This window comes from Saccostrea cucullata, unplaced genomic scaffold (assembly GCF_032062105.1).
Source record: "Saccostrea cucullata isolate Sc308-1 unplaced genomic scaffold, CSIRO_AGI_Scuc_v1 ctg3475, whole genome shotgun sequence".
In the NCBI taxonomy this organism is placed as follows: Eukaryota; Metazoa; Mollusca; class Bivalvia; order Ostreida; family Ostreidae; genus Saccostrea; species Saccostrea cuccullata.
This window is the reverse complement of record NW_026939371.1, coordinates 19,370-91,458: the sequence shown is the minus strand read 5'-3', so window position 1 is coordinate 91,458 and position 72,089 is coordinate 19,370. Positions and strand designations below refer to the sequence as shown.

General features: G+C 33.0%; 4 protein-coding genes across 4 annotated transcripts; 2 read left to right on the top strand and 2 right to left on the bottom strand.

Annotated features, from left to right (window-relative positions):
* Positions 1-15,117: 15,117 nt before the first annotated feature.
* Positions 15,118-15,898, bottom strand: LOC134252964 (oligodendrocyte transcription factor 2-like). Its single transcript, XM_062735496.1, has one exon. It carries the CDS (start codon positions 15,895-15,897, stop codon positions 15,118-15,120), a length of 780 nt encoding a protein of 259 aa, XP_062591480.1. The 5' UTR covers position 15,898.
* Positions 15,899-23,024: 7,126 nt separating this feature from the next.
* On the top strand, positions 23,025-24,848 carry LOC134252960 (uncharacterized). The gene has a single exon (XM_062735491.1). The coding sequence runs from the start codon at positions 23,025-23,027 to the stop codon at positions 24,846-24,848; it is 1,824 nt and encodes a 607-aa protein (XP_062591475.1).
* A 4,263-nt stretch (positions 24,849-29,111) lies between these two features.
* LOC134252962 (cytoplasmic tRNA 2-thiolation protein 1-like) lies at positions 29,112-39,528 on the top strand. Its single transcript, XM_062735493.1, has 14 exons — positions 29,112-29,244; positions 32,098-32,221; positions 32,393-32,511; positions 33,213-33,327; positions 33,680-33,757; positions 34,057-34,098; positions 34,241-34,290; positions 34,517-34,581; positions 34,694-34,759; positions 34,855-34,913; positions 35,142-35,201; positions 36,197-36,284; positions 36,449-36,485; positions 38,497-39,528. The coding sequence occupies exons 1-14, from the start codon at positions 29,188-29,190 to the stop codon at positions 38,728-38,730; spliced, it is 1,194 nt and encodes a 397-aa protein (XP_062591477.1). The 5' UTR covers positions 29,112-29,187; the 3' UTR covers positions 38,731-39,528.
* A 16,595-nt stretch (positions 39,529-56,123) lies between these two features.
* LOC134252961 (uncharacterized) lies at positions 56,124-59,074 on the bottom strand. Its single transcript, XM_062735492.1, has 2 exons — positions 59,015-59,074; positions 56,124-57,832 (listed from the first exon to the last, which is right to left on the bottom strand). The coding sequence occupies exon 2, from the start codon at positions 57,801-57,803 to the stop codon at positions 56,124-56,126; it is 1,680 nt and encodes a 559-aa protein (XP_062591476.1). The 5' UTR covers positions 57,804-57,832; positions 59,015-59,074.
* Between the last annotated feature and the right edge of the window lie 13,015 nt (positions 59,075-72,089).

The following is a 72,089-nucleotide window of genomic DNA, read 5'->3' as shown; positions in this document are numbered from 1 at the left end:
AATGATTTAATTTTAATTCTCCTATTCTCTTCTTTTCTTTTACTATAAAATATATACTTACGTGTACAGCTGTACCCATTTATATCTATCTATTTTATGGTTCAAAATAAGTTGTAATGTCATATAATTATATAATTGATCGATCTATGATTATACATGCTACACGTATATGAACTCGATGTTTCAATTTATAATATCTATAACTCCTGTCTGCAAAGGTAAATATATTGAACAATATATGAACTCGGTGTTTCAATTTATAATATTTATAAACTCCTGTCTGCAAAGGTAAATATTCTGATTAAGTAAATTATCAGATTAAGTAGCTTGAGTAATCTGGCAGGCTAAAATCTGAAAACTCCTAATTAATGAATTTTCAATCGTATGAATTTCATGTGAATCAGACGTCTCCATATGAGTGAAAATTCTCGAGAGGGACGTTAAACAATATACAATCAATCAATCATGTGAATCAGAGAACATCATGATTATATAAATTCGGTCGTTCCAACACAATTGGTTTTGTAATTGATGAAATAATCTGATATAATTTTCATTTCAAGTAATTAATTGTTTAGAAATAGAATTAACTAGAGGTTAAAATGTAATATATTATAGGCACTGTGAATTATAATTGGCCTTGGCATTTTTTCCTATGTGCCCTTTGATAAATAATAATGAGCTAACATGTACTGTAAACAAACTTACATGTATATTCTCGCCGACTTTATTTCGTAATTTAGCATATTCAACTAGATCGTGACGATTGATTTTTGCGATCAAGCTTTTATTTTGATCAATTTTTAATAGACAAAGAAACTTTAAGGACTAATTCGAGAAATATTCGCGATGACAGGCTCTCGCGAACTTGGCGAAAATTTGAATTAAAGTTGGTTTACAGTATTTTGCTCAAAGATTGGATTTCAGCGAAATAATTCTAGGAATTAGCTATAAAAATTTGAGGGAAAAAAACAGGACAGTTTGATCATGTTGATTATCATTCAAAATTATCAGAGCTCAGTACTTTTGTCACTTGTTTTGTAGATGTTATCGAACAAGATCTGTTTAAAGTGTTTTTTCCTTTTTTATCAATTGAATTCATTTAGCTTTGTATCAAGATGTATCTGTGTAAACAATCATTTACATGTAGGGTGTCTATATCAATAGACTTTATTCTCACGAATATTTGAACTAAAAAGAAAATCCTCTACTAGTGACCTCAATTGGTCAAAGTTAGATTTTTAGAAAGAAAAAACAGTACAAAATGCAATTGAAAATTAATATTCATTACTTACATTTTTCCATTAATAATAATTATAGTAATGATCGAATTATTTTTATACAGTTTTCATTTTCTTTACAAATAACACCTCTAGATCTAGCATATGCAAAATTCAAATTTGAACCAAAAATATTATCCTAATTTCATTGTGACATATTTCGTCCATGAAAAATAATTAAAACAATTATGTTGACATGCGATTAAGTTACCAATGCAATCTCTTAAGAGAATCTTATTTTAATGCTAGCGAACTTACTTTCTAATTCCATTATATGACATTTCATACAAGCAAGATGTGACAGAATGATGCTGACATGAGAATCATTTATGTCAACATGCAAGATAATTATGTCATCATGCGACTTATTTATGTCAACATGCAAGATAAATATGTAGACATGCAATTCATGTCAAAACAAAAGATAATTAAGTTAGCATGCGAGTTAATTATGACAACGTTAAAGACATGTACATTGACATGCAACCTATTTCTTGCATGTTGACATGAATATCTTGCATAACTGGCATGTTGACATAAATAAGTCGCATGTTGACACACGTTACCTGCATGCTTGCATAAGTATCTTGCATATTGACATAGCTAAGTTAGATGTCAACATAATTATGTTGTATCTTGTAAGTATGATGTCATTTACTGGCGTTAGAAAGTGATATGCCCGCAATGAGATTATGTTCTCTTATAAGATTTGTAATTTGCATGTTAACCTAATTGCTTGTACAAAAACAAAATTATCCTGCATGTTGACACATTTTTCTTACATGTGGGATACGGAAATATCCCACAATAGAATTACATGTATTTGCTTTCTTGACAGAGACAGCCAATGAAGAATGAATGGTGAATGCCCTGGTTAATTAATAGCTGAAACAACCATATTCTATATATTTAGCAATTATGCAAAATCATAACATTTAATTTACATGTATATGTATATAATTCATGACAATCTGATGTGTGTAAGTTATGAAACATGTGATATGCTGTGTGGCAAGTCAGCAGAATTTAAATTTAAAAACATAGCTTGGATAAATATGTGAAGAAAATAGTTTATAGATCTTATTTCATCCTGTATATCTAACAAACATATATTTATACAAAAAAAATTGTCTAGAAGAACTAACAATTCACAGTACACTTGTATCTGATATCAATATATTTTAATTGTCCTTAATTTTGTTTAGTACAGATCTTGTGTTTAATTGTATATTTTTTTTATTAAACTTTTTTTGGAAGGGAAAGGAGAGTGCATAATGTGACAAAAAATACTTTAACTAAATTATAATTATCTTCTTTTCTCAGAAACATAATTTTGAAGAATCTGCATATAAAAAATTCAGCGATATTATATGCTTAAGTTATAATCAATAACAGGATAGCATGGTTTTTTTTACATTGAATTTCTGGAGAGTTATCTCCATTTGACCTATGAAGGACTGATTAGTTTTGAGTTATAATCACATTATTTTTATATAAAATAGTACAAATGCAGCGGAAAAAGTTATTTAAATAATTAGTTATCTAATATAGAACGTAAATACTTCCATGGTTATAAAAAGAGTAAATTGCCGTTACCAAAAGAAAACCCGTTTTGAAAAAAAAATAAAATCAAAGTAAATGGACCAAATTAAAACAAATATGAAAAAGGTTAGTTACTTTAAGTTATTTATAATTTATTTACAATTAAACGTTAGAAACATCCAAACAGGAAGTAGGTCAACCTTTGGTGGGTTTTTTTCAAATTGATTTATACCATTCCATAATTTTTTTTTTTTTTCAATTTTATCTTTATTGAAATTTGACATATATGTTTCTAAAGTAATGGATTTTTGCACTATCAGGAGATAAATAAAAGAGATGTGACTATATACACATATTTTTACTTTCCAAAAAGAAACTTATAATTAAAGAAATAAGATTTAACAGTACTACATTTTACCCCAGACACGAGATTGTCAAGACTTTTTATTACCATTTCTTATTGCGGTATCCAAATATCTTTTATATCGCTTGGTTGTACTTCATATTATAGCAGTATCACATAGTGTCAAGTTGAAGGTACAAACATGTCCATGTTTTAAAGATATGAATGATTAAAAGTCACAATCCCATGGGAGAATGGTGGGATTTTCAATCTCACCAGCTATCCCATCATTCTCGCATGGAGAAAAATGTTAGACGGGATATTTTACTCTATTGGGATTTTTTCTCCCACAATATGATCATATGAGACAAATCCCATGGATATTGACGTAGAATCGTTTTCTCCAATACATTGGTTAACGAAAAATACATTCTTTAAATTATTATATGTTTTGTCCATGTCTTAGTTTATGGGTCAATTCCATGTTTCACTATGTATGAGAGAAAATCACTGATTGTCAATATCCGTTGGATTTGTCCCACTTGAAGAAATTCATGGGAAAAAAATCCCAGTAGGAGAAAATATCCCATCTGACATTTTCTCTCCCAGGGGAGAATGGTGGGATAGCTGATGGGACCTAAAATCCAACCATTCTCCCATGGGATTTTAATTTCAATACCTCATATATTTAGAAGAGGAGATGTTTGTGAGTTCAACACGAGAATCTGGTATACAGCTCAGAAATCCCGCAAAGCTATATCAAAATATTTTAAATATCATAATTAGAAATGGTATAAAACAAGTCTGGACTACAGTGTCATGTACGTAGTTAACTTAAAAAGAACAGTACCATGTATGTGAACGTCAAGGCCGTAACTGCCATTGAGGCAAGTGAGGCAAATGCCTCACTTAATATTTAGAGTTTTTTGAAAAGTGGAAAAGTTTTACATTGTACTTAATGTGTGTCTTCGTGCTAAATCAACTTTTATTTCCATTTCTGTAAATCGTTCATCTCACCATGTGCCTCATTTTCATTTAGAGCGCATGTAAAATTTAATTCAAAATGTTAATTATTTTGTAAATTGTTCGTTTATTTAACACCCCTTCTTACAATTTCTCATTCATATTGAAACACTTGCCGATGGAGGGCTGCAAGTTTTAAATCTGTACTGGGCTTTCAGGATCATTGGAGATGATTGAATGAGAGGTCTTTTTTCTACCATCACTTACTGTGACATAGGATCTCGGTTTTTACGGTCTCATCCAAGGAACCTGTCTCTTCATCCCGCAGTGAGATTAGAACCCGTGATGTAAGGATCAATTCCTAAATCTGCGATTTTAGAGCATATGCTCTAACCACTGCGCCGTGCGGGCGACAATTCAAAACGTAAAAAACCTTTTAAGATTAAATCTTTTATTTTCTAGCACCCAGGTTTCAGGACCTCCGTCCCCTTGGAAACCTCAATCACTGGTCATGAGGTACTACCCTTGCCCCGACTGAGACTTGGATAGTCCGAAATTTCTGGCGTTTTCCTGGCTTTATGTCACGATTTTTGATATCAAAATCGTGAAAAAAGCCAGGAAAACGCCAGAAATTTTGGACTTAGACTTGGAATGCCCAGCACTCTTGCCTCACTAAAACTTCGAGCCTAGTTACGGCCTTGAACGTATGATCTTATAGAATTTAAATTTAAGTTATGAGATGCAAGTTATGACTTAAAATTTTATTTTAAATCGAATAAAGAACGAAAATACATCATAAGCAAAAGGTATCCTGAGATGAATAATACAGTGCGTATATTTATTTTGCTATAATTATGAGAATTGTCTCTATATCAAACATTCCTTTTATTCCAAAAATTATATTTTCTTGTATACTAATTCGCCGTTGAAAAATGATTTTCATTAAACAAAAGTAATGAATGCTAAAATATTATCAATAGTCTTTTTTATGTTCATGGGACAATTAGGAAATTTTTTTTATCACCACTTGTGAATACTTGACAAATTTGTCACTATTTTTATTTTAGAAACCAATGAAACAATATTTTACTGCTATGCATTAATATTTTGATGGATTTTAAAATTCAAAATACTTGCTAAGATCACTTGTTAAAATAAATACTTCTATACGAATATTGTTTAAATGCATGACAGTTGTTGTGTTTATGGAGAAAATACAGGTAATAAGCATGTTTAAAGAGCTTATTCCTTTTGATTACAAGATTTTACCAAAATCAACAGTTTAAAAACTTACGACTTTTCAACTTTATATACAACAATTCCCTGCGACAAATTAAAATCAGGGAGGTCGTAACATAAAGGGTACTTAAGTCTAAGACCATACTTATGTAGGACTTAAGTACAGTCTTAAACTTAAGACCGTAACTAGAAGCATACTTAGATTTGGCAATCTTAGCAAAACTTAGGCGGTCGGTAGAGGTGACTTAAGTATGTCTTAACGTTTTCAAACACATATTTAAAAATATTAAAAGGCGAATTTCAATGTTTAAACATTAATCTATTCATATCTTGCATGAAAGAAAAAGAATCTTTCTACTTAAGATTTGTTTGTTACTTATCACTAACTTCAATATCACTCTCAACATTTGCATGCATATATGTTGATTCATGATTATATTTTGCGGACGCTTTTTTTAATAACTCGTGGGTCGTAGGTTAAATTCACCAATTTTTAGTAAATTAAACATTATAATAATTATGGATTTGTATGTCAGTAATTATCTTTTAAAATATTAAATAAAGTATAAATTTTGAAAATCAAAAAAATTTTGAATTAAACAATGTTGACTGGAAGACAACAAAGAGAATGATAATGATATATTAGAGGGGCGGATGGTAACTGTTGATAATTTGGTGACATGCGAAAAACTATTTTTCCGTTGATGCCCTGACAGTGAAATATTTACTAAATAGACAATGATTCCTTAAATAAGCACATATATACGTATATCATACAGTTTTCAGCTTTGGCCTGTTGACCTTTCGCTAATTAATGAGATTGGGGAGAATCCAAAATGTCCCTATTGTTTTGTTATGTTTATTAGAGTTTAAAGTACATGTAAATAGACATTCAGTTTTCTGTCCATGTCAAAAAGAATGTCAAAGTGAGTGAGCATTTGTTGAACAAAAGAATAACAACAAAAGACCACTGAATACATCGCAGCCTCGAGTGATAAAACAAAAGTCATGTATATACATTGAACACTTAAAAGTACCATATTGTGAACGTGTAATTATTTGGATTTTAATTTTTTATTATTAAGAATAATTTTAACAGAATTATCATACAAAATATAATGACCTTACTAAAATTGAATAAAAGACGTCATTTTCATATATAATTAAAAAGTATAATTGAATATTTATTGTTATGCAAGTATATGAATTGATAAATTGTGAACTTAAGTTTGACTTAGCTAATACCTCGCTAAGTTCGTTTTATGTTACGGTTTAAGACATACCTAAGTAGTACTTAGACATGTCCTAGGATTGTGCCTAAATCGTACTTATGACCCTACTTAAGTCGAACACTTAGCACCTCTACCGGCCGCTTAAGTTTTGCTAAGATTGTCAAATCTTAGTACGCTTCTAGTTACGGTCTTAAGTTTTAGACTGTACTTAAGCCCTACTTAAGCACGGTCTTAGACTTAAGTAGCTTTTATGTTACGATCCCCAGGTCTTCTAACAATCTATTGGACTTCCCATGGGAACCAATTGCGCTCTGTCATTAGCAGACCTATTTTTATTTTCATATGAAGCAGAATTTATGCAAAATCTTATGAACGAAAGGAAGAAAACACTTGCTGTGCCCTTCAACTCGACCTTCAGAAATATCGACGACGTATTGTCAATTAACAATGGTAATTTCCATTCCTACGTCGATACGATATATCCAGGAGAGCTTGAGATAAAAGATACCACAGTCTGACGCATCTGTTTCATATTTATATATTTTACTTAAAAAGGAGACATAAATGGTAATTAAACAACAAATCTTTATGATAAACGTGACGACTTTAACTTTTCTATCGTCAACTTCCCTTACTTATGCAGCAATATACATGTACCTTCATCGCCTGCATACGGAGTGTATATATCTCAGTTGTTTCTATACGCAAAAGCATGCTCTACGTATGAACACTTTCTAAAACGAGATAAATTATATATTGACAAGCAAGTTGATGAAACAAGAATATCAGCAGTCTCGTTTAAAGTCGTCATTTCGTAAGTTCTATCTTCGATACAATGACCTTTACAGCAAATACAATTTATCAATCAGTCAAATGCTGACTGACGTTTTTCATACCAATTGTTAGGCCATTATTTACACACTGAATTGACGACGGATTTTTCCGTTATTTCACGATCATGACAATGAGCACACGGCGGGTGTTACCGGTCAGCAGGGGATGCTCACTCCTCCATGGCACTTGATCCCACCTCTGATGTTTCGGAGGTCCGTGTTTGCTTTGCTCCTAATTTGTATTGTTTTATGGACTTCGATATTGAATACTGTTCGTTATCTCCATATCCTTCATTCAATAAATTCTGCTCAAAGCAAAACGAGAGGAAAATAAAAACACAAAGATTCATAAATAAGTATATAATTATTATTTGGTTTCAAGATTTTTTTTATACTTATTAATAAAAAACATCAACACAGAAGATTTACTTTTTATATTTTTTTTTTAAAAATAGTTTTCATCAACTTTCTAAATTTCAAAATTTTACAAAGATCAATGGAACACCTCGTTCATTAAATGTGCACCTTCAATCCTTCAATCAACTTACATTGAAAGGGACACAAATTTCACCGATCATTGCTCGCATTGAGATGATTCTTCTGCTCGTATGGTGCACAGTTGTGGAAATAATTGTTTTCTCTGCAGTGCAACATAAACTGTTGTTCCCCGGACCATCATTTCGTCATTTAGAAACACCACGGAGAGAGCTATCTGCCGGTCTAATGCCTTTTTGTCACTGTGAACAAAGAACTTAACGTATAATCACAGACTTCAAGGAATCAAGAAATGTGACTTCAAATGATAACGCTGTATTTTTACAATAATCATGCTTAGTCAATTGTAAAGCTGTCCATTTTTTTTATAGTTGTTTGAAATCTCTACAATTGCTCTACTCTTGTAATTTTCATATGCAGAAAAAATAAAACAAATGAATAAACAAATATTATTAAGACAAATTATTTAAACATCTTTTTGCATCTAAAGTAAATTGATTGATTATTATTGTTTAACGCTGAGTCGGCAGTATTTCAGCCATATTGCGGCGATAAAGTAAATTGAAAAAAAAAATCTTAAAATCTAGCAATTCGATTTTGGTCTTAACACAAAGTACATGTATTTAGCAAGTAATGCTACAAAACCACCAATCAAGTATAACGTGTACAGGATGCACTTTGAATATAATGAAAATATTGATAAATGAAATTTTTCAGCATTCTGCTTTTATGCTATTGTACATATTGGACTAGTTGGATGAAAGAGATAGTCCATTTCTATTTCAAACATCATAAAACCATATAAAATGTATTGTATGTTACAAATGTAAATGTTTAAACAGTTGTTTTTGCACATATTTGGTTTCATTGCATTCTTGGAGTATACAAGGGTGTATGCACGATCAGTGATTGTATAATTAGTTTTCAATAGGTTTGTTCAAGTTCTCCCTAGCAAAAAATTACTATGATGGTTAACTATAGTTTACTATAGTTAACTATAGTGATAACTTTGACACTATGAAATCTTTGATTTACTATAGTGATAACTTTGATACATTGATTTACTATAGTGATTACGTTAACACTTTGATTTACTTAAGTGATATATAACTATGAAAACTTTAATTTACCACAGTGATCAATATACAAACTATTTTACTTTTTGTTAAAATTTTTACTTTATTGATAACTTTGAAAACTTTGATTTACTATAGTGATAGCTATCACAATACAGTGATCACTTTGAAAACTTTGATTAACTAAAGTGATCACTTTGCAACTTTGATTTCTTATAGTTAACTATAGTAAACTATAGTTAATTAAAATAGTATTTATTGTTTGGTCTGAACTGAATTTTCTTAGAAAAGCATTTATCTCTGATTAATCTGATTCAATTTTATTAATCTGCATTTTGAGAAGAGGGAATCGTAGCTATTAATTTTACATTCATTAAGATTCACATTTGATTTCCCATAATCATTCTTTTAATTGAGAGCTTAAGGGCCTCTCTATGCATCGGAGCTGCTATGATATCCTATTAAACGGGCAAGTGAAATTTTATTTCAGAGACTCTCAAACGACACAATGAAGTCATCAACTCAATTACTACATCAAAGTAAAACAAGACCGATTGTGTGAATCTGGTAACAAGGTTTGACGTTGTCGCCAGCGGCGCGGGTAGAAGCTGTATCCAGACTGCACTGTGTAATTAAAAACCTAGTAACTCGATCAAAACTCTTTGTTAGAAAAATCCACAATGCTACTTTTTAATACAAGAAAAAACTTTTAAGAAGATTCAACCTTTAATTTGTCTTTTAACTCATTTTTTAAAATTTGTAACAATGCATGATTCTTCATTTTTTGATATCAATATGCTCTTATATGGAATGTTGGCATTAAATTATACGTTATTATTTTATTTTTAAATTTCTTTGTTAAATCAACTAAAATATTTTCTTCAGAGGTAAAGATATGGAATAAATGTGCTTATATAAAATGATGATGGTTAATACTATGTTGTTATTTGATTTCTAAAATCAACGATAAGAATTTTTTCTAAAGATTGAAGATATGGAATTGTTTAGTTTTAACAACAACGTTAATTTCTTCTCTTTTTTGAAATACAATGAAAATAATATATTTTACTTTAAAGCTTGGGGTTATTTGAAAACATCCTAAACATCCTAAGAAGGCAAGAAAGGGAGAAGAATGCTATTCTGAATTAACATAGAATCTTTTCATCCATTTCATCCATTTCCTGACACAAGATCGATTAATATGGTGGCGGCACCACATGGATTCCGGGTCCTTTGCTTAATTATGGGAACACAAGCTGCCCCTTGAGGACATGCACCATAGGGAAACATGGTAGCCCTCGGATGTGACGTGTGCGATGACGTGTTGACCACGCCTCAGCCACATGTTCCTAACCAGAGATTGTTGTCAAATGAATTTGAATTTGAATTGAGCATTTTTCCAGACTGTGAAAAAAAGAAGACAAAATGTTGACGGTTCTTTTTCAGACTAAATTGTACGTGTAGTATTCTACAATAGGAGCTTATTGAGAAAGTTTAATAAAGGCAAAAAATGAGAGGTGAATTACTTTCATATTTTTGCATTCGGAAAGATAATTATGATTTAAACGATTTTCACCAACTTTGATTTTTATTTGACATTTATTCTTCATGTTATATTTAAAAAAGCTTCTAAACATGAATGGTCTTACAATGCTCACAAAATTATAATAGCCTATGTCTTTAAAAAAAAATATAAACTAATGAAGTATATATATCGACCATTCTGATGAAACTTGAAAATTAAATCAATGAAAGCACTTTTATCAAGTTTGGTTTTAAATGTTTTACACTGGGATGCTTGAAACAAGATCATTACATTTTTTGCTAATAAACGTTCCTTTTTTCTCGCTGTTGTCTGTTTTCTTTAAAATCTTACGTGACAAATTCAAAAGTTTAAATATTTGTTTTAAAAATTTAAAAGTCTGCTGCTGCAAACAATTTAGAAACTCAAAGAAAAAAATAAAAACAAATAAAATGAACAGCATAAAATTAATTTTTTTTTAGACTTTAATCTAATCGAGGCTATACTCTTAAAAGAAAATGGATTTACGGTCGCTTTACTTTGAAGATAGAATTGAAGAACATAATTAGTGAGCTGATTCCTACAAGTATGATATGTGCAAGGTTAATTGCAAGTGCAGCCAGTGATGGGATGGCTTCAAGAGTGTGGTCCTACTGCCCAGCGCCTCTTCAGACGCACTCCAAAGTTCTTCCAAGAACCTTGGATGCACGGTGTCAATTTCTCGGCGTGTCACCGGTTACGGGGAGGGTTCTTTGTCATCTGCTAATTTTAAAGGGATCAATTTGTGTACAAAACGTTCAAGAGGTTTCCTAAACAGGTGGCAGTTTTAGCGCGACGTATTGTGTGAAGGGTTCAAGTCATTTGTTCATGGGGTGAAAATGTTTCAAGTTTTGTCCTTCAGTTTACAAAGTCTTTAGAAAATGTCCACTTAATTGTTAGTGTTCTTTTGACAAACCTTTCAATAAAGAAAATCATGTCAAATTATTTAATGCTGTTAAGATAAGGTATAGCAATGAATAAATTTACAAAATATTCCAAACTCCATTATCATTATTATTATTGTACTTTTTTCATAGAATGACTAAATAATAAAAGAATCTTTTATGTTATATCCAAATTATTCTGTAATACTCTAGTCTGCGTAAATTGATTTTATTTAAGCAGCAATTATGACATAAATTGTTCTCAGTAAGAATCCTTTTGTTTGAAAAGATTCTTTCTGAAAACAGATTATGCTAATTTTATTAATTTATTTCCTATGGAAATTCCTCTGTTTCTTTGAAACGGACTCCTAGACTGTTTACTACTAAAACATACAGATACTAGTATATTGTAAAATAACATTTTTTTGTAATTTCATGCTTAACACTACAAGCACCAGCAGTCGTAGAGCAAAGAAATATATCTAGAAAGGAACAGAAATCGAGCTCAAAGGTCCATGCATTAAACAATACAAAATAGAAACGGAGCAAACACGGACCAAAACATCAGAGGTGGGAGCAGGTGCCATAAAACATTATCTCCTTTTCAATGTAACAATCTTATTCTTATATTCTACAACGCTGTCCTTCCTTAAAAGTTAACATTTATCCCTTTGCCATTTTATTATAATACTATGTAAGTAACTTGAAATAAGTGTAAATGTCCTACCTATTCGTGTATACATATTGGGTTTACGTTAGCCTCTACCACATAATTTCAATCTAGAGGTATATAGTTTTGTGTCAACAACAAAGTATACAGAGATTAAACAGTGACAGAAATCATTAACCACATGCCGACTTCATGACGAAGCCTATCCTTACTTATATATATCATAAAAAATGTTTATGTAGTACAATTTACATGTTACTAGCCTATGTGTGCACGTGTATATTTTCTACCATTTTCGCGGAACGGCTTCTTGGATTAATTCATTAAAGAAATTGACGTCAATTCATAATTTGTTAATTATAGGATTAGCAATATATTAACTGATCACCTGAATTTTTTATATTAAAAAATAGACACAACGCTGAGCAAAGAACGTGTATTTTTTTTAAGAAAAGAACTTTACTTTAGTTAGAAGTATTAAACAATCTCCAATTCAGTTTCTTTGGCCACGATAACTTCAAATGATATTTTTTAAAGATATTATCCTTTTTCGAAATAACTTTTTTTTGGATTTCCTGACTATTACTACATGTATGAGCAGAATATCCTGTGGATTTCTTAATTTATAAGTATTACTTATAATTTCAGAACCCAAAATCACATGTTTTGTTTATCAACAGATGTATTTTTGAATTAAGAATGTGCCTCATCTGAGAACCATATGTTGTCAACCACTTTCTGGCTTTGACTTTCAAACCACTTTACAAATCCAACTAGACTTTTATGTCATTTACTTTTGGATGCTGAATGACTACAATTCTGTAAACAATAAGGCGCAAAATCAAATTAAAGATTTTTAATAACAGTTTCGTAGTCACAATCTATTACCTTGAACGCTCTGATATCTTCGAAATCGTAAACATATATTCATGAAATTTATTTCAATGAATTCAACATGTTTAAAGATAGAAGTAGGTTACAGTATCAAATTTGAGTTAAGGATAAGATAAAGAGATAAAAGGAACTAAAAGTATATGTATTGGAACTCGAAAAAATGTTTAAACTAAATCTTCAACAGTTCATTGCCTATGTCATTGATAAAAATGCTACTTGTTCGATCACTTCATCAATTTAATCATGTTTACAGAGCAAAGTTCTTGGTTGTTCAAAAATGATGTTTTCGGTGTATGTTATTTATGAATATTGCAAAAATATATTTTCTAGATTTTTAATTATGGACTATGATAATGATAATTAATTTATATATTTAAACATGTTGAATTCATTCAAATAAATTTTATGAATATAGGTTTACAATTAAATTTATGCATCGAATCGTATCTATCAAACGATGTCTTTGGATTACAAAAAAGGACGAAAGATGAAAATTGTTGAGAAGTTTTAAAAATATATAATTATATATATTTGATTATATGATATTCAAGCTTTTATGTTCATTTTGTTCATTAAACAATAGAAATATGTGAGCAATCTGTATGGAGTTTTTGAATATAATTGTAAAAATTATTCATTTATGAAATAAATTATATAAAACAATTGGTTTTGCAAATAAAAGAAATTGACATGATTTGTATTTTTAGCGACTTAAAAAATAGTATCAGGACATTTTAACATGTGAAATGTAATCAATATAAATACATATATAAATATTTCAGGTAGTAGTTTGCTTAGAATCACCAGAACTTGTCCCCTTTGTCAGTATCCGTGAGATTTAATCCATTCGAAGAAATGGGACAAAGGTGGGATAGTTGGTGGGAGTGAAAATCCAAACATTCTCCTGTGGGACTCTGATATTTAGGACCTTTTATCTTTAAAACAGGAGATGTGTTTAAGTTCAACATGAGAACATGTAACACTGCTACAAAATCGCACTAGGTGCTGTAAAAATAGTTTGACAACACAAGAGATTCATGGTAGTACAAAAGTTTACACTATGTCGTGTCCGGATTTCAATGTCATGAGTTTGAACATACAGAAATCAAAATTTCTTAATCATACAATATAGTTTTTCTGCCAAGAAACTTTGTAAAATTCATGCATTCCATCCATCGTTAGACAGAAACTCTCACTAGCTTATTTGAGAAGTGTTTCTATAAAAACTAATTATCTTGTCCATATGTCTGAATGTGACTAACGCATCAGGTCTTGGCATATATAATATTGGGGTACACTTTTGTGGTAAGACACTTGTGAATCCTATGGATGTGTTTTTGTGAAGCCATGTTTGTTTAAGGTTAAATGAGGGGCGTTGACAGAGTTTAAAATTCTCCTTATCCCCACGGGACACCTAGCTGGAAACCTTTTTGATATATTATACTTACGAAAGATATGTTACTTATTGACGATACCTGAATCGGGTCGATTTCTTCATGTTTAGATAAAGCAGCATAGCAATGTATCTTACTCATACAGGTTAATATGTCTTCTTTCAAATCTTTGTAATTCTGTTTTATGAAGTTTTTATTGGGAGAATTTAGTTTGTAATTTAACATCAAATGATTGGAAAAAATATCATTTTCTGAAATTATGTTTATCGTTTGATTTTCGATGTTTTCCATATAAAGTGTAATTGACCAAAAAAAATGTGCTTATATTTAAAAAATGAAACAAATTATAAATATAAAAAGGGGGTAAAATGTTTATTACATAGCTGCAATTTTATTAATTATATGTTAAACTTTCAATATTTCACGTCGAATAAAAGCACTTTTCTCCTATATTTCGTTGTATGTCCAAACATGCGATACAATATTTGGATGCATAGTCAATGGATATAAAAAAATATTCACAAACTATATACAAAAAAGTTATAAATTGCCTTGTGAATCAAATTTTGATCCCAGAAATGTTTCCCTAAAATATACATCCAAAGCAATGATGAAAAATTAAAAATCACAAGGGAAGGCACAATTTCTTTAGCTATGGCACATGGTCACAATAACTTCAACATCAAGACACCAGGGTTCCAGTGTTACTATTTACTTTCGAAAGGAAGATGGACTCGGTATAGCTGCCCCTGGATACTTAGTTGCTATGGTTCCATAGCCCATCCTCATGGAATCCATCATGCATTGACTGCACGCGCACGGCACGGGCCATCGATGTGGGAGCATATGTCGCTCGTGAGGATTCGGTAATGGCGTCATTGGACCCTCCTTAGAAGAACTAGCACGAATGCTTTCAACCTCAGCAGGGTGGAGTGGATGCTGGAGCTGGGTGATAGAGGATACTGGGGAGAGATGTGGGGCAGGGAGGTGGTGCGAGTGGTGCAGGTGAGCCGCGGGTGGCGCCCTTGGTCTGTTGGGGTGGTTCTGGTAAATGTCACTCACTAGTTTCTTCATCTCCTCCAAAGAATTGTTTAACATAAGTATGTAGTTCTTGGCCAATAACAATGTAGCAATTTTTGAAAGTTTTCGAACTGATGGCCCATGAGCGTACGGCATCACTTCCCGTAGTCCATCCAGTGCTGAATTTAAATCGTGCATTCTCCTTCTCTCCCTAGAATTGATCTTAAGTCTTAAATCTTGTACTTCCTTCTCGTCCATACACTTGCTGGCAATGACTTTCTTCTTTTCACTTTTGTACTGTGTGTTATCATCACTTTGATGACGGCTGTCGGGAAAATTAAACACAGACGACATAGAAGTGGAATTCTGAGAATCATCGCCGTCATCGATGGTCACGTCGTCGGAGTCCATCTCAAACGATGACGTCGATGACATATTTCTCTCTGTCGTCTGCTGCGCGGGGCCGCTCATATCCTCATCAAACCTTACGTCGACAAGCACTCTCAACACGTTTACAAGATACTGAAAAATGAACGATTCCTCACGAATCAATTTGTCCCTACTTCAGGGACAATGTCTTGAATTTGTTTCTTATTCAGACGGTGAAATCAGCCGGCGGTGAGATTGGCAGACCCTTTACTTCCAAAGAAAACGGAAGGCGGGGCTAGCGTTTGAAGCAGCAGACAAGAATCACATTCCATCCTAGGGGCTATGGCTTGTGTGTGTTTGCCCAATTCATTCTAAACCGCTTTAGAAGAATACTCTTGAAACAGGACAAGCAAATCATGCTAAAGATCTGATTAACTTTTATTTTCGTGCCCGTTATTATTTTTCAGGCTATATTCGTAGCATAGTTTTTGATAATGAATAAACCATTAATTCAATTCAAATCCCCTTCTTTATATGATAACTAATTTACATTTTTTAATTTTAGTTTTCATTAAATTTAATTAACATAAATTATGATATAGGTACAGATTGTTCTGATAAGTTGTCCAGTGTACACCTTGCTCTTAGAACTCATTTAATACTAATACCTGCCTTTGAAATTTTGAAAACCTGATGGAAATTAACATATTTTTGGCATCCGAAAATACGCTTGTATGCGTACTAATAACATTAAAAATACAATAAATAATGAAGTTGCGAGGATACATGTATTAAAATATCAGCTCTAAAAATTTTTTTTTTTCTCCTCTTCATAGAAATATGAATACACTGTAGTTATTTCTGTCGTGTTGCAAAATTGCTATATAAGCATATTCTAATACAGTCAAACCTGTATTAAGAGACCTTCCAACGGAGAAAGGAAAAAAGGTCACATATGACAGGTGGTCTCTTAATACAGGTTGCTTATTTTCTGCAGTGTTCAACAAATACAGTGCTGAAAATAGCATATGTGTATATGTTGATATGTATTTTATAACACCTTATGTTTATTTAGACTTTTTAATAAGTACTGGTCAACTCTTAAATGCTTTTACAATTGTCCTATTAAGAAATAAAAATTTCTTGATCTGCACATGAGTCATTTGAATATTGGGAAATATTGTGAACATCTGAAAATAATTATTTTTTTTTCATACAGTATAAAAAAACTGCAATCCCCCCCCCCCCTAATAATAGTTTGTTTTTTTTTCTACATGATAGCCTACATGTATAATATATAACCTTGTATGTTTTGCATAAAACTAAGAATAAAAACTTATCATGATTTTTGTTATACACTTGGTATCAAATTAATTTATATTTATGACTGAAATATTTATTTAACCTAATTAATTTTTGTTCATTACTGAACTACCGTGTCTATAATTGCCTGTTTGTGATTTAAATCACTTCAATTATCACTTGGTGTGGGTGCTAGCTAGCGTGTGTTTACATACCCATTGGTGTCACAATGCACTTAAATAAACATCTACGATTTATTTACGTCTTAATTAAAGTTAAACAGGCAGGTTTTATAGCTGAATATCCATTTGGACCTTTTAGCATGAAATGACATCGGGATCGACCTCGAACGTTTTTTTTTCAAAATGGCGCTCGATCACTGGACAGAAAAACGTGATGTTTATCTTTTAGATTTTAATGTTTATTCAATAAATATCGAAGCGTAAGTAAAAATATTCATTTATAAATGTTGTTTTATTCGTAATTATTGAATGAAATAAAAGCATGTCTGTAGTTGTTTTGATCCAAAAGACCAAAACGAAGCATGTTCGACCGAAATCGAAAGTAGGAATCGGAAATTATATAGTCGTTAAATTCAGGTAAAATTGCTTGAAATGACTAAAAATGGTCAGGAAAATCACGGTCGTTGGTCGCGTTAGACAGGTGGTCGTTTAATACAGGTAGAATATATAGGGAAAAGCATTGGGGGGAATTTTTACGGTCACATGTGACGGTGAGTCGCTTAATACAGTGGGTCGCTATGGCAGTTTTGACTGTATATACTTTGATGGACAAATATTCCTTGGGGATTAAATTTCGTTGTAAAGAATTATCAACGAAATTAAATCCCACACAAAAAATTCATATGACTATATTTTGAATAATTTTATATGGTTACTATCAAAACAGCGAAATTTAATGCCTATGAAATTATTTTAGATGGCAAATCAATGAAATTTTATCCCCATGAAAATTTTTGCTTCTAATTCTGTAACCGCGATTGGAATCTAAGACCATTTTAAATGAAGCAAAGGCTCATGTACCGGTATAACTTTGAATTTAGATATTTTGAATTTCGTTAAAGATTTCTTTTTAATTTAAAAGTTGCAATTTTAATACAATATTCAAATTAAAACAACCGATGGAAAGAGCTAAATTTGTTAAGAGGGCTTCTGGGCCCCTAAGATTTATGAATTTACAAAATACCTAAGAAGATGATAATTTGTATTGAATGAATTAAACACTCTTTATATTAAATGAATATATGGAGATAATTTCGATTTTCGTTGTAGTATAATTTTTCACGGTGTTTGAAAACCATATACTTCGGCTTATTTACTATAATGGCACCCATTCCTTACTTACTATTAAGCATTTATATATGAGCGCAAGTGAGAACATAAACGATTTTCAGTATAAATATGAAAATATAAATTCTTTAAATTATATGTAAATTTCATGCATGTTCTCAACTGCGCTCATGGTCAAATTTCGAAAATTGTTTGTTTTCGAGACCTAATTTTGGCATCGGGATCGGAATACACATTTAATTGTTGCTTAGAAGATGTAAACAGACGTCTGAGACGATGAGAGGCAGGCTGATTAAACACGCCTTCAAAGGTAATAGGTTCATTAAAAAATAAAATATATTAATTTAGTATAAGAATAACCTTTAATCATGTTTAAAGTTTGTTTGAAAAATATTTTAATGTGATTTAAAACCAATACTCTTGACAGCTCTAGGATGTCAAGTCTACGCTGAACATAACATTGTAGTTTTTTTTCAAAGTGCGCATGAGTTGTTTCCGATAGTATAACGATAATATTACGTCTCTTATTAATTTCCAGTTAACTGGTATGCATATAATTTTTTTTTATCTTTGGCAAGGCATAAACAGGTCCAGTACAATCTCTTGATTTAGCTATATAGCTTTAAATAGCTATATAGCTTTATTATGCTATTCAGTATAGCTTAATTTAGCTATTTTACTCTAATTTTTTCTCAAAGGTGTAATTTTCTCAGTATGTACAAAAAAGCGCACCTTGGTGCAGTGATGATATACAACTTTGAACTCTTCTTAAAATAATGCATGTAAAATTCACTCATCAAATTACGTCTCCTTGAGAGACTTTGTACTCAAAGGTTTACAAGTTTTGGGGCTATATAAAGCAATTGATACAGTTACTTCTGCAATGATATTATAATGGAGACCAATTATGTTCAACAAGATAATTGATTGGTAACAGTTCAGCACAATGAGAAGCAATCATGCCTCAAGGCACCCAAGGTAGTGGACAGTTAGTCTAACAATAGAAATTCTCTTTTGCTTAAAAGTATTCAAAAGCTGCAAAGGTAGAACTATCTTTGATTTTGGTTGTTGTTTTGATAGCCCATAGTACAAATATGAAGAGTCAAATACATGCGACTTTTTGTTTATTTTCAGGAAAAAACACTTTTGTGAAAAGCTGTATAAAAATAGCTAAATAAAGCTATTTTGAATAGCTTAATAAAGCTACCTGTATGAATTATAAAGGCGGATTCCGCCTGGAATTTGGGTGGAGTTGAGCAGGAATCGGCAAATTCCGGGCGTACTTGAGGCGGAGACGGAATTTTCAAAAAGAAGAAGAGACGTCTTACAGGCGTCATTTGTATTTTCCGGGCGTCAATTGGCAAGTTCAGATTTTCCGGGCGTAAAATAGCAGGAAAATAGAAAAAAATTACGCCTGGAACTTTCAGGAGAAGTAAAAGCCTCTGATTGGTCAATTTAATTATCAATTAAGGGTCATTTCAGATAGGGGTTAAGTTTGAATTTGATCATGAAGGAGGGAGTTTAGTGTGGGTGAAATAGGAAATGCAGATATTTCAAGGTTAAGGCTTTTACACTTCTTCTGGATAACACAGTATCTGCTGGTAGGTGTGATCATTAATTAATCTGGTACCTTTTTGAGTAAATTTGATTAGGATAATGTAGAATGATTATAGTTATAACTTGTTGACCCTAAAATTACTTTAGATATTTGAGTTTCCTTGCACACATTTCTGAGAAATAACAGTCTGATAGTGACAGGCTGCAGTGAGTCTGAGGAACTGTAAACTACTGAGTAAATGAAGAATTGTATTGAGTAACTAAATTGTTTCAATATGATTACTTAAGGGATAAAATGTACCGGTATTGTAAAAAGTTTGTTTAATTCTAAATACACACTCAATCTTGGATGTTTTTAAGTGTCCCTTAATACACAAAATTTATGTTATATTTTGCTATATGTTAATGACCCGACATTATGTTTTCTTACAATTCAAAATGCTGAATTTTTAGCTCTAACATTGTAAATCATAATCTAATGTTTTTCTTTGTTAACATTGGTAAATATATAGGTTTTTAGGTCACATAGTATTATATAATAATAAGGACATTCCAGGCGTAATTCTATTCCAGGCGTAATTTTATTTTCCAGGCGTAATTTTTTTCCGGGCGTCATTTATTTTTCCGGGCGTAGCTCATTTGCATTTTTCGCCTCATATTCCTGCCCAATTCCTCTTGTTTTCCGCTTGGGTTACTCCTGGAACCTGTGTATCACCATATATAGAGAGACAAACTGACGCCCGGAATTCACTCTCCAAGTACGCCTCAATTCCCCCTATATTCCGGGTGGAACATTTCGTACAGGTATATAGCTATTTAAAGCTATATAGCTAAATCAGGAGATTGTACTGGACCTGATAAAACTGCATCATATTTGTTGCTACGGATTCGGGTCAATGAAAAGTTTCCAATAGTTCGATCATAGGCGCTCCCCATGTAAATCTGTAAATGACGAAATATAAGTATATATAGGTCTACCCCCTCTATACTATAGAGGGGTAGACCTATATATACTTATATTTCGTCATTTACAGATTTACATAGGGAGCGGCTATGAGTTCTATAAGTATGGTGGGTCACTAGGGTGTAAATCAATGGGGCCCTATTGCTATACATTAGGGTGTAAACCACTCCAAAAAAAATTATATATACATATACACAAAAATAAGAATTATAAAATAGTTAGGTATTTGTTTTATCTTATAATAGCCTTGTATTTTCTTTCAGACATTTGTCCTGAGGTTTACAGCAACAATTTGCACACAAAATTATTACATTTATGGCTTATGAAATAAGGACATTAAGGTAAGCAGATTGTGTCCCAATATACAGAAAAATATCTTCTTTGTTTCCTGTATATAAAAGCATATTCCAGTTAATTTAATTATCAAACAGTAACAGAGGTGGTTATTTTCAAAGAAAAACCTCCCAAGATTAAATTTATTTATACACATAAAACTGCAATGAGATGGGGAAAGATTTTGCTGTGTTTGAGAATCAGTAAGTGTGCTAGTATTTACTTGAAAATATTGAATGTTGATTGAATAATAAAATGGTAAAAAGGAAAAATATTAGAACAATATTTGATTTAAGTTAACAAGAACAAATGGGAAAAAAGATATTTGAATCTATTAACCTAAGAATTTAACTATTGGTCATGATTAGTATATGATGGGCACTTGAAAAGTTAGCAGTGTGGTTTTATATTATAATAGCTGCAGATCTGTAGCTCTCCAAAAAAATAACTTGACAGACTGGAGAGCTACAGTGCCTGGCACCCATTGAAAAAACTGTATATTTATTGCGCACAGAAAGTGCGCTGTTTATCGATTTATTTCTCCATGTTTTTAAGAACTATAATATCAAAATATTACTAATCATGTATTCTTAACATAATCTTTCACTGCATCCACAACAAAACATACCTTATGGTTGTTGTTTATAGCCCTCCTGGCCCTGAAATTGAGATCATCGAAAATTTTGTCTGTTTATACTGCCATTTTGGTTTGTAAGATAATTCGGCCTAACTCGCTTCGTGTAGATGTCAGCTACGAAAGTACTTGATAGTAGAGTGCACAATTTTTTTGAAATCTGATTTTTTTGCAATCGAGGTAAGAATTTGGAAGAATTAATCCATTACACAAGCGCAACATTTTGTGCGCAATAAATATACATGCAGTTTTTTCAGTGGGTCATGGCACTGTAGCTCTCCGGTCTATCAATATATTTTTCGGAGAGCTACAGTTCTGCAGCTAATATTATAACAGAAAGAGGGTGTGACTGTTAACTTTTTTATACAAAAAAATAATAATAATAATAAAAGCATTAACATAGAATTTAAATTTCCTAAAACAAAAGAAGATGGTGGCTATAGCCCTTCAAATGACATTTTCAAACTTAATTAAAAGTAAGATTTAGGTTTAGAGAAAAGTCAAAAGAGAGTTCTGATACACATAGTATTAGCATTAATTCCCCTTTGACAAATTCCCAGTTTGAATGAACAGTGACAGTGTGTGTAGTAGCCTTCAATGAATAGTTCAGTAGTCAGATAGTTTAACATTCCTTGTCAGTGTGGATACACATGAACATATGCTATAAATGATTTGCTTGTCACATTATTAAATCCTAATAATTTCATTTAGAGCACTCAGAGATAACTGTTTAACATAATCTCCTCCAGGATATCAGTTTAGCTGTAATTTTATTTTTTGTCTCTCTCCACATAATTAAAATAAATAAATCTGCAATACAAGCATGCAACAGAGATATTTCAGAATTAGTTTGGATTATGATAAATGATTGCAATGATGAAAAACTGATTTTATTTTCCATTTTTAGCAATTATTTCTTCGTTGGACAATGGTAAAATCAATTATCTGCTGTTTTTGTGAGAAGCGCTGCCAGATTGGGAATAGTAGACACTGTTTTACTGGTGTTTTAAACATATACCTTACCAAAGAATTGCAGCGTGTAATTACTGATACGGATCGTCTGTGCTCACGATGTACTGCTAAGATTTACAAAGAAACAAGGTCAACTCTTTCTACGAGAAGTCGAACCATGCAAATTAACATGCTAGAGGATAATGAGGATGATCATTCTCAAACATTTGCGTCCCCAAAATCTATCAAACTGCATATCAAATCAGCGCCAAAGACTCATCGCTACTGTATTGTGTGCAAAAAAGAAGCAGGTCATCGCCATCGATTGATACAAGTCTCTTCAGATGCCAGGACCCAAGTATTTGTTGAAAAGGGAATTTTCATTTTACAGAAAAATCGTTGTTGCAAAAAGCACATGAATGATAAATACTTCACATCAGCAGCATTGCAAGAACTGCAGTCATCAAAGGATTTTGAATTCTTTTCACGCACAGATATACTGGATCTTTTAAATAATCTTAGGCGAAAAATGAAATCAACATCTTCCCATTTGAACTTTGATGTGTCATCTCAGTTGACAGAAGATAACTATAAGGATCTGACTGGGTTGACAAAAGAAAATTTCAGTGATATGGTTCAGTATTTGTCAACCGTGAGAAATACTGGAAACAGATCAGTCAGGACATGCCTTGGCATATTTCTTATGAAATTGAGGGTTGGATTGGCGAATAAAATTCTGGCCACAATATTTGGATTAAAGACAACTCACATTCAAAGAATTATACATGCAGTAAGGAGAACGCTCATGGAAACATTTGTTCCGCACACAGTGGGTTTTCAACATATCAACCATGATGACATGGCCACCAGTCACACCACTCCAATAGCTCAGAAGTTGTTTACAACCCAGCCAGGCCAAGCTGTTGTAGTCCTTGACGGAACATACATCTTTATTCAGAAGAGTCAAGACTATCGATTTCAGAGAATGTCCTTTAGTATGCACAAGCATAGACCGTTGGTCAAACCCATGGTCATTGTTGGAACAGACGGATATATATTGTCAGTATTAGGACCATACTTCTCAGATGGCCATAACAATGATGCAGCTATCACAAAGCATGCCATAACAAACAACGTGGAAAACATGGCATCTTGGTTTCAGAAAGATGACATCTTTCTGGTTGACAGAGGATTTAAGGATGCCGTGAAGTTTTTAGAGGACAGTGGTTACATGGTAAAAATGCCCATCTGTCTCCCAAAAGGGTCGAAACAACTTTCCACCCAAGATGCCAATCTTACACGCCTAGTAACAAAATGCCGATGGGTTGTAGAGAGTACAAATGCTAGGATCAAACACTTTCGTTTTTTTGATAAGATTGTTCCCAACAGCATGATTCCAAGCATTGGAGACCTTGTAAAAATTATTTGTGGATTGCTGAACAAATATAAGGGGGCATTAATTCAACAGCCAGAGGATGATGAAGTGGCAAGAAAGATGCTGGAACGGTCACTTATGGAAAATCCTTTGAAACTGTTTGTGGAAGAAAACAATTTGGCTAGACGAAGATCTGCATATAGAAAACTCGATGGAGAATCATTACAGGACTTTCCTAGACTATCTCTAGATATTTTGAGATCCATTACCCTAGGAGTCTATCAAATCAAGCAAGCACCAAACTATGCACGTGAGCATATATCGGAAGAAGGAAATTTTGATTTGTTGGTCTGCAAAGAGAATGAATCGCTACTGCAGGTTAAGATCCAGTCAAGACATACAAAGGCTGCAGTTCATACTCTCTGGATTGACTACTCTTGTGGAACAGATCTCCCTATTAAAGGCTGGTACTGCACTTGTAAAGTTGGAGCCAGAATGGTCGGGTGCTGCGCTCATGTAGCGAGTGTCTTATGGTATCTTGGCATAGAGAGACACGACAAAGTTCTGAAACCATCTCGATTGTCCTCTACAACAGCAGTCTTCCATTGTAGAGAACATGAAACTTAACATAATTATGTAGATGCATGTACCTGGTATAGAAAGAATCTCTTGTTTATTGAATATAACCATTGTTGTAACATAAAATCATTTTTAGAATCTTTCAAGCCATTTGAGATCTACAATGAGAGTCATTGTATTTTCATAAGATGAAACTGATTTCACTTTTTTCAGGTTTTAAAAAAACATTTTTTAAATGTGTAAAATCACTAAAGTAATTTTTTCTGTATCAAAATATTTGAGCATACACACTTGTGAACTCTACATACGTTCAGTCTCTAATGTATAAGCATGATAAGTATACAATAGAATGTGAACTCTACATACTTTGAGTCTCTAATGTATAAGTATACAATAGAATGATGTCTATGATCTTAACAAAAGTATCTTTCATCTTTTTAAATACACTGTAATTAATCAATTGTTCTATCAGTTATGAAAAAATAAGTAGTTTATTCAAAATTACTTGAACCATTTATGTAATTATGGAGAAAAATGAAATATAACTTAAACTATAAGTACTTGCTTCCTTATTACTATCTCTCAGTTGTTGCCATGGAAACAGATACTTAATTTTATTATAATTCATTAATTTAAAATTTCTTTTTTTGGATCAATTAAGTGATGAACTGAATTGCTTTTTTTGTAAATATTCCGTAAATGATACAGGTGCATTTATGAATCTATGCCAAACATAGTCAGATTCCAAGGTTTGGTTTTTGAAGGCTGTTTCCATGGAAACGAGTGGGTTGAACAATGAAAGATATATTTCATGAGTTACTTGATGACCTCAACATCTACCATGATCAATAAAAAAAAATTTCAAGTAGGGGCCTAAACAAGCCCTTAACACATATAGCTCTTTGTTTCATTTTCAAAGTTTTCCAAAAGTTGTACTTTTTTGAAAGTTGACTAAGTCAGTTCCTATATGGGGCCTGATATCTGATCATGTTTAAAATAAATATTCTAAGTTGCATAGTTACCATCCAATAAATTCAAAATTGTGAACATGACAATAATGCTCATTTTTATATCTCGTGAATCAACAACTGAAATCGTGTAAAAGATTTTTTTTCCACATATTCATGCAATGCTTGTTTTAATATTGGAACAAGTAAGCTGTAAATGTAAATACGAGTATATGTTATAATTCTGGCTTGTTTTTGGGAAAAAATATCACGAACGTACATGAGCTTTAGGGACTTGAAAATTTGTTTTATTTATTTTTTCTTTTAATGGATAAAATGGCATTTCTTGGTTTTCTCAATCATGCTTTCAAGTGTGCTTTGCATTTCATTGCATAACTCCTACATAAACATGGGGATGTCACTGTATCTTTAAATTTTATGGTTCAATACCACAGGCGCTTGACGTTTTTAACTTTTCTCTTTATAAATAAAAATTCCCATACTATAATAACCTTATTATTATAATATGAAGAATTTTGATCTCATTTATTTCATATAAATTGAAAACATCAAGCACCTGTGTACGAAACAAAAAATCCTATTATGAATTAGAAAAACGAAGGTAAATTCAGTAATATACAAAGAGTTATAAAGATGTTTTAAACATTTTCCACGCTTTTACAATTGTGTCAAATACCTAGCAAGAATGAATTCATTCCCCGTTTTAAAATATTGAAAATAATCAAGATACAATGTAAATATATCACTGATCGCAATTGGGAAAAATGCAAAAAGTTGTACATGTTTGGGAAATTTCTACATAAAGTCATAAATGGATCAAACTGTTTTCAGATACGTTGTTTGTCCGATTCACGGGTGGGGGGAGGGGTGTCTTTGGACCAAGTCTGTCATGTCAATATCGTCTCCGACAACATCCCGACGTCAGAATTATGGCGGGGTGTGTTCGATGTGTAATTTTGATTACCCAAACCTCGCACTCCCGCGAAGTTTCAACTTCAAAACGATGATGAAAAATCTGTCGCCCGGGAAATAAAATACCGCACCGGTCAAGGGGACGGGCCGAGATGAATGAAAGTCGGCGATTTATTGGGTAATTCAACACGATTTTCCCAATAAACTCAATCAACGAATGACGACCCATCAATGACTGCCTAACTTAATCGCGTTGGATATGATAATTTATTCGTGTTTCCCGGACTCATATTTTAGCCATTAATGTGGTTTTGAGTGAACAGGGGGTCAAGATTTGCTTTGTCTCTCTGCCTGTTGTACAGGGCGGGCTCGGGTACCCACTGTCGCATGCCATTCGCAGTGATTGAAAAAGGTTCTACAATCCCAGAAAAATCAGATTCTGAAAAATCTTTCAATCTTATTATTTTTATTAATTATTGCTTAAATTATTTTTCATATTGTGCTTAGAATCATTTTATGCGTATAGAACCATTAAAAAACATACTCATTTTTATCTAAATTCCTGCCATTCGTTGCTATAAAAAAAATCTAGGAAAATTATTTTTTGATATATATGCAATATTGCAATTGTGCATTTGTCTACTTTGCCAATGCATCCAATCTGTTTTATATCTCAACAACTGGAAGTCAAATTTTTGAAGATAATTGCATTGGAAATACCTAAATAAGTTTAAAATTTGTAATTATAAAAAAAAAATGAAAAACAAATTTTGAAATTTTTTAGCTAAAACTGCATGTGTTCCTTTAACAAGCAGAGAAAACTGTGATAATCTGATTCACAAGCAGTGTTAACGTTAAATTTGTTTATTCCATATACAAGTACTTGTAGGTAAAAAGGCTGTAGCCTACATGTCATTTTTATACTCAATTTGTGAAAATTAAATATAAATAGTTTGTTTGAAAAAGGGGAAAAAAGATAAGGAAATGAGCCAATTAATATTTATGTTTGATTTCAAATGCAAAAAAGTGGCGGTTCTTGATTTGATTAGAACATATTTTATTGTATATACTTTACAATTGGGATTGGGCAAAAGTTCTAAAAACTTATTACGCCCTCTCCCTACATATACATTATACCAAACATATTTACACAGTGGGTTTCAGCTTAAAATGAAATAACACAGAAAAAATATAATACATAATAATCAAAGTATAACACATTCAATAGAATACATTCATATGTAATAAACATGCCGTATAAGATTTACAATTAGAAATAATTACTGTATCAACCAAATCGTCCTGACTTTTTAATAAAAGTTTGTACAATAGAAAATAGATATTCATTTTCAACATCATTTAACGATTTGTCTCCCCAGAGTAAAGTGTGAGTATTGACAGTATGTATTTTACCCATTCGCAAAAATTTGTCAAAAAATTCTTTCCTGGCTTCTGTATATTTTTTGCATGAGAAGAAATAATGATGAGTATCCTCTACTCTTCCACAAGAACATAGTGGACTCAAGATTACATTACATCGAAAAAGTCGGTTCTTAGCAAATTGCATTTTATTTATTCAACAATTAAATAAAAAATGTTTACGAATTTATATGTTTTGGTTTTATTAGGAAACCATAACACAAAGGGCATGGTCATGTGTATTCAAAAAGGTTGTTAATTTCATCTTACCTAATTAAGCACCGTAAAGGTTTAAATTGTAAATAATGATAATTGTTTTAAAAATGCGTATTTATTACTATATATTGACTGAACAAATATGACAATCATGGATATATGTCTTTTAAAATTCAAAAATTCTAGGACAACTATTTTCATTTCATTTGATACTTGGATCAGAATACATGTGTAAAAATGTAATATAAATGGCATTCCAAAAAAAAAAAATCATTTTCATTACATTAATGTAATTCTGGTCGTCTTTCGTGAAGTAATTCATAAGCAAACTTTTTAAGTACATGCTTATTTTCAGAAATTATATAGGTAAACGTGAGGTAGAGTAAAATTGAGAAGAAGGTTATTGGAAATTTCGAATTTTACTGATGCTGCATTTTAAATTAGGTATTTCAAGCAATACTACAACGAATTAGCATGATTAGACTAGTCAACAATTACATCATTTCTACCAAACTCAAGTTTAAAATTCTATAATCAAGGATAATTATGAATCTAACCCCCCCCACCCACCACCCCCCCCCACCCACCACCCCCCCCCCCCCCCAAAAAAAAAAGAGAGAGAGAGAAAAATTGCAGTGTATATGGCTGAATTTTGTTACTTTATTCGCCCTTATTGGCAAATCCGAAGACCTAATTAATACAGTTTGACAAGAGTTACTCCTCTTTAACAGCGAACTCTTTTATTTACTGAGGCTAAAATAGCACATTCGGGAAAACAAGAAGAAAAGATTCACTTAGATTGCACAAGTCTGACAAGTTGTTGACAAAATGAGGGTTTATTAGTCTATTCTACATCGGCAAACACCATCACAATGCCTGTCAAATGTAACCTCTGTGATTCTGGAGCTATTTTGAAGCGACCAAAAACAGTAAGTCTGTGAAAAAATCATTCAGACCTACCGAATACACGTGACATCTCGAATTTTCTCCTTTTCATTAGTTTTCCCATGAGGAGAGAAAGACAGAAAGAAACGGCCATCGCAGTCAAGTAAACATTTGTTAAGACAAAGTTAATTATATTTTTTACTGATTAATTTGTCATATGATCATAAATTCATAATGATGATCTAGGACTATAACACTGTGCACCATCTAACTTTGATTTTAATGTTTTATTGATTTTCATTAAATCTATTCTATCGCATTAAATTTTCAATTGAAACTAACTAATTTCAAGTGGACAAAATTCATAGCTAAAGTTTCTTCATATGAGTCATGGCACTGACATTGCTGATGGTGAAATGTAAATTATGGTTGGGAAAAGTTTTTGTTGTGGAGCACATTAAATGTCTGATTTGTTTGCTAATGTAAATACCCAGATCATTTTCATTCTGAAGTCAACTGGGAAACAGCAGGCCACCAATTTAACGAGGGTTGCTTTTCTGCAAATAATTAGGTAGTTTTTCCAGTAGAATGCTGGGACTTCATAAAGGATTTAATAGAATATTATTTCATCAGCTGTCCAAAGTTAAATGCTATCAGTACATAAAATATGTCTATGGTCTGTAAAGTGATTCCAAGCAGTATAAAGGCGGACCTAGAGGGTCTGGGGATCCATCACCTTTTTGATGAGATTATCATATAATTAGAGCTGAATTTGAAACCGATTCTATGCATCTTATTTTAAGGAACTGAAAAGTTCTACCTTTAGAATCGGTCTTCACTTGTCAATCGGGAAAAGAGCACCTGGGTATTAGCGTAGCATATATTTCCCTAGGAGTGAAAAAACTTAATTAAGGCAAGCGGCTCTGGTTTCTATTTTAAGCCCGCCCCTCTCAGATATTCAACCCCAAAAGCCAAATACATATGGGAAAGAGAGGGGAAAGCATTGAGCACCAGTTGTTTTTGTGAAGATCTTGGGCCTGAAGTGATTGCTTTGATGTTTCACAACCTTAGATCTGATAGGACTCAGTCAAGACCATCTTTACCCTGGATTTAAAGAGTTGCTGCAAGGCAACACGGAGAGGGGCATGCTGTGAAAATTGGAAGTTGGAAGATATAGGGCTGGAAGCAATTTTACAGAGCCAGTACTTAATTTTTGAAACAAACAGGGACAGGACGTATGAAGAAATCAGATTTTTAATTATGTTTCATATTAATTATCTGTATAACCAGGATATATAGATTTATCCATATTTAAATGTGGGTTTTTTTCCGTTGACAGTCAGCATGGTCATGCAGAGTGCATTTTAATATGCAATGCAGTATAGATACTTCTTTCTCTTCATTTGTTCTTAAAGACTGCTTTCAGGAGCTTTCAAATAATGCATAAGTTACACATTTACACAGTATTCATCATGATCATGATCATGACCATGGCAATATATACATGTGTATAGTATTTATGTTATTAATAATATGTTTTAAAAGAAATCATTAAGTAACTATGATTTTTTTTTTTTAAGTAGTCAAGGCCATTTCTAATAAATGTCATATTTATTGTTTACAAATAAATCACCCAGTCTATTATCTAAATGATTAGATGATTATAAATGCTTTAGAAAAAATAAAAAGAAAGCAGGATAATGTTGATCCTAGCATGTCAACCAAATGTATTTCTAAAAAGGAAAATATTTTAGACATGTTACATCTAGACAGCAGGCCAGAGTAAATTTAATGTAAGTTCTCTCCATCCAGTTTCAATTTTGACTTTGTGGCTGTCTCATGGCTGTGGGAGCTTTTGTTGATACTATCAAGATCAAATGACAGAAAGACTTTGTCATCTCTATGAATTTGTTGTAATAAACATGTCGGAAAACCTGGAGATGAAATTGATTCAAGTGTGAGTTTTTCTGTCTGTTCTCCCAACGGAACATTTCAAAAACCTCCCGTCCGACATCTGCACAAATACACGCCCGACTAAGGAAATCCCAAATTAACTAATTAGGAATAAATAAACGCACGCTTCATGTTGAACGATTTAATTTGCTGGGACAATGGGATGCGCCCGGCGAGTGTCTCGAGTCCCGAGACCAGAGTGACAATCTACGCACATCAGCGCAAATCAGGCGCAAGAGATCGAGTCGTAACAGAATGCTGTTAATAAGTTTTCTGTCAGGGAAGGAAAAATTTGTCAGCGGGGATCCGTCTCCTTGACAAGATATCTTTGTCACGCTTCAGCGGTTTGTCCTGGTGGAGATAAACCGATTTTAAATAGCATTAAATACTGGGACTTGCTGATGAGATTGTTTTGTGCGTAATCATTGGAGGCCTAAATTACCGTCCAGGGCTATTTTTCTCAGTGGATGACCAAATCTAGACCCTGGCTGTTTAATTTAAAAGTGGGAGGGTCCAAGTTCCTCTCATCCTATTTAGCCCTAAAGTGAATACTTTGCTGTAACAATAAACATGATAAAGTATATTGTTACTCTTTAAAGAAATGTATGAAATCAATGAAGTTAATTTTACTACCGGGGTATTTAGATTCTTTTCTCATAACATTAAGTTTAATACCATCATTTTAACCATTTACATTCTTATGCAAGACTCATTTGTAGATTTGCGAATAGTATGAGTATTGTAATCATGGTTACATTGCACCCTATACTGCTATAGTGTAATAATCTTGATTTGTTACACTCCGAAAGAACCCTGAAAACTAAAATTGATCATTTAAGAAAAGACCTACCTACAGGTTAATTAAATATTGCCTCAGCATCTGCATTGCAAACAAAAAATATTATGGCTTGGCTTAATGCAATAACTCTTCATATTTTTTACAGGGGGATGCCTTGTGTAAGAACTGTTTTTACTTTGCCTTTGAAGAGGAGGTACATAAAACCATCACAGATGCCAATCTCTTTGTTAGAGGGGAAACGGTAGCCATTGGAGCCTCAGGCGGAAAAGGTTAGGATTAGAAATTTTACTGAAAGTTATATTTATGCATATAATATTTTATCTTTTAAAATATCCTTTCATTTTCAAAATTGATATGATCTATACTTATATGTACATGCTACGCTTTCACACTCCCTTTAAAGTTTATTTAAAAAAAAAACATTTTCATATTGTTACCAGATTCCACTGTGCTGGCTTACGTCCTTAAGGTCCTGAACCAGAGGTACGACTACGGTGTTAACCTGGTACTGCTGTCCGTGGACGAGGGGATCACCGGGTACAGGGATGATTCCCTAGAGGTAAGCTCCCTCATTCTTTTTTTCTCATGTCCCTTCCAAACTGGGTTAAAGAATATTTGGTACAGTTGTCTGTTGGTGGGATATTTGTTCATGTATATGGAGTACTTGTGTATAAAGGGAATATACAGAACTGGGATTACATTCTTCAGTAAATTCAATTGTTTAAAATGTAGAATAAGCCAGAATCAGGAGGAATTTATTTGCTGTTTACAACAAAAAATGGTTAGAAGCTAGTCAAAAGTTTGTACATCAAAATAGTTAATGATTTCTGCTACAGAGATAACAAACAATACAAATTTTGAAGCAAAGGAAACATGGACCTCTTGATCATCAGAGGTGGGGTAAGGTGCCATCATGTGCCATGGAGGAGTGAGCAGCCCCTGACAAGATTACAGCATCCAATTAGTTGAAACAATATATTTTACATAGTCAAGCACATTTTCATGAACGCAAGAAGCATTTTAGTAAGTTGATGACTACAAAGCAATGCTGAAAGTCCAATAAAAAAGAAGCTGTCATTATGAAAAGAAAATTAAAATCAGAAGCTTCTAGTTGTAGTTGTCTTGCTTGTTCCATGTTGGCAAGCTGGTCAACTGAATCTGTTCATTAGATACAGATTTGTTTATCTTTAATTGCTTATCACAATGTATATGTTAGTATGTATGTTTTGTCATCAGCTTATGTCTTCCTGATTGTTACAGACGGTTAAGAGGAATCAGCAGCAGTATGAGCTGCCCCTAAAGATTGTGTCGTATGAGGAGCTGTATGGATGGACCATGGACGCCATTGTCAAACAGATCGGTCTGAAAAATAACTGTATGTATCTTATGCTAAATCTGTCAATAGTTAAAACATTAAAATTGTCACAGGTCTGAACAAATATAAAAGACCCTTACTGCAGTAGCAGGGGTATGCCTCTATTGAATATGCATTCTAACAGAATCTTACTTTTACCGAATTTATTAGATTTACATACATGTAGAATTCATAGAAATTAGATTGAATATCATCATCTGAGAATCAGACTTGGCTAATTCTGCTTCAAGTTTCAAATTCTTAAAATATCTTGATGTTGTCTGATCAGATAGTCAACTAGAGATACTGAGATCTGTCCATAGAGGTCTGTGTTGAATCAGATGTGAATTCTATAAAAATGTTATATCTTTAGGTACTTTCTGCGGAGTGTTCAGGCGCCAGGCTTTGGATAGAGGAGCCCTTCTGATGAAAGTGGACAGGATAGTAACAGGTTAGTTGTAGGATGGTAACAGGTCAGATATAGGATAGTAACAGGTTAGTTATAGGATAGTTATAAAATGATACAGCTTTACCTTTTGTAAAATGTTTCATGAAAGCATAAGTATCATCACTGAATAAAGTTACATAAAGATGGAAAAAATTCTTTATTATAATTGTGGTCTAAAACAAGTTTCGTCCATTTATTTGATATGGTTATTTGAAAATGTTTTATTTATCATTCTATTCTTTTGAACAAGTAGTCTTTGATACAGTTCGTATTTCATTATGCTGTTTTTTCTTCATTTTTAGGACACAATGCAGATGACATAGCTGAGACTGTGATAATGAATGGTAAGTTAAACATATTAGAATTGAACAACTTCTGTAAAATCACTGACAAAGGTCAAATTTTAGTGATTTTAATTTATAAAAATTATATCATGATAAAATCTTCAATTTGTGTGATAAATTTTTACTTTGTATATATTTACAGTGCTGAGAGGTGATATAGGAAGATTACAGAGGTGTACAGCAATCACCACGGTATTAATAAACAGTGGTGTCAGATGTAAATTACACAAAACATACAACCATTTGTTATAACTTGGGCTGTGTTCAAGATGGTAGTGGCTACCTAGCTTTTCTGATATAGCTGCTTCAATTTTGAACGATATGATAACTTAACAATAACAAGGTTTTAAAAATAAATAATTGAATTCATGAATTTGAAGAATGAACAAGATAATTTCAAAAATTATATTTATTACAGGGTAATGAGGGTGCCCTCCCCAGAAGTAAACCATTCAAGTATACTTACGAGAAAGAGATTGTCATGTAAGTCATTGTTTTAGATCTGAAGCACAATTTTTTGATACCTGAGTGAAAAGAACTTTTAGTACATTTAGAGAAATAGACAATATACATGTAATTTATTTCCTTTTACTAGGTATGCCTACTTTAAGAAGCTGGATTACTTCTCCACCGAATGTATATATTCACCCAATGCTTATAGGTAAGACTCTTCTATGTCTTTCAAAATGAATTAATATATCATTTTAATTTTTGAATGTAAGTTTTGTATAATTTGATCCTTTTTTCTTTGTCTAGGGGATTTGCTAGGGCTTACATAAAAGACTTGGAAAAAATCCGACCTAGGGCAATAATTGGTAGGTCAAAATCTCAAACATCAATTTAAAATTTTTTTTTACAAAAAGTAGCCATGCATATGGGCACTGATTACATTTAATAAATAAGACAATAGTACTTTAGAATGCCTTGAGTGTATTCTGGATACCAAACAGATAATCTAGTCATGTTCAATTTTTTATTACTTTCATGAATGAGCATGAGAAGATAAATTGTCTCAGTGTCGATATTTATGTTTTAAATTTCAGATATCATTCACTCTGGGGAGAGTTTATCAGTGAAGAAAGCAGTGAAGCTACCAGTACAAGGTACTTCTTATTAGTGAAGGTTATTTTTTTACATGCATAATTCTAATTAAAATGTGAAAAAAGGTAAAATTGGATATTTAAACTTATTCATACATAATCATATTGTATGCTTGTAGTGGATTTTAAGACTAACTGAGTCACTCAAGTGACTTATTCATAACCCCTTTTTTGTCTATCCTTATACATCTTGCTAAGGTTGATGCATTCATGGTGGTTTACTTTCAAACATTTGAATTTCATAATCCTTGCCTTCTTGGGATGTTAGGAATGGGGCTTTATCTTCTCCTGCATGCCAAAGGTTCACAGGGAGATAATTACACCTAAACATCCAGCAGTCAAAAGGGTGCCTCTTCCAAAAATGTGGATTTCATGACCCCTGACTCAAGACATCTGTTGAATTTCTGTTGAATGCTGGTCATATATAAAATAATATGATAATATACACTGTAGATATAAATATATTATTTTTGTTGACTGGAACTTGTTTCTTATTTTGATTCTGTTGACAGGTACCTGTGAGAGTTGTGGCTATATCTCCAGTAATCCCCTGTGTAAAGACTATATCTGAGATATTTTATTTCTGTTGACAGGTACCTGTGAGAGCTGTTGCTATATCTCAAGTAACCCCCTGTGTAAGGCCTGTATCTGAGATATTTTATTTCTGTTGACAGGTACCTGTGAGAGCTGTTGCTATATCTCAAGTAACCCCCTGTGTAAGGCCTGTATCTGAGATATTTTATTTCTGTTGACAGGTACCTGTGAGAGCTGTTGCTATATCTCAAGTAACCCCCTGTGTAAGGCCTGTATCTGAGATATTTTATTTCTGTTGACAGGTACCTGTGAGAGCTGTTGCTATATCTCAAGTAACCCCTTGTGTAAGGCCTGTATCTGAGATATTTTATTTCTGTTGACAGGTACATGTGAGAGGTGTGGCTATATCTCAAGTAACCCCCTGTGTTAGGCCTGTATCTGAGATATTTTGATTCTGTTGACAGGTACTTGTGAGAGGTGTGGCTATATCTCCAGTAATCCCCTGTGTAAGGCCTGTATTCTATTGGAGGGACTCAACAGAGGACTGCCAAGGTATACACTCAACAAATCTGTTGATTTAGTACATGTATATGTCATTACAATATGAAATAAAGTTTATTTAATAAAATGTTCAGATAGAGTGTATTTAATAAAATTTTCAGATAGAGTGTATATTTGGAATTGTTTTGAACAGCCATTGTTATTTTCCTTCACAGACTTGGAATTGGGAAAAGTCACAAAGAGAGACGCAAGGTTAGCGTTTTTAGCTCACCTGAGCCGAAGGCTCAAGTGAGCTTTTCTGATCACATTGTGTCCGTCGTCCGTCCGTCCGTCTATCCGTCCGTAAACTTTTCACATTTTCGACTTCTTCTCAAAAACCACTGGGCCAATTTTGACCAAACTTGGTACAAAGCATCCTTTGGTAAAGGGGAATTTAAATTGTTAAATTGAAGGGACATATCCCCTCGCAAGGGAAGATAATCAAGAAAAGACAAAAATAGGGTAGGGTCATTAAAAAATCTTCTTCTCAAGAACCACTGGGCCAGTAAAGCTGAAACTTATATGGAAGCATCCTGGTATAGTGTAGATTCTAAATTGTTCAAATCATGACCCCCGGGAGAAGGGCGGGGCCACAATGGGGAATCAAAGTTTTATATAGAAATATATTGGAAAAATCTTTGAAAATCTTCTTCTCAAGAACCACAGGGCCAGGAAAGCTGAAACTTATGTGGAAGCATCCTGGTATAGTGTAGATTTTGAATTGTTCAAATCATGACCCCCGGGGGTAGGGCAGGGCCACAATGGGGAATCAAAGTTTTACATAGAAAGATAAAGGAAAAATCTTTGAAAATCTTCTTCTAAAGAACCACTGTGCCAGAAAAACCAAAACTTATGTGGAAGCATCCTAGTATAATGTAGATTCTAAATTGTTCAAATCTTGACCCCTGGGGTAAGGGCGGGGCCACAATGGGGAATCAAAGTTTTACAAAGAAATATATAGGAAAAATCTTTGAAAATCTTCTTCTCAAGAACCACTGGGCCAGAAATGCCGAAACTTATGTGGAAGCATCCTGGGATAGTGAAGATTTTAAATTGTTAAAATCATGACCCCCGGGGGAAGGGTGGGGCCACAATGGGGAATCAAAGTTTTACATAGAAAGATAAAGGAAAAATCTTTGAAAATCTTCTTCTCAAGAACCACTGGGCCAGAAAAGCTGAAACTTATGTGGAAGCATCCTAGTAAAATGTAGATTCTAAATTGTTTAAATCATGACCCCTGGGGGAAGGGCGGGGCGCAATGGGGAATCAAAGTTTTATATAGAAATATATAGGAAAAATCTTTTAAAATCTTCTTCTCGAGAACCACTAGGCCAGGAAAGCTGAAACTTATGTGGAAGCATCCTGGTATTGTGTAGATTTTGAATTGTTCAAATCATGACCCCCGGAGGAAGGGCGGGGCGCAATGGGGAATCAAAGTTTTACATAGAAATATATAGGAAAAATCTTTGAAAATCTTCTTCTCAAGAACCACTGTGCCAGAAAAGCTGAAACTTATGTGGAAGCATCCTGGGATAGTGAAGATTTTAAATTGTTCAAATCATGACCCCCGGGGGAAGGGTGGGGCCACAATGGGGAATCAAAGTTTTACATAGAAATATATAGGAAATATCTTTGAAAATCTTCTTCTCAAGAACCACTGTGCCAGAAAAGGTGAAACTTATGTGGAAGCATCCTGGGATAGTAAAGATTTTAAATTATACAAATCATGACCCCTTGGGGATTGGGCCAGGCCACAATGGGGAATCAAAGTTTTACATAGAAATATATAGGAAAAATCTTTGAAAATCTTCTTCTAAATAGCAACTTGGCCAGAAAAGCTGAAACTTATGTGGAAGCATCCTGGGGTAGTGTAGATTTCAAATTGTCTAAATTATGATCAGTGGGGTAGGGTGGGGTCACAATATGTATTACAAGGGGTAAATCTCGTAAAGGACAGAATTGTCAAAGCTTCTCAGGTGAGCGATGTGGCCCATGGGCCTCTTGTTTCTGTTAACATGGAAAATTCATCTTTAAAGTAAAATGTGTTAGAAAAAAAATGAAAATAGTATTCATATTCTAAAGAAATTTTAATGTATATCTTTTGTGAAACTCATTCTCATGGAAGTTTTATTTTAAAATTTACACAACAATATTCAATCAAAGTTTTCCTATGCATGGCTTATTTTTATAAGGAATAAATTAAAAAAAATATTTTGATATTTAGCTGAATGAAATGTTGGCCCAGAAGTCGGAAGCTACTGACAGTGGAACAAATTCAGAAACTTCAAAAGAGACAACTGATGATGCATCAGGAACACTAGGAACAGAGAGCTCAGGATCACCAAACACAAAACAAAAATGTGAAAACTGTACGTGTGGTAGTGGTTGTTTGTCAGACAAACTAGAGAAAGTACAGCTGGACAGAAGAAAAATAGACCCAGCTATGATAGATTTCTGATATATCTTACTATAAGATGAACTGAAATGCAATTGATGTTTTTCTTGCTTCAAATACCAAAAAAGCCCGAAAGATGACTGTAATACATGTTCATACAAATTATAGTAAATTGATTTTCATTCCTTTGACTGTAAAATACATGATTGAAAACTTAAAGGATATACTAAATTAAGTTTATAGAATCATGTAACAAAAGAAATTGTACATCCCTGGCTCTATGTTATAGGCATGTTTTTCGGTATTTCTATTCATATTTCTAGCCAATGAAAAATTTAAAACTACAAATTAGGATTAAATGTAGGAAATCAAATTCATTAAACACTGCATTTGAAAATCTTTTATAGCCATTGAGAGAGACATATGATGTCATATTGCTTAATATAATAATTAATTATTTTGGTTGTAAAATTTACATATTTTGATAAATATTTCGCAATTTTGCAAAATCATCTGTTAGGATTTCTTTCTGAAAGACACGACTGTATTTATTATCACCAGATATAATAAAATGTAATTATTAAAGGCATTTTCATAACTTTGTGGTGTTGAAATCAAATAAATAACTATAAATCAACAGTTTAATTAGATTAAACATCCTCCAAATGCAGTTTCTGCTTTGAGCATAGGCAACTTAAGGAACAGATTTATTTTATTTTTTGTTGCTATTTTTACTTTCTATTTCATTTTTATCCCCGTCAATTCATGTATGCATTTTGGACAGTTTTGGAGAGAAAATTGTATCATTTTGAGTGATATTTTCTTTTCTCAAAATTATTTGTTTATGTTTGATTGACCTATAAAAATGATGAGACAATATCGAATAAAATGACTTAAAATTTACTGTTTTGAATATATTAATTTAAATTTTATTTTTGACATATAAACACTAAATATAACAAGGGCACCACAAGTTGGAGCATCCCCTTGTAAAGAGCATACATAAAAATAGAGGCATCATTCGACTTTAATCCTGACGCAGATTACATGTAAGTCACTATTTTGTTGCGCACAGCAAATCATAAGACTACATGTAAGTTGATGTATGCAAATGTGAAAGGTAAAAAAAAAAGCTTAATTGTTTTATTGGTCTTTAAAAATGAATCTGTTAATAACCGTTATACATACAGAGAGAACAAATCATATAAAAAGTAATAATCTACAGTTTTAAAGTATACCTTAATTAATATAAGTCTATTTATAAATTCTACAGTTTTGTATTGGCAAATATATTAAAAGTAAACTGTCCCATGGATATGGAATACTAATCACAGCATTAAAATCTAAACATCATACAATTCTCAGCAGTGAGAAATGTTTATAAATGTTACAATAGTTCACTTGCACTTTGCAAAAGTTGTTTCCCTTTGCGGGGTCAACCAAAAGGGAAAGAAACGTCATTTCTCCTCTTTGTGCTACCAGATATTTGGGTGTGCTTAAAAAATCCATTGTGTTTAATTTTTTTCCCTTCAAGGTGTGGGTAGCCCCATCTTGGGGCAATCAGTACACAAAAGGCAGAGATTTTTTAAAGTCAAATGACAAAGTTACAAACCTGAAAACTACAAAGGCTACTGTGTGGATTGTATGGGTTTATCCCCTAAGATGGCGGCCAAGGGACATAACTTTTGAAGAGTGTGGATGAGTATATGGAGTCAGATGTAGTCTTTCTACTCCATTGATCATAAATTGTTTTTACATTGCCGCTACAGCGAAATCGTGCTATAGCATCACAATACTAGGTGTAAATTTGAAAATTTTTAAAAAGCTGAAGTGTCATTACTTTGTTGCCGACCAGTTCTCCATATGTTGTCAAGTTTGGAGAAAAATATATTGTAGAGATTGGTTTACAATATTTTCATGTATTTGATTTTCTTCACTTTACCGCTTTTCAGCTCAGCCACAAAAAGATAATCTTTGGAATCTACACATAAACTCTTAATATTGCAGTTATTAATGTAACGGAGGAACTTTCCATCCTTATCTAGGATGTGAATGTATAACTGTCACAGTCTGATGTCAGGATTTGACCTTGACTGTCCGTTGTTATGCCATACGGTGTTATTGCCCCTGAAGCTATGGACGGGTGGCCAGTGTATCGAAATCGAAGCTTTCCAGCTTGACTGACTACCACAACTGCACAAACTATATGGTCATCTACACAGATATCCAGGTTTCTGTTTTCACAGATGTGTTTGAGGTAGTACGATTGATTGATTGATTGTATACTGTTTTACGAAGAAAACAGCAAGTGAACCTTGTCAGCATACTGAATCTTTTGAACCTCTACAAAACCAGAGTTTCGGACAATTTTTGATTGTTTCGTTTCGGCCTTGTCCATAGTGACTAAGATATCTTCCGAGGATGTACTGCAGACATTGTTAGGTTTCCATTCCTTCAGTGTGATGATAATTTTACGTATGTATCTCTTTGTATTTATACACATTGTTGACAGTACGTTTATCTGAGTCGATATACATTAGATCTTTATCCTTTGTCAATGCTATGTCATTTGGTCATTCCTATGACTTAGTTTTGATTGATTTCACTTTTTCCCCCTGATCTACATTGTGGAGTTTCAGGAATTATGTCTACGTGCATGTCCAGATTTCTTCATCGTTGGGACAAATAACGTCACGTAGTCAGTCCAGAGAAGACGCAGCTTCCTGGGTATCAATCCTGAAGCTATATTCCACTGTACCCATGAATAATTTTCTAAAGGAACCTAATTGTTGACAAACAATATCTTTGTGGAATGGTTGCACAGAAACACTGGGTAATGAAGCTTTCAGCTTTGGCGGAAATCTTAATTCAGCGTTTCTAGGTTGGTATGAGGAAATAATGGACCTATCCTTGTTTTCTCGAATTTTCATTATTTCAGTTATGCTCTTTTTCACTTCAGAAATTTTCTTAGTGATTTCCTCTTCATGTTTAGTTAGGACAGTAAGATGTTTCATCTTAGATGACAGCAATTTCAGAATTCAGATTCTTCACGATGGTTTTGATTTCTCTGCGCCTCTCTTCTCCTTCAGTAGTAATAATTTAAGTCGGCTTCTCACATTGGGGGGTTGCGCTGGCTCTCTCACAATTTAACTCTGAGAAAATTTCTTCATACTGTGGACCAATCTTTATTTCAAGTTCTTTCAGGTTTTTCTCCAGTTCTTTTAATTCGGAGATGATCATGAGATTTTGTTGAACATCTGAAATTTTATGCCCATGATGCTTTCCAGAGGAAATGCGGGTAGAACAGTCAGGAATGTCACAATCCTCGCAGAACAGTTCACAAAGTTTGGGGGCATAGTTTGGACATTCTAGGTAGTTAGGAGCTGAACTTTTTGCTTTGTATGGAACAACTCTATGATTTTCGTTCGAATCAGAGAGATTTTCTCCAACACAAGCCTTGTTTAACTTGACAGACTTCACAACGGCCCAGGAAAGATGCAGTCATGCACAGATCACAACGGAGGACGTTTTGAGCGCCAAACTTTGTATCCATAACTGTTTAGTAGGCCTCATGATAATGATCTGTTAATCAGATTGCTAGATGTAATAAAAGTAAATACCCTCACAAAGTGGAATGTTTTCAATTCAATGTTCACTCATTTATATTAGATTGAATATATCTGAAAGAAGAAAAACTGCTCTGCTTAATATGATATATATAGCTAAAACAAAAAAAGAACAGATTTTACAGATAAGAGTAAGATATAGTACTAGTGCTCAAAGAATTTACATAATAAATATGCTTTTAGCTGATCAATAATTCTGCAATCGATTGATTAAAAAATGAAAATGTCATTTTCAGCACAATATCTTTATATATTGAAACAAATAACCGTGCACATATGTTGCATGTTATTACATGTAGTCCATGAGCCAGGTCATGAATTTTTTGGTATCGATACCATCTTGAGTGAATAATTTTCATAGTTATTTTTTGAAGGACATACATCTCTGCCTTCAGAAAATGTATGATAGCATTCAATTGATTGTGGCTTTAATGATGTATCAACCGTTTATATACACCAACCCATCTTGTTCGTTCTCTGAGCAGTGTCTTTGAAAGAAGAAGGTTGGTTTTTCAATATGCAATTTCTATCTTATTTTGAATGATATTTTCTTGAAAATTCTTTTGAATGCAGACCAAGCCTATACCCTTTTCAATTATCATTCAATATTGGCTCTGTAATGAGCCGTCTAATTTATGTAGGAATATAATTCTACCCTTGATCATAAAAGTGGAATATGCGATTTTGAAATTTTAATCAGCTGAAAGAAATTACACGCATCAAAAACATATTGCACGATCATTTACTTAAAGAATTTTTATCATGTATTAGCATTTTAAAATAACATTTCAGTGACAAATATCTATAAAATGATATCATAGTTAATCTTTATGCCTATCCTAAAAAGAATATTGAAGAAAAACTCCCTTGATTTACCCTATGTGTATATTATTTTCTTAACAAAGATATTGTGAATTTGTCAGGTCTCAAGTAGAGCCTTTACGTAAAATGTTTTATTCATTTAATCTCAAGCTAAACCATATAATGGACACTTGTATGTTCTTTTTCTAAGCTAAACGTGCAATTTGTTACAGATTTTTGACATCAAAATTAAGCAACATATGTGCACGGTTATTTGTTTCAATATACATGTATATGTGCTTAGTGGGCAGTGTCTCACGACCTACAATGGCCTGATGCCCCTTCCCTCCACTAGTCCGAGTAGAAGGAACCCGTACCTTCTTATGGGAGATTCCTCTAGCAGAGCTCTCTCTACACAAAGCTCTGAAGGGTCCCAAACCCCCGTTCATTGAGGGCTTGCCTACCTATTACGAATTTAAAGACTGTGCACCGGCGGACTCTGCGGAAGAAATCGTCATGGTTCAATGGAGAAGGTAGACACGTACAGCAAGCACCGTGGGATGCTTGGAGCAATACAAGGAACATATATCACTTCTAGGTAATCCACTGCATTTGTCTTCAATTCCAGACGTCCTGGTATTTGTCTTGCCACTAGATCTAGATGGTTGCGGACGAGAAAGTGAGGTTGGCGACGCGCAACCCCTCTTCACTTTAATCACACTCATCACGCAAGTCATTGTTCATTTTCCATTCCTTCTATCATCCACCCCAAAGCAATGTGGCGACAGGTGAGGAATGAAGATGATAGGTGCGGTTTCATTGGAAGTCGCTAGTCGCGGACCTGCACACAGGCGGCACAGGCCATAGGATTGCTCTTCACCGACCCGAGCAGCTTTTGAGTTCGACAGCCACTTGTGCGACTGAGCAACTCTCTTTAGGAACGCACTGCACCAACTATGGCAAAGAGGAGCCGATTAGAAAAGGTATCCCAAACATTCCCTGATCCACCTTTCTCTAGCCAGTTTACCACGGCTGGTGGGGACCCTACACATGCGATGGAAATAACAAAGAAAACAAGAAGGATCATCCCATTGAACCTTGGATCATGGAATGTTTGAACGCTTCTCGACAGAGACATTACCGACAGACCCCAGAGATGCACAGCACTGATTGTATGCAAACTTGCGAGATATAGCATTGACATCGCAGCTCTCAGTGAAACCAGGATGGAGGTGACAAGGAGAGACGAGAAGCTGGCGTATGATTTTCTATAAAAAAGACGCTTGCTGGCAAGCTAGTCAGCGTACCAAAAGTAGTGAACGACCGCCTGATGACGATGAAACCTCTCGCTCGATGAAAGTTCGCCGCTATTGTCAGCGCATACGTTTCTACCTTCACTAACCTAGAGGAGGCTAAAACAAGTTCTATGAGAACCTCCAAAATGTCACCAACACCATTCCCAACGCCGAGAAGCTCGTTATTATTGGTAACTTTAATACGAGACTTGGACGTTACACCACCACGGAGGAAAAGCGTGATTAAGAAACAGAGTAGGCAAGTACAACAGTGACGATCTTTTGCTTCTTCAGACCTGCGCTGAACATGGCCTTCTCATCACTAAACGTTTTCTGCCTTCCCATCTGTAACAAGACGTCATTGATGCACCCTCGCTCAAAACACTAGCATCTCATTGACTATGTCATTGTCAGGGAGAGAGACAGACAGAAAGTTCGTTTGTTCACCAAGGCTTTGGAGTGCTGGACAGATCATTGTCTCATTGTCTTTAAACTTCAACTTTCAACTTCCTGATCAAATACAGGATACTGTAAACAAATATTTATTCGCGTGCGAGACATTTTCGCGAAGTTCGCGAAAACCTCGTCATCGCGAATATATCTCGCCGTAAACCGGTCCTTAAAGTGTTATGTGTCTATGAATAACAGATACTTAAAGTCTCGATCGCGAAAATTAATCGTCGCGAAAATTAATCGTCGCTAAAATTAATCGTCGCGAACTTGTTTACCCCTGCTTAATCGCGAAATAAAGTCGTTTCGAATAAAAAATGGTCAGGGGATTGAGGCTTCACAACGTCTCAACGTTGGCAAGCTCAAGTTGTTTTCCACCCCAATGCTTTGCTGACGCCATGGAAGATCGCCTGAAATCCACCCTGCTTGATGACCACGACGTGGAAGCAGCACAATCCGTAAAACAGAGTAAAATACAGCCTTCGAGTGTCTTGGACCCTCCACAAAAAAAAACTGGATTGATGAAAACCATGCTGAGATCACGCAGCTTCTAGAGGACAATATCGCGTTTACTTGTACAAGGCTCATATAGATGAGCCCAACTCCTTAGCAAAAAGATGCTTTGAGGAACGTTCGCAGCCCAGTACAGCAATAGCTTCGGGATCTCCGAGACTCCTGGCTGAATGCTAAGGTTGACGAGATCCATCGTTACGCAAAATCTCATGACAGGAAGAATTTTTACTATGGACTGGGGGAAGTCTTCGGACCAACTCCATCAGGCTTACCCCCTCTCTGGTTAACACTCATCACAGAAAAGAAAAATATACTCTACAGGTTGGCAGAACATTTTAATGGCGTTCTGAACCAGGGTTGTGGTCGATTACATTCAAAAGCAATCGTTTAAATTACAATTACTTTGGATTTTAAAAGTACAGACAGTTTTAAAAGTAATCAATTACATCTGATTACTTTTCCTTCATGTAATCATGATTACTTATGATTTCTTTAGATTACATTAATTTTTTTTAATGTTCAAGGACAACAGAAAGTTTTTATTCAGTCTTCTTTTTTAAAATATCATTTAAATTTTGAAGGTTTAATTCAGACAAAGTTTGGTGTTAGATGACTAGGTCTAGATATATCAAGTTTCCTATCTTTAATTCAAGTAAATATCTGTGTTATTGTTGAGAGAGAAATAAAAAAGAATTTATTTATCAAACTGGACATAATTATAGTTAATATGCATAAAGGGATTCGATGGAGAATTGTGACACAGTCAAGTAGTTGACCTTCTTGATGAGTGATAAGCTTTTCAAATTAAGCTGCCAATTACTAGATGTTTTAACAAGAATTAACACATTGAATGGGCAAGCATGGATAGTTCAATAATTATCCTAACCCAAGCTGACTGAACGTCAGAAGACTGGTGTTTTTTTTTCTAATTAATTAACATATCTTTTTTGTACACCTAAAATCAAAAAAGTGAATTTTAGATGATAATCCAGCACACATCTCAATAAAGGAATATTTGATATTTAAAAAAAAACACCTTTATTCAAAAATATTTTATAGGAAAAACAAAATGTAGCATTTCAGGGATGTTAATTGAGTGAAAACAAAATGGAAAAAAACTTTTGTTTTCTTACGTCGCAGGTTCGAATCCCACTGTGGGACGTGGAGACCGATCATTCGTATGAAACCGTATAAACCGAGGCCCCGTGTTGCAGTAGGTACTGGCACGAAAAAGATCGATCCTCCCTGCTAATAGGCCCGAGTAAAGGACAAAATTTGCAGCTCTCCATCAGCAAGTGATGGCGTCTCCATATGAGTGCAAAGTTCTCGAGAGGGACGTCAAACAATATTCAATCAATCAATCAAATTCATCAATCAATCTTTGTTCTGTATTTTATTGTAAATCCTTGTAAATATTGTATGGCTATTAAGATTTTATGCATGGGAGAGGAGATTTTGGAACTTGTGTCCAATCCATTTGACATGTTGTCAATAAAATTTGTTAAAAACAATGAATACTAATCCAAATAATCAAAATCTAAGCTTTTCATACAATTTTCAGCAGTGCGAAATCCTGATACAATGGAGTCAGACTATAAAATAATACTTTTTTAGGCCACTGACCATGAATTATTACATTGTCCTCTAATGAAATCGTACGTTACACCTTTACAGTGGTTGATGATTTAAAAAAAAGAAAACAAATTTACGGATCTTAAGTGTCAGCCAGAAAGGGTAGCACTTAAAATACAATGTAGTAATTTTATAAAAATAAGTCTTAAAATTAAGCTTAAAATTGAAATATTTTTATGCAACAATTTTCATTTTGTGCATTTCAGTTTGATTCAATGTTCATTGGAGTCCTAAACAGTCTTGTAAAAAACTATACCCCCCCCCCCCATGAAGAACATCAAAGCATCTTTAGTCCCGAGTAGTCATTTTGATATTAGAACATTTTCAGGTAGTATAGATTCAATAGTGTTTCAATATGACCCCTTTGGGTAGGGTGGGATCACATTGAATGGTGAAAAGTTCATTCTCTATAAGGCCATTTTCCGACCTACGATAAAATAACTTTAAAATATGATTTTATATAGATATAATCATTCTAGTTCATGATTTTGATGTTTCTAAGTCACGTGATTTAGAAATAAAAATATGGTTGTCAGTTAAAGAAAAATTGAGAATAGGTCTATTTAAATAAAGTTTTTATGCACGTTTCTTAATGTGAATGATCAAAAATTGTTTATTTATGTCGGAAATACATCAGACCTAAGTAATAAATTAAAAGATTTTTTTAGATATTAGGTTCAAAATACTTTTTATGACAAGAATTCCAATGCATCCACATTTGCATATTTTGAACGAAAATCTGTACGAAAATCACACTGAATGGTGCTGAAAAAAGTTCGTTTTTCAATTTATCGAAAAGTATTATATCATATATAATTATATTGTAATTGTATATCATATCTGTAGATGTGGTACTTATTTTACTCATAAAATAATAAGGTTAGGAATTAGGTTTTTAAATTTCTATTGAACTCAAAAAGTTATGCATCAAAAGTTGAAAGCACTGAATGAATTTTGATTGTGATTAAATAAAACTGAAGTAGTAATTAAGAAAAGAAATTCAACAATTGCAAAAAATAAAGAATTAACAACATAAGAATATCAATGCAACTACATGTTGACTATCCACATACATGTAAATAATGAATACATGTACATATAACTCAGAGCGGTTGCATTAAAATATACATCTCTAAGTTAAAAGAATTTATGTTGTAAAATGGATTTCTTTTGATTTAATTACTCGTGTTGACGATATATTCAATTAAAAATGGATTATAAACTTTATGTTTTTACATGTTTAATAGTTGTGACAACCCCCGTATCCAACGGCATAACATGAAATGGAGCAGAATTTTAGAATTTTAACAGTTCCTTCAACTATGCATATCAGATTCTGAAGTTTTCGTAAAGTATACGGACTAGTATAGTGTACAGACTTAAGAGTTCTACATCATCCCAGGAACAAAATGGACCCTTAGGGTTTAATGCTCCTTTCCCACTCTTAAAACCTGTAGGCTAAATTCAATCTCTTTCCCAGTGCAGCGTCAAAACTTGTTTGGCACGGATAGTGACAGTTCCATACCTTTAGTCTTTAGCATTTAAAGTGAATGTCAACGGTCTTTTGGGTATTATCGTTTTTTGAAAAAAAGGTCCCGCCCCGCACTGATTATTAATATAAACACTTGACCTTAAGTGGATGATTTCTTCATCTGAATGAAAAATCCTTAAAAGGGTAAAGCAACTTTATATCGATAACATATTACATTTAGAAATCCCTCTCCTCTTTACCAGTTTATTTAAATAGTCTTCTTGAAAAGACCAAGGAACATCCAAATTTAGATTCCTCGACACCTGAATATAGGCTCGGTTCTGTGATTATGGATATTGCACATCATAGGCTTTTTAAACCAGCACGTTTCACGGAAGAAAATACAGTTAAAACAATCCGTCTTTTCCTTAAACTTCAATATGCCAATAAAGGAATTGACGCGGTTAATATAAGTAATATTCTTAATCACAAAAGGGTCCAGTCTTGTATTCCACCATATTACAAGTTAAAGACTACGCCTTGTATTTCCTACAAATATACATCGACCATTGCTTCCAAACTTTTCAATTACAAAAACACTTTTCATGGCCTGGATATCGACTATCTGAAAAATGATCCCCTTTCGTGTTCATGTTCTTCTTCGCCCTATAACTATAGTCCTGCTGGACACGTTATTACAGGTGACGTAAAAATAGTTCGTAATGAGGACCTTAGATCAATTATTTTAAAAGGTCCTAAATATAGGGAACCCCGATCCTTCAACTGGCGTCGGAATTTCATAAATATTATGGATTCTGTTGAAAATTACGCCAGACGATGGGCTAGATATGAAAAAGAAGACATTGAAACCTTGTCAGAATGGATTAAATGTATCAGATCCATGTTAAAGTCACGTATTAAAAGATTGAGGGGCAAAATGAAAACCATCTATCCTTCTGTGTTCAATGAACCAGAAGTGAAAAAAAGAATTAGATAGATTACACGATCAGTACGTACTGGTTCCTGCCGACAAAGCAGGTAACAACATTATCCTCGTTTGTAAGGCTCATTATATAAATTGCATTCTAGAAGAACTTGGATTTAATTCTACAAGTGGTAATCCTACTTATACATATACTTCTCTTTCTAAGGAAGAAATTCTTCAAAACCACCTGTCAGTTTTGAATACTTTTAATATTCCACAGAGCCAAAATGAATTTGAACTACCTTATATATATTGGATTCCGAAACTTCATAAGAATCCTTACAAACAAAGATACATTGCAGGTTACCAGTAAATGTTCAACCAAGCCTCTTTCGTTACTTCTCACTAAATTATTGACAGTAGTGAAGGAAAAACTTCAAGAGTACTGTACAACTATATATTCAAGAAGTGGTGTAAATCAGATGTGGATACTTAAAAAAAGAACTTTTGGACAATTTGAATTCACAAGACTTTACAAAAATCAACAGCATTAAAACTTACGACTTTTCAACTTTATACACAACAATTCCCCACGACAAATTAAAATCCAGGCTTTTTGATATCATTGACAGCTGCTTCTTCAACAAAAATGGAACTCGTAAGTTTACTTACCTCGTCATTGGTCATTTGAAAAATTATTTTGTTAAAACAGATTCTGATTGCACACATAAGTACTCTGAAATTGACATCAAGAAGATGCTTGAGTTTCTGATTGACAATATCTATGTGATTTTTGGAGACCAGGTATTCCAACAATCTATTGGAATTCCTATGGGTACAAATTGCGCTCCGTTATTAGCAGACTTATTTTTATATTCATATGAAGCAGAATTTATGCAAAATCTTTTACGTGAAAAGAAGAAAACACTTGCTGTGGCCTTCAACTCGACATTTAGATACATCGACCACGTATTGTCAATAAATAATGATAATTTCCATTCCTACGTCGACACGATATATCCTGGTGAACTTGAGATAAAAGATACCACAGAGTCCGACACTTCTGCTTCATACTTGGATATTTTACTTGAAAAAGACACTAATGGTAATCTAACAACCAAGCTATATGATAAACGTGATGACTTTAACTTTTCTATCGTCAACTTCCCTTACTTATGCAGCAATATACCTGCATCACCTGCATACGGAGTATTTATATCTCAGTTGATTCGATACGCAAGAGCATGCTCTACGTATGAACAATTTCTTAAACAAGGTAAATTATTGACAAGCAAGTTGATGAAACAAGAATATCAACAGTCTCGTTTAAAGTCATCATTTCGTAAATTCTATGGTCGATACAATGACCTTGTCAGCAAATACAATTTATCATTGAATGAAATGCTGACTGACGTTTTTCATACCAATTGTTAGTCCATTATTTATACACTGAATTGACCACGGATTTTTTCCGTTATTTCCTGATTATGACAACGAGCACACGGCGGGTGTGACCGGTCGGCAGGGGATGCTCACTCCTCCATGGCACCTGATCCCACCTCTGATGTTTCAGAGGTCCGTGTTTGCTCTGCTCTTATTTTGTATATTTGTTTAATGGACGTTGAGATTGAATATTGTTCGTTATTTCCATATCCTTCTAAGACAGGACTAGTTATTCTAACTTATATGAATGATATCAAAGAAGTGTGATGAATAGATTGAGTACTCTAAATATTAAGACCCAGCTTACAAAATATGGATCACATGATACTCGTACGGAAGTGTCCATATAAACATCATGTGTGTAACAATAGGGAAAAAGTCTATAATACGAATAATAACTGCATGTTACCACTTCAATAAAGATTACTTTAATCATTTCTAGAACATACAGTACTCATAAGGAAAAATATATGGAGTACTCATAACGGAATTCAAAGAAGTAGCAAATATAGATATACTAAACTATCATTATAAATATAAAAGATAACTCGTACAGTGTATTCACACCTTATATTCTATTAAAAGTTTTTATTTCTTTATATTTATCAGACATTTCAAAGAAACGTCTCCATTTGTAATTTCATGACATCCTGTCGTCTCAGTCCTTTGATTTAAGATTTTTTAAGTAAAAAGTTCACATTTTTAAAAATACATATGCATGGCTTATATAAATCTGAGTAGATATAAAGCAACAGAAAATCGTACTCTAACCAAAAGTTTATAAAAAGAAATAATCTACATAAGTAGATATCCTTCATTGTGAGTAGTTATCTTTTTCGGCAAATATCGAAAAATGAAGTGAAAAGTTTTTATTTAGGTGTCATAACCACCTTTAAGGATTTCCATCCCTAATGGGACCAAATTCCTTACTCTTAAATGTCCGTCCAGTACATAATACTCTGGTATTATATTTAAGCAATTTATAGTGGAAAAAAATTGCCCGCGAGAAAGTTTTTAAAATCTCATTTATTTAGCAGTAGGCAATTAACAAAAATTGCACTGAAGTCTATGGGAAAAAGCGTTTTTGCAAAATAAAAATTTCAATAATTTGAATATCAATAAATCATGCAGTGGAAAGATGCATTGAAACATTAAAAATAGAATGACAATTTTTTTTTTTTTTACCGACTACGCAGGTATGTTAAGGCACCACATGGATCAGAATTCGGCGAATTAACACTTTTTGATAATTTTGTAACACTAATAAATCGGAAAAATTAAGAATAAAACTTTGCTATTATTATGCATTCTATAGACTTCAATGGAATTTATACTACATGCAGTAAGCACTTCACCATGACGTCACCACGTAATGTCTATAATTAGAAAATATGCCTTAATGAAAAAGTGAAAAGTTCAACACTATCCCGGGGATATTAAATTTTAATTTGCATTAATATTTATGTAAAAACATCTCTGTAACTTGAAAAGTGCTGCAAAAATCCGACTGTCCTATCACAGAAATAATTATTAAACATTTTCGGACCAAACCTTCCCAAAATTTTTACATTTTGTTCATAACATCGAAAAAAAATGCATCAATTCCCGTAAACCATACGATTCTAGCAGCACTTTCCAAAAACAATAGAACAAGACCTTTAAATGGAAACAAAATTTAAGTTTCACGGTATGCGGCGTAGTGTTGAACTTTTGCATTTTTTTGTTACAAACGATAGAGGAAAGGCTGATCGGCAAGTAAACACCCTCCCTGCTTTAATTTTACGAAGAAACAGATAGTTTTCATCAACAAGAGTTATTTCCCATTGGCCGCCATCTTGTGGGTCAAACAGGTAATTTTCCCTTTTTGTCCTACCAAATATACGAGGGTGTAGCAGAAATATTTGGGGGAAAATCGTTATGAAATAAACATTATGAAATAAAGGAGGCTCTAACAAATGTATAATTGTCAGAAAAACAATGCTTTCCAGCCCACAATAGTCAGTATAAAAAGTTAAAGTTGGTTGAATAATGAAGGAATATGAGCAGGTTGACCCACAATATGGTGGCCGAAGGGAAATAACTCTTGTTAATTTGGGTCTACTGGAAACTATCTATTGAAGAATTATATTACCATACCTTATTTATAAGCTTTATTCCCACATGAATCACACATGATATTCCTTTTAAATGATTTAAATAGATCTCCGATTTCTAGTGTTTGTTTAGATGAATTCTCGTTACGTTTCACTTTCACTCTCTACTACATGATCAACAGTTATGACGTCACGGGTTTGGTATGTAACCCCTGTGATAACTAAAGAGGCCCAGTAATGACAGATTTCTGTTTATATCATGCCTATATATATTTTAATTAATTTTTACGACCTCAAATAAATCTTAGATATCGATTTTAAGGAAATTGTTAACTCTAAACCTCACGTCATATAGCTTACTATGACGTCATAGCATAAAGGCAAGAAGAATATTTGGTTGTAACCTTAACATTCCTGCGTAATTTTTTTTATAATTTATTTTTTTTATTAATAAAAAAAGGGAGATAACTCTGACTAAAATTCAAGGTCATAAATTAGGACACATCCCACTATTCATACTAATTGTAATAAATGGGATGCATGTCTAAATATACGGAGTATTCGGTGCCTTCTGCTATGTTATGTATTCAATTTCATTGAATTTGTTCCTATTAGGGATTGAAAACCTTAACCAAATTCATAATTTGGTAGTCCCTTTTTATGTTTATAAGAAATTATGAATTATAAATATGAATGAAATTATAAATATGAACAGCAAGGAGACGCGCACTTCTTGTCCATCAGTTGAATTCAAATTTTGACCTAGATAACCTGCCAACAGCTATACTCTGGCCAGCAAGAAAATTGCATAACAAGGTTATCCTGACACTGAAACTGACCAACTAAGCGAGAGGCACTCCTTATCCCGTTATCTGATATCTTGAAGGTTTTGGGGGAGTGGATATCTAAGTAATGCTACTTGACTTGTTATGTGTTTATTTGAATTTTTAAATATTTTGTGAAAAGAATTATGAATTAATACACACAACAAAAGCACAATCTAATAAAATAAGACTTCTTAGATTCGCTCTACATATGTACATTCTGCACAAGAGTATACGACACGGATCTATATGAGTCTAATTTAGAACAGTAATTTGGAATAAATAATTATTTTTATTAATTCTATAGTAATTAACATGGAATATTACATTGAGATGTTGGATAAAGATGTGATTATTTATTTAAAAACTTATTTTTAACATATTTTATAAATATGTATATAAAAAAAGACTGCTTTCACAATTTATTAAAAAAAAACAACCTTTTTTGAAACATAATTATAATGAAGTGTTAAATGTAGATGTCATACTTCATATAAACTCAAATTTAAAATTCTATATTGGTACTACATGTGGCTGTTAGCACAACTCTTATGAGTAAATCAATTCATAATGCATGCTTTTCATTTATTATGTATAATTAATTAATTATATATATAATATTTTCTAACAATTGCATACAGCTGCGTGTATATTGCGAAAAATCGCATGGATTAAAAGTTTAAGACCCATACATATTTTGACCTAAAAAACTAAAGTGCTCAATACTCGTTACCCGTTGTTTCAACGTTAAATTTTCCTAACTCTTCTAAAGTTGAAAATATGTTGCATCTTCCACGTTGTTTCAACGTTGAAATCAACAAGCAGTCAACTTTGCATTTTTAAACCTTGTGTCAACTCTACAATATCAGAAAATTTTCAACGTTGAAAACATGTTGAATCTTCAACGTTGAATATCGACGAGCATTCAACGTTGAAAATATGTTGCAGCTTCAACGTTGTTTCAACGTTGAAATAGCGACGAAAATTCAATGTTGAAAATGATGTTGCAGCTTCAACGTTGTTTCAACGTTGAAAAATTAACGAACATTAAACATTGAAAATATGTTGCAGGCTCAACGTTGTTTCAACGTTGAAATATCGACGAACATTCAACGTTGAAAATATGTTGCAGCTTCAACGTTGTTTCAACGTTTAAAAAAGGTCGATGATTCAACGTTGAAACCTCAACGTTGAAACAACGTTGAAATATAGTTGATCAACGTTGCAACCTATATTCCACCTCCTTTCAACGTTGAAACAACGTTGCGTGCCTGCTGGGTTATTTCTTAATTCAATGCCGGAAAAATAACATGTTATTAGTGCAGAAAGGTCAAATAATTGATTATGCGAAGCAATTTGAAACTTTTTCTTAGTCACAATTTTTAAGTGTCTTTTTTAAAACAGACTTAGATTTCATTTTGTTTCATGCTTTCATTGGATAGAAATATTGGAGGGAAAACGTCGAAGATGTAAATTTTAATTAAGACACAAATTTCAGTGCAGAAAGGTCATATTAAACGTCGTTAAAGAATCCTTTGAATTTTCAAAAATCAATCATTAGATTATGATGTGTACGTACTATTAAATAATTTCAAAAAATATAAATAATTGTAGGGCATTTTCGGAACTCTACACGACAGTTTATTCAAAATAATGGCATAAAATCTATACTACTTGACAGGAGAGTGAAGATATTTATTTCATAAACCAAAATGTATTTATTCTATCGAATATTCGAATATATCCCAATACTCCTATCGAATATTCGAATATCAATTATTGACAATTTTGACATCCCTATTTGTGACCATATTTCATTAAAAATAAATACTATCTGAAATTTCGAAGTCATTGTAGGCCGCAAAACGGCCTTATAGAGAATGATCCTTTTAACAAAGGATTAAATATTTTTTTTCGGGATTAATGACTAAGAAAAAGCATTCAATGTAACTATATACAAATAAGGCTAAAGCCGTTCATTCAAATTAACTATGAGTCCTTATTTGACAAACATTGCATGGATGATGCAATTAATAATGTACGTACACCACTGACGTGATGCACATTTTTTTACTGAGTATCTATAAATCATACTTCGACTTAAGTGACTCTAACAATTTAGTAGAGAACCTGAATTTTCGTTCGAAAACATAAGTTTTATTTCATTTGCCAAATGAATGTTGAATTGATGAGTGACTTAATGAAGATTCCTTTATATACGCAGGCGGGGATAGGTGGGGTAGGGTGGAAATGATAGTACACCAACTTAATCAGAAAGAAATATCAGGAATAGGAATGGTATAGGATATATTTTACACGTGTTCGAATTATTTTGAGTTAATATCATAAAGACAACACTCTTTGTTACAAGCACCTTCAATTTTTAAAGCATTTTGTTCATATATCTGATCTTTTTAACTTTACCACTGAAGCACTCAGTCACAAAAAGGTTGTCTTTAGAGTCCACACATAAACCCCATGGATTGCAAAAATCACAATTTTCAATGTAACGGAGGAACTGTCCATCTTGATCTAGGATATGGATGAGATTACTGTCAGCGTCTGTTGTAAGTATTTGACATTGACTGTCTGTTGTTATGCCATATGGATTAAATGATCCAGAGGCGATGTTAGAATGACCAGTGTATCTAAACAGGAACTTTCCTCCATGACTAACCACTACCACTGAATGAGCATCTTTATCAGCTACACAAATATCTAGGTTTCTATTTTCATTTATGTGTTTAAGGTAATGAGACGAGTAAAGCGGTCTACCTTCGTCATCAAACTGAATGCTTTGTATCTCTGTAGAACCAGAGTATCTCACAACCTTTGATTGTTTTCCATTATCACTGTCCATAGTTAAAAGAAGATCATCAGAAATGGTACTGCAAATGTTGTAAGGTATCCAATGTTGCAATCTAATTACTTCCTGTATTTGTTCATTCTTTACTCTATTTACAGTTCTTGTATAAGGTTCGGTATATACTAAATCCCCACTCCTTGTCACTGCTATGTCGTGTTGGTATGCCCTAAGCTCGGATTGGATTTCCTTTATTAATTTTCCTTTATGGTTGTAGAGTTTCATGGTTATTGCCTTTCCACTTGTCCATATTTCTTTGTCGTTGAGACATGTAACACTGCATTGCGGATATTTATTTCCAGTGACTATTGTGGTAATTAGCTCTGGCACAGCAAGCAAGGATGTGTTTGGAGAACCTAGAGCTTCTGATGTCTTTATTGCGTAACCATGTTTTTCAGTTGTCATTGTTAAATTTGTTAAAAATCCAAATTGTTGAGAAATGTTTTCTTTGTTGATCGGTTGAGGAGAAAATGTAGGCAATGAAAATTTAAGCTTCGGAGGAAATATTCTTAATTCAGCAATTCTGACTTTGAACGAGGAAAATATAAAAGAAATATCTTTGTCTTCAAGAGCGTTTTTCATTTCAAGAATGTTCTTTTGCATTTCAGAAATATTCAGTGTGAGTTCTTTTTCCTGTTGATTTAAGGCAGCTAGGTGTTTATTTTTCATATCTGAAATTACAGACCTTAGTTTGTTGACAATAACGTCAATTTCTCTATGCCATTCTTCTCCATGACTGGTGAGGGCTGTTGTCAGTTTCTCGTAATGTTCTGCTGAGTTGACTTGCTCAATTTTTATCTCGGAATGAATTTCTTCGTATCGTGGATATATTCTTTTCTCTAATTCTTTCAAATCGTTTTCAATTTCTTTTGTTTTTGAGCTAAGTTTTTGTAGAATATCTGTAAATGCATGTCCATGATGTTTCTCAGAGGAGACGCAGGTAGTACAAACAGAAATGTCACATCTCTCACAGAAAAGCTCACACAGCTTCGAAGCATGGTTTAGACATTTTGGATAGTTTGGTGTTGAGGTCTGTGCTTTGTATGGCACGACTCTATGATTCTTTGATGGATCAGAGAGGTGGTCCCCAACGCAAGCCTTGCACAAGTTAATGTGACAAAGTTCACAATGACTTTGAACCAAAGCAGTCTCACACAGGTCACAGCGTAGGATATCCTGGGCACTGTACCTAGGATCCATTGTTATCTTGGTCACATGGACAGATGGGACTGTAAATAAGAAACAGGTTCATTCTACCTATTCCCACTTTTGGAAAATCAGGTAGAAAAAAGTAAAATTTCATGTGGGAGTAGGTGGAATTTTTGTGTAAACAAATAATTAGCCGAATAAACATGTCATGACTGTGAAAACAGTAATTATTAAACCACTGTTTGAATAGAGGACAGGTAAATATGCTACTTTAAATTAAAAAATCTGACTTTTTACTTCTATTTCAATGAGGAATTAGACTTTTTCAAATAAAAATAGCAGATTAATTATTTTCATTTATCATTCCTGATCTTATAACTGAGCAAATATTCAATCACCAATGAATTTTCCATAAGACTTTTACTGATCTTTAAATTGAAATAACTATAACTATTAATAACTATTTAAAAAAAAAATTAAAGAAAAATTCATAATTAATTTACACATACATAAGTATATATTTCAATGAATTTAAGTATATTTTTTACTATATTTTTCTGTACATGCATTTTATATTTAACTCCAGTTATTTATATGATTTTATTTTCATATATTATTTTTTTTTCAAATGAAATAAATATTTATATGCATTTTTTTTTTCAAATAAAATAGTATTTTTTAGATAAATATATTTATTTTCTGTCTTAAAATGTACAAAATACTGGTAAAATACAGGTAAATCTAAGATGGGATGTAATTATTCTAATTACTGTAAAAACAAATTAACTAATCAAAACATCTATTGTTATTTGCAAGTGAGAATAGGTGGAATTGAGATTTTTTAAAATGTGGGAATAGCTAGAAGACAGCTAATAGCTAGCTATTAGTTGATTGAGTATTCAAAAATGGCATATTTAGAAGATATACTGAATAACTAATTAAGGTTTCGTCAAAGGTCAACATGTTCAAAAATTTATTTTTACAGTATCCCCAAAACTATATATGTGAGCTAAAAAGTTAAAACTTTTACAGTTTATAAATTTGTCATTGATTAACAGATAGAAAGTATCACCTTAAATAAGGAAGTACACGTAATAGGTGGAATAGAGGACCAACCCCAAAACTGTTCTTTTAGACTGATGCGGTTTCACAAAATATTTAAATAAATTTCTTTACAATATTTTGATAAGTCATAATTTTAATCGCAATAATTGCTATTCTGCAAAATAAATAGTTAAAATTGTGTACAAATTTATATTTACCTCTAAATCCAACATGGATGACTTTTTGTATTGAATACTTAATCTACTTCCTAGTTCTATATTCTAAACCTTTGTATCTAGTCACGTGATTTAAATGCAATCCACAGTAAATATTTGTATGACCTTATCCAGAAAATTCGATTTAAATATACATGTATGTTTCACATAATTATTGATCCCCTAAACTTGTTTTGAATACAAAATATATGTTTGGTATTTGCAAAAGGAAACGCGGTGGTATTTGGTACAGAATTGATAGTGTATTATCAAGCATTATAATCTAGTACATGTCATGTACTGAAATTTAGGGCTAAGTAGACAGCCAATGAGATGCATGAAACTGTCTCAATAGTCACCATTTCGTCATTTGCGCTGAGTTAAATTTTTTTTCAATGATGACAATTTCTTCTTCAATGTCACAGAACATTGATTGAGGTCATATACTAGTATTACATAGAACAATTTTTAGAGTGATTAAAATGTTCAGCATGTAGACAATGTCTTTGTCGGGATTATGGTAAGATTTTTTGTCCTCTTCTGATGTCAGAATGAACTTTGGCTGTGTAATTTAAGACTATATTCTTGCTGAGGGATCATATAATTTATAATAAAGCTATGCTTTATCATATACCGGGTATGATCAACATGCACCGACTTACTAAGTTTCATGATTCTAACCTCTCAGTATCAGAAATAAATCACATCAAACATTTGAAAATGATAACCCAAATACACGGGAAGAAGGGCAATGTGTCTTACGTTCGGGTGACATTCTTTATGTGATGCATCAACTGATAAAATACGATGATCAAGATATGCATCAAAATCAAATTGAAAATTGCTACCAGCAAAATTCAGTAAAATAGGTCATTGTTACCTACTTTTGAATTAATCTGAGGCCAATAGATTAGATTTGACAAGTTTGCACTCATATTGAGACGCAACCACATACCGATGGAGAGCTACAAATGTTGCCTTTTACTCGGCACACAGTGCCATTGAACAGCGAGGATCTTTTTCGTGCTAGCACCTACTGCTCAAAATTGTTACAAATATTTTTGACGTTGACCTTAGATTTTTTTTATCCGATATTTATAAAACATCAGCCTTGGACATACTTTTGGATAATTAGTATTAGGGTAAAAAATATTTTTGACGTTGACCTTAATGTTTGACACTGACCTTAGATTTTGATCCGATTTTTATAAAATTTTAATTTTTGACATACTTTTGCATTATTATGGCTTCCAAATTTCCAAATTAAATTTCGATACCAATAATTTTGACCTTGGAAACTAACCTATTTACTTCTGAGAATATTATCCTACGTCTCAACATTTGAACAGTTGGTGCTAGGTTTTTTATATTTTGCAAAAAATGATTTTGAAAGGACACATTGTGGGCATGTTTGTAACAAACTGCAATCAAATTTAGAGTCAAGACTGCCACATTATACGTACCCGGTTTTTATTAACCTTGACGAACAATTTTAATGGTCGATTCTTGAGCTTTCATATTTACCAGGTATATCCTTTGATAGAACTCCTTTCCTTGAGTAACATTTTTGATCTTTTGGCTTTAGACATTGATTTGCATTTGTGAAACTAACCTGTCATATGAGGGCATCAGTGTTTTACATAAACATCTTTTCTTTCTATACTTGTTATAGAAAGAAAAGAATGTTTTTGTAAAACATTGATTTCGAGAGATAGTATGACAAAAACCAGTCCGTTGTGTTACATGTAATAAGTGACAGGTATAGATAACATACTTCAACAAAAGAAAATGCAAAGAAGTAACCATAATGAAATAATCTTCCATGCAAATGTACGAAGTAAAAACACATGAAAATTAATAGTTTTATGTTCATTGCATATTGTACTTTCTGACAGTTGAAATTTAAAAGATTACCTCAAAGTTTATTTCAACAGACTACACATACAATCACTGCAGTTTTCAAGAATTCCTTGTACTATTATAAAAAATGCACAAAAAACTATAATAGTTTTACAAAAATAGATGTGTTTTAAAAAATGTGTGTATATCCTATAATGAAAAAAATACAAAATCTAATGAAAACATATAAATGCTTTTGTATTTGTTCGCAGATTTTAATGGCAGTTTAAATCACATGCACACACTTATATCTTACATTCTCAATGCAACTTTTACAAAAGAAGTTTTCACAATACACTTTACAGACAACAAATACATTTTATGACCCAAACACTTTTCACATACAACTAATTATACACAATGAGCACAGCCCACGATCCAAAAAATAAAACGTTTTTTTTATCTTCAGAAACAGATCTTACATTATGTATTTGGATTTTTTGAATCAGAGGATGTGCTATATATGAAATATTGAAAATATTCTTCAATTTTAGGCCATTTTCAAAGGACTTTACAGGATATGAGGAAAATGACGCATTTATGATGTCATTATACCTAGACGAGAGGGAAAATTACGTTATGATTAATAGTTACGTGATCACCAACACTCCAAGTGATAAATACTGCATTTGTAACCCAAACAGAGCGGTTTTTATTTCTCAGAAATTCTCAGACCCGAATAAGGCACAAAGTGGCTCTTGCTCTTTAAAAGCATGTCTATAGAACAAAATATGTCTGTGATACACTTTGCCCCCGATGGTACAAATCTGACGTGGGACGTATACTGAAGTGGTATACAGTTGACAGCACAAGAGATACATGTATTGGCCAGGTAAAAGTTGACAACAGATAGACACGCAAAAAGACAGGACAAAAACAATATACTCACTGGATCATTTTTATGTGTGCGTGTTATTAAAAAATCGTCATTTTCATACTGGAAACACAGGTGGAGGAGGAGCTGCAGGTACTTCTTTAGGTACAGGATTATCGTGCGGTTTTACATCAGATAACTTGCTTATTTTTTTTTTATCTCGACCTTGTGTGTGTACATGCTTTTGTACATCATCATGTAGCAATTCCACCTAAAAATTAAAAGATCGAATTCGACATTCAATTTTGGATTTCTAAGCAGTTAAGTCCAGAAGATGAAAGGAATAAACATTCCTTGTTGTGAAATTATACAGAATAAAATAAATATTGATGCACAAAAATACCCAAACACTGACAACGTCTGTGACCCAAGAGAGCAAATAAGGGAAGATAACTACGAAAAGTATTTCGAGCGCGATTGAAATTATGCAAAATATATATAACTGGATATAAGGTTTGAATGATTTTAAAATTAAAAAAAATTAAGAAATGAATTTCAATTTGCAAAAATTTCATTAAATTTATAGGAAATCTGAACTTTCAGCACTTTATTCTATGCAAATCATGAAAATACCAACTATGCCTCCGATCCCGATCCCGATGAAGAAAAAAATTTAACAACAGAATACCAAGTCAGTTGGTTAAAAAAAGATTTACAAAAATTTTCATATTTGTAGAATGTGTAATTTTTACATGACCTTTGTAATCATTTCCCCTAATTTTCAGCTGACGAGCAACTTCGAGCATGCAGAAGAACATGTGAAAAAAAATTATTTTCTTGTGTCGTACATGTCAGACATATATTTTTAAATTATATTTATATTTAATCTTATTACATATACAGTAAAACTATTATAGAATAATTTAACGAAATACCTATAAAAAATTATTTTTACTGATAAAGGCAATGTCAAAAACCAGATTAAGGTCTGTCATGCGAAACACGAAGTGGTGCGTATCTGCAAATGCACGGACACACTCTAACACAGTAAAAGACCACTACCGCTGATGATTGAGTTGTCGTTCGTTTCCTCCCCCTAGCGGTTAGTCGAAATGCTAGTACATGTATAAACTCCGCTGTATTGACACGAGATTTGGATAGTTTAGATTTCTTACAAAGGTACACCGGCATATATAAAAGCAATAAAAGTTGTTTGTTTTTTTAATTTTACCCTTTTTCCTATTTCAAATGAAATACTTTACACAGAATTACATGATCGAACATTGTCTTTTTTAATATTAATAAACTGTAATATAACAAGAGGTCCATGGGCCACATCGCTCACCAGAGCATTGTGGCTAGGAAAAAGTAGTAATTGGTTTACTATTGAAAAGTTTAAATCCAAAAGTTTGGCCCCGCCCCACCCACAAGGGTCATGATTTGAACAAACTTGAATCTACACTACCTGAAGATGCTTCCATATAAATATGAGCAATTAAGACTTTGCTATTTTTGAAAAGATTTTAAAAGAGTTTTCCTATATATTTCTATATAAAACTTTGGTCGGCCATTGTGGCCCCGCACTACCCCCGGGGGTCATGATGTGAATAAACTTGAATCTACACTACCTGAGGATGCTTCCGTATAAATATGAGCAATTATGGCTTTGCTGTTCTTGAGAAGAAGATTTTTAAAGAATTTTCCTATATATTTCTATATAAAACTTTGGTCGGCCATAGTGGCCCCGCACTACCCCCGGGGGTCATGATTTGAACAAACTTGAATCTACACTACCTGAGGATGCTTCCATATAAATACGAGCAATTATGGCTTTGCTGTTCTTGAGAAGAAGATTTTTTAAAGAATTTTCCTATATATTTCTTTGTCAAATTTTTGTCGGCCATAGTGGCCCCGCCCTACTCCCGGAGGACATGATTTGATCAAACTTATTCCTACACTACCAGGATGTTTCCCCCTAAGTTTCATCTTTCCTGACACAGTGGTTCTTGAGAAGAAGATTTAAATCATACCACCAATTTTCACTCATTCTCAATTATTTACCCTTGAATGAGGGTGTGGCCCTTTATTTGAACAACCTTGAATCCCCTTTACCCAACGATGCTTTGTGGCAAGTTTAGTGGAAATCTTGAGAAGAAGTCGAAAATGTGAAAAGTTTATAGACAGACAGACAGACGGACAGACGGACGCCGGACAAAATGTGATCAGAAAAGCTCACTTGAGCCTTTATACACAACTATTTCCCACGGTAAAATAAAGTCCAGGCTCTTTGATACCATTGACAGCAGCTTTTTCAATAAAAATGAAACTCGTAAATTTAATTACCTGGTCATTAGTCATTTGCAATTTTTTTTTTGTAAAAACAAATTCTGATTGCACACACAGGTACTCTGAAGTTGACATAAAAAAGATGCTTGAGTTTCTTATTGACAAAATCTATGGGTACTAATTGCACTCAATTATTAGCAGACCTATTTTTATATTCATTATGAAGCAAATATTGTGCAAAATCTAATGCTTGAAAAGAAGAAAACACTTGCTGTGTCCTTCAACTTGACATTTAGATATATAGACGACGCATTGTAAATTAACAATTGTCATTTCCATTCCTACGTCGATACGATTATCCTGGTGAGATTGAAATAAAAGATACCACAGAGTCTGACACATCTGTTTCATACTTAGACATTTTTACTTGAGAAGGACGTAAATGGTAATTTAACAACCAAGCTAATGATAAACTTGATGACTTTAACTTTTCTATCATCAACTTCCCTTACTTAAGCAGCTATATGTACATGTGTACCTTCATCACCTGCATATTTAGTGTAAATATATCAGTTGATTCGATACGCAAGAGCATGCTCTAAGTATGAACAATTTTTAAAACGAGGTAAATTAATACCAAGCAAGTTGATGAAAAAAGAATATCAACAGTCTCGTTTAAAGTCATCATTGTCAGCAAATACAATGTATCATTGAGTAAAATGCTGACTGACGTTTTTCATACTAATTGTTAATCCTTAATTTATACACTGAATTAACGATAAATTTTTCATTCTTTCCCGATCATGACAAGGAGCACACGGCGGGTGTGACCGGTCGGCAGGGGATGCTCACTCCTCCATGGCACCTGATCCCACTTCTGATGTTTCTGAGGTCCGTGTTTGCTCCGCTCCTATTTTGTATTGTTTAATAGACTTTGATATTGAATACTGTTCCTTTATCTCCATATACGAACTAAAGAGTTATTATATACCCTTGTCAGTAATTTTAAGTTCTTAGAAAGTGTTTCATCATGAGGGGAAAAAGTTTTATTATACGAGGATTGTCCCAAAAAGTTGTAGACAATGTTAATAACTTTTTAACACGCAACCATTACCAACCAAATTTTTCATAGACATAATACATTCAATGTTCTTCAAAATTGTGAATTCTTAAATATATATGTAGGACTCCAAAGTGTGACGGGACTCCAAAGTCCGATGGTCAAGCCAAAGTCCGATGGTCTACGCCAGACCCCGATGGTTTGACACGCCAAACTCCGATGGTGCTGAAAACAATTTACGTTTATGACGTCATAATACTAATGCGGCAAACTACAATGCCGCACCATGCCAAAATTTTAAATAAGCATTAATAATTATCATTCTGCAAAAATTAACCCTTGTCTCTCGGATAGGTACTTACCTAACCCTAATCGCTCGAAAAGTGTGTAGGCCTGACAACTATATAGATACCTAGATATCTTGGGTGGGTGCGATACTAACCCTAATATCTCTACTTGTGTGCGAGGACTAACCCTAAATCAATAAAACTAAAAGGACTAACCCTAATCAGTTGAGTGTTGTGCGAGGACTAATCCTAATATCTGTGAAACATGTAAGCAATACACAAAATAAATAAAAGCGTATGCAAGGATAAATTTGGAAATTATGGCATTTTAATGCAGGAAAACGGCGTCAGGGATTGACGTCGAATTATTGTGACGTCATAAACGTCGATTGTTTCTCCACACCATCGGACTTTGGCGTATCAGACCATCGCACTTTAGCGTCGCGCGTCTCATAGGAAACGAGCCATCGGACTTTGGCGTGACCATCGGACTTTGGCGTCCGTACCGACAACAAACCATCGGGGTTTGGCGCAGACCATCGGGGTTTGGCGAGACCATCGGACTTTGGCGTCACCATCGGACCTTGGAGTCTTACATATATATTTCATATTAATGATATTGGGACAATGTATATGAAGGCCGATATTGTCTGTCGGCGCACGACCAAAATTCGGAATAATTTACGCATATAACTATTACATTTGTTTTTATTTCTTTGGTACCATGTAAAAGATTGAACTAAAACTTAAATTACTGAATCCAGAATAAAGATCTTAATAATATGTCAAAATTTTATATATATATATATATATATATATATATATATATATATATATATATATATATATATATATATATATATATATATATATATATATATATATATAAACAGACGACTAATGGCATGATTTTCAAAATGTTGTTCGAATTGAGATTGATGAAAATGACGTCGTCGAACGCGTTCCCGGCGCAAAAAAATGTATCAAATTGATGAAAATGACGTCGTCGAACGCGTACCCGGCGCAAAAAATGTATCAAATTGTTTTTGGTATGTTTTATATTCATCAGAGACTAAAAGAAGAGTACAGAAAGGACATTACACACTAGATTTTAATAGAAAAGCTGTTTTTAATAGCATGAGATTCAAAGACAGTTTTTTTTCTTTAAAGAAAAAAAATAGTTATTTCATGTAAAGTAGATTACTGATTGTTTTATACAGACATTTGGGAATGTTCTGGGCCATGAACGTCGTAAAACAAGGTGCATTCTCTGCTGCCTAAAATGTAAGGTGATCTTTCAACTAATTTAATTTGACTAAAATTTGAATCCGCTTAAGAAAACGTACAGTAGTGAATTTAAATTATTCCCTAAGTCAAGAGTGGTTTTTCACTAAAAAAAAAATTCACTTGGATGTAAATAGCCTCATGTGAAGCAGAAAAAGGGACCATGACGTTATGAGAGACGTAAATTACGCTTGCTATCGTGCGCCGATGTACACTTACATGGTTTCTTTATTTTTTCATAGTTTTCTTATTAAATGTGGTATCGTCATGAAACTTGAAATGTATGATCATAAAATGTTACTCTTTGCTATAACAATAGCAAAGGGAACATAAACCATGTTCCCTGTCTACGACTTTTTGGGACAACTGTCGTATTTATATGTAATATTTTGTAATATTTTTAACACAAGAGGACCAAGAGCAGTGTAGCAGCCGCTTATGATATAACGTCGCTTAATGATACAAATATCATTATATTGTAATTCAAAATGTCATAAAATATTACATGAATGGTTGAGCCTTTCAACCGCTAATGCCAATCGCTGTTTAATGAAAAAATAATATCATTTAACAGATGTGCATATCTACTATAAATGCAAGAATTAATAACATTAAGCGTTTCATTGCATGCATAAGCGCCGTTTATACATAAGCAGTTGCTACAGAGCTGCATTTGCTATATTAGCCTTAGGTTCAACGTGCTGATTCACATCACATAATTGCTGATTTTTGTAAAATTGATTTGGCGATAGTAGGCAAATAAAAAAATGATAGGAAACAAATAAATTGCACCTTATTTCTTCTGATTAATCAGAAGTTGTTCTACGTGTATCAGCTTTATCGTGCGTCTAGGTAGTGGTGCTTTTTGATATCTTTCGTGCCCCCAACCCCCCAAAAAGAGATGCAAAATTAATATAATATATTTATAGACCAGTCTCAAATTTTAATCTTTTAAATTCCCGTCAGTTTTAATTTTTTTATAATCATATTTCAATACATGTATATCAGTCCTACAAAATGTTACTGTAGATAAAATTTAAGAGACATTTGTATAGGTTTGAACCACATTCAATAATATATAATGGAAAGATTACAGAACATTGATATACTATATTTCTTCTAATTGTAATGGAGAAAGTACATGTAATTACTTTTTCCTTATAATCTGACTTCCACTCTTTCTCAATTGCATGGTAACGTTTTTTCCGTACCTGAAATATGTTTAAAAATTAATAAAAACACTGATGGCAACGTATGGCAACATAGCTAAGATAAAACTTTTCTTAAATGCAAATTTGATATATTGGTACCTAACGTAGGATACTAGTATTCTCACTGGAAAAAAATTCACTTGGATGTTAATAGCCTGATGTGAAGCAGAAAAAGGGACCATGACGTTATGAGAGACGTAAATTACGCTTGCTATCGTGCGCCGATGTACACTTACATGGTTTCTTTATTTTTTCATAGTTTTCTTATTAAATGTGGTATCGTCATGAAACTTGAAATGTATGATCATAAAATGTTACTCTTTGCTATAACAATAGCAAAGAGAACATAAACCATGTTCCCTGTCTACGACTTTTTGGGACAACTGTCGTATTTATATGTAATATTTTTAACACAAGAGGACCAAGAGCAGTGTAGCAGCCGCTTATGATATAACGTCGCTTAATGATACAAATATCATTATATTGTAATTCAAAATGTCATAAAATATTGCATGAATGGTTGAGCCTTTCAACCGCTAATGCCAATCGCTGTTTAATGAAAAAATAATATCATTTAACAGATGTGCATATCTACTATAAATGCAAGAATTAATAACATTAAGCGTTTCATTGCATGCATAAGCGCCGTTTATACATAAGCAGTTGCTACAGAGCTGCATTTGCTATATTAGCCTTAGGTTCAACGTGCTGATTCACATCACATAATTGCTGATTTTTGTAAAATTGATTTGGCGATAGCAGGCAAATAAAAAGATGATAGGAAACAAATAAATTGCACCTTATTTCTTCTGATTAATCAGAAGTTGTTCTACGTGTATCAGCTTTATCGTGCGTCTAGGTAGTGGTGCTTTTTGATATCTTTCGTGCCCCCAACCCCCCAAAAAGAGATACAAAAAATTAATATAATATATTTATAGACCAGTCTCAAATTTTAATCTTTTAAATTCCCGTCAGTTTTAATTTTTTTATAATCATATTTCAATACATGTATGTCAGTCCTACAAAATGTTACTGTAGATAAAATTTAAGAGACATTTGTATAGGTTTGAACCACATTCAATAATATATAATGGAAAGTTTACAGAACATTGATATACTATATTTCTTCTAATTGTAATGGAGAAAGTACATGTAATTACCTTTTCCTTATAATCTGACTTCCACTCTTTCTCAATTGCATGGTAACGTTTTTTCCGTACCTGAAATATGTTTAAAAATTAATAAAAACACTGATGGCAACGTATGGCAACATAGCTAAGATAAAACTTTTCTTAAATGCAAATTTGATATATTGGTACCTAACGTAGGATACTAGTATTCTCACTGGAAAAAGAATTGTGAAATATGAAAGTAGGCCAAGGTGAAATTCTTTTAGTAAGCAAGGAAATCCCCAAGGTCAAGATCAAAAGTTCAAGGTAATTGGTATGCAATGTAAGGTCTTGCAACAAAAAATACATATGTAAAGAATAGAAGTCCTAGCTATAACCCTTCAAAAGTTATGGCCAAGGTTAAAAAATTTAAATAGTAGGTCCAACTCCAAGGTCAAGGTCAAAGGGTTTAATATTAAATGAAAGGTCATGACACAAATAATAAAGGGGCCTGGAGACAATTTCAACTGATTTTTAAAACCAATTTTTATGTTTACATTTCCAAGTGGTAAAATCTTCCGTTAGGATGAAACGCTCTGAGTCATGTTTTAACGTCAATTAAAAAAATAATGACACGCCCATAAATTTAGAAACGAGAAAGAAATATTCGTTGTAATGTTTTAGGACACCCAACTCTTCGCGACAAACAACATGCATGGGTTACACTGAAATGGAGCTTTAAAATGATTAAAAGGGAGATTCAGAGACTCCCCACTCTTGTGAAACACAGTTGCAACGAATATTTACATAACTTGGAATAATTCCAATATTCATTTCATTTATTGATTACATGTGTTTTGATTGGACGAGAACACGTTTTAGAAAAAGTTTACACATCGATGAATTTTTCAATCAGAACTAGGCTACTTTCTTGACGAAGCTTCTGGGCTATCGTATAAAGAATGAAAGCAGTTATTTCTGGTCTTTTTAGCTAAATATTGAACACAAGAAACTTCACATTTAATAAAATAATACAAAACTGGCGACAAACAGGACTGACAGACGGGAATATTATATTTATGTCACTGTCGGATCACGAGTGTGAATTTTTAAAAAATCGCTGATCATGCTGTCATTTTCTCGACGTTCCATATCAGCTCAGATGGTATCTTTGTGATAGGGAAAAGAAACGTACCTCATACTCTTTCCTTATCAGCATCAAATTCATATATTTACATCCTACAGATCCCATATTCTCCATAAATCTTTGAACGAACCAGAGCAAATTGCAAATCGAGGACGTCGGTCTGCTACTTTCACTATGAGCGTTGTCGTTAGTCAACATGCCATGGTCACCGTGAAGTACGATTATTCTGGAGAATACGCGTATTTACGATATTTGTAGACTTAAACAACATTCAATGAGTTTTTATAAGTTTATTTATTGATTTTTTTGGCAATTTAAGTTGGATTTAATCGATATTCATCTTGTAGGCCTATTCGTTTCTTTGCGGCATGAAGTATTCCTACGCCGTACAAAAATAACGGATTGTGTGGCGGCCTCTAAGAGAAATAAATTTAATACTTTTAAAAATTCGTAATTGGAATTATACGAATTAAACGTTCTTTTTTCAGAATTTATCGATGTGTAAACTCTGCCTTTTTACTCACAAACTTTACATAAAAGTGCTTCGCACTTTTATTCAGTTTGTGAGTAAAAAGGCAGAGTTTACACATCGATAAATTCTGAAAAAAGAACGTTTAATCCTATAATAAATCATGTCAGTTGAAAGTTACCATAACACGTTTTGGTCGAACACGTGTTTACTCGGTCTTAATTTAGACTATCAATTTGATTGGCTATTATATTTATGGAAAACATGTCATACATGTATTTGAATAAACAAACTGATCGTTTCATCTATTTCTAAAGAAATGGCCGTGTCATCCTAAGATAAACAATGTTCTAAAGATAGCTAGAAACGTTCCATTCGAAAGGAAAATTTTACCAATTCAATGCGCTTCATTGTACGCAAGAATTTGAACATTTGTTGGTTAACAAACAAAATCAGAACTTAAAGTTCTTTATAATGTAAACAATGCTCGCGCCTTGTTTTTGCTTAATACATATAGGAAATATCATATCATATTTATAATAAAGTTCAGCACTTGAAGTTCAGCAAATCAATAGTTGATTTTAAATAGTTGAATTTAAAATTATCTTTTATTTGAAATTAACTATACTTTAAACGAACATACTTTAGTAGATTAATATTTTTTTATAATCATATTTCAATAGATGTATGTCAGTCCCACAAAATGTTACTGTATTTTTAAAATTTAAGAGACATTTTTATAGGTTTGAACCACATTCAATAATATATAATGGAAAGTTTACAGAGCATTGATATACTATATATTCTTCTAATTGTAATGGAGAAAGTACACGTTATTACCTCTTCATTATAATCTGACTTCCACTCTTTCTCAGTTGCATGGATACGTTTTTTCCATACCTGAAATATGTTTAAAAACTAATTAAAAAAACAAGATTTTTTTTGTTTGTGAAACACTGATGGCACCGTATGGCAATAATAATTTTTATGCAAAACGTAGAATTTTAAAACGCAAATTAAAGGTATTATAAGCATGTAACGCGTTACATTTTTTAACAGGGATCGCGCATTTTTCGTGTGTAGAGCGTTCATGCAAAAGGGAATCTAAAATTTTCGTTTTCCTCACAAAACAAGAGCAATCCATGTCATTTGCGACTTCATTAATGTTTTTGAATTAAATGTTGGCAAGAAATAGAAAACGATGGATATTTTCAAACGAAGAATCTGTAACGCTTTTCATCAATAACGTGCATATGAATATAAACAGTAAATTTACTCGTTAACACGAAAGTTTAAATAGACACAAAATATTTCAAAATAATGTGCTTTTTCTAAGGATTTGAAATATTTCATTGATGTTGATATCAAACTGCATGCTTTTGAGCTAGTAATCGGACTACAAGTTCAACAGAAATGTCCAGCGTCTATAATGGTGTGCAAAAATAAGAAATGCCTTTTTTCGAGTCGTTAAATTATATAGTTTTCCCCATCGACTTCAGGAATAATAGAATG

Bases quoted from the DNA above. Each gene is read 5' to 3' on its own strand.
- LOC134252961 (XM_062735492.1), bottom strand. From the start codon at position 57,803: ATGGATCCTAGGTACAGTGCCCAGGATATCCTACGCTGTGACCTGTGT.
- LOC134252962 (XM_062735493.1), top strand. From the start codon at position 29,188: ATGCCTGTCAAATGTAACCTCTGTGATTCTGGAGCTATTTTGAAGCGA. The intron at 32,222-32,392 runs GTTAGGATTAGA...TATTGTTACCAG, and splicing joins TGGAGCCTCAGGCGGAAAAG to ATTCCACTGTGCTGGCTTAC. The intron at 35,202-36,196 runs GTACTTCTTATT...TTCTGTTGACAG, and splicing joins AGTGAAGCTACCAGTACAAG to GTACTTGTGAGAGGTGTGGC.
- LOC134252960 (XM_062735491.1), top strand. From the start codon at position 23,025: ATGCAAATTAACATGCTAGAGGATAATGAGGATGATCATTCTCAAACA.
- LOC134252964 (XM_062735496.1), bottom strand. From the start codon at position 15,897: ATGAGCGGCCCCGCGCAGCAGACGACAGAGAGAAATATGTCATCGACG.